This window comes from Triplophysa rosa, linkage group LG24, assembly GCF_024868665.1.
Source record: "Triplophysa rosa linkage group LG24, Trosa_1v2, whole genome shotgun sequence".
In the NCBI taxonomy this organism is placed as follows: Eukaryota; Metazoa; Chordata; class Actinopteri; order Cypriniformes; family Nemacheilidae; genus Triplophysa; species Triplophysa rosa.
Window position 1 is genome coordinate 13351492 of NC_079913.1, and position 72089 is coordinate 13423580.

Genomic DNA, 72089 nt, shown 5'->3' on the forward strand with positions numbered 1-72089 from the left:
GGTTACAAATGCGGTTTTATTTACTACACTAAAAGGGAAATAAAACCAACTAACTAACAAAGACCAAACACTAACAAACAGACATGAAACGTAAAAGCAGTAAAGAATGAAAGAAATAGACAAAGCAAAGAGTGGCATAAACCATCTGCATAAACCATCAAGGACAATCTCCTTATTTAAAAGGGGCAAAGCTTAAGCGCAGCTATTTAGAAATAGATCAGATACTTGCATTGGCTTCCTGGTTGTGCTGGGACAAGTTCTGGTGCGCGTGCAAAAGGTTTCAGAGTCCTGATGAGTTCAAAGCGAGCGGGTGAGCCCGTCGGATTCTTTCTTAGAGCCGGATTGGCTGACGAAGGTAGAACGAACTTAGCCGAAGCAAACTGCCGGAAGAAGCTGTCTCCGAGGAGAGAGACAGGTCTCGAGAGGGTGCACGAACACGAGCGAGCGCGAACACACAGAAGCGAGCACACACGAGCGAGCGCTGTTTCCTTCGTGCACAGATGTTATAACCCCGGGGGCGTCACGGAGATTGGAGCAGGAGTAGTCTTAGAATAAACTAAAATGAGTACATTACTGTGCTATACACCATATTCTGAGAAATGAAGAGGGAAACATTTAGATATGAAACATGAAAGGATTATAATTACATTGACCTGTAGTTTGTACAAGAATGTAAATATACACAGAATACCACTAAGCACACATGCCTTTGAGGTTATAGGTGAAGGAGAATAACATGGGGACAAGCATACACTGCGTTCCAAATTATTATGCAAATGATATCTTTCTCTGGTTTTCCTAATTTGTCGATGCAAATGACAGTCAGTATAATTTTCAAGTAATCAACAGTTAGGGTACATTTGGAATTTTATTGAACAAACCTCCCACTGACAACAGTATTTATTTAAAAAATGAAAAACTCAAAATGCACTGTTCCAAATTATTATGCACAACAGAGTTTGAAAACATTTCATAGGTTGTAAAAAACTGAAAATGGTCATTTGTTGAATTTGCAGCATTAGGAGGTCATATTTACTGAAATCAAAAGCTATTTCAATCAAAAACATCCTAACAGGGCAAGTTACATGTTAACATAGGACCCCTTCTTTGATATNTATTCATAGAAGAAAACATTTTGTGAGCCCTTAAAAGTTTGAAAGAAGTACTGTATTTCTCTCTCATCGTGCGTGTGTGTGCGTGTGCGTGTTTGTTGGCTCAGAGGTTGTGTAAGCGATGTGGTCAGGCCTGGCGTGCTGCATCTCTAGAAGGCTGGAAACGGTACCATGACCCCAACATCACTGAAGGTCAACACACGCTCAAGTAAGACTTATTTATGTCTGCTATGTGACATTTTTGTTTAGTTGGACAGTGGAGAAAGTCTTTGAATAGCAACAGAAGCCAAAGTGAGGCTGGTAAATAAACTTTATCTATAATTATTGTGGTGTGTTGCATTTCTAATCTTTTTTTGCAAATGTTTTATTTTGACAGAGGGTTGTCGAGGCAACCAAGGAGTACTATCATGCAATTCAGAGCGCGGTCATCAGATGACTCTGCAGCAGTGTTTGTGTCTGCCTATGATGTCCTTCCCTCTGTTAACCGTACTGCAGCGTACCGAACGCCACCAGGAGAGTCTGCGTCTCGCTGACATCATACAGTAGCATCTGACCAACACAAACTATACGAGATCTGACTTGAAAATTCTTTATTGGTTTAACATTGTTTCTCTTAATAAGCTGTTGATAGTGTCTTTTCTAAATGGTCAAAGTGAAAAAAGTCTTGCATACTAAAGCATCTGATGTTTTTTGCAGCATGATTTTGCTAAAACCAGCCACTTAGACAGGAAGATTCTGTAAAATTACAGTTTTAGTTTTTACTAATAAAAGCTTTGTGGTTAAAGCGATACTTCAGCCATGAATCAAAATGTCTACCGCTTGGAAGTGAAAGGATGTGGTATTATAAATCCGACTACATTATTCTTCAAGAAGAAAGTCATATTCACTTAGGATGCCTTGAGGGTGAATAAAACGTGGGGAAATTTTGATTTAAGGCTTACGATCACTGATGTCCAGTTCTGCATCCGAACTTCCTTTTTGTCCTTCAGGTTTCCTCTAAAGAGGAGCTGCAGAAGTTTCTCCAGAAGATGAGGGAATCCTCACTGCTCCTGCTGGATAAAGGGCTAGATCCACTTGGATATGAAATACAGCCCTAGACAGTGTGTGGTTTGACAGTGTGTGGTTTTTTTTCTTGTGATTCTGTTGTCCACAATGCCTTTTGGGGAAAAACCTGTATTTTGTAATTTAATAAAAAATGTGTTTAGGAACAATGTGTGGTGTGGTTAATGCCACCAGACGGCTGTTTTAGATCTGTTTCTGTAAGTCGGTCTGTCAGGTTTTAAAGACAACTTGTGTTTTTCTGAATATTCATCTGAAAGATTGCTTGTCATCGTCCTGCTTGTTATCTTGCAGCAGTAAGGTCAGTATTTGAATTGAAGTAATTATATATAAAATGTATTTAATACTGTAGTGTGTATACGTATATAATATCTGTAGGATAAAGTAAATTGTATAAAAATATTATTAGTACTATGTGTTTTACTGCAATTTATTTATTCCAGGCTTTTACTCTTGACGATATACAGTAACTGGTGTTTGTGCTTTTTTGTCTTGTTTTCACATCTTGATTCGGAAAGTAGTAGATGGGAAAGTCTGACATGCTTTATGCACATTATAATTTTTTAATTGAATGGCTGAATGCAGTTGGAGGGAGGGGGATGCAAATTTTGTCAATCTTTTTAGGGAACTTTTCACATGCTGCTTCACTATGGGATTCCTTTTGTGCCAATAAAAATGAACGCAAACTTTTAAAATACGAACAAAAATGTACAATGAGAAAGAAAAAAAAACTGATAATGAGAACAATAAACTCAATTGCAAGAATGTGACATGATTTTCAAATAAAATGCTATGTTTCTTAACTTTCTAAGATTCGTTTTTGCAAATAATACTTTTGAATTCGCTGCTACATTTTTCATTTGCGCTTTCCGAGTTTTCGTTTACGCTTCTCAATTTTTCGTTCGCCTTTCTGGCACAAATCTCACGTGTAGGCAGGATTTATGGCCGCTTTACGTTGATTGGCTAGTGATTTTTTGATTGATAGGTCCCTGACAAGGAAGTCGATACTGAAGACAGTGCAGCGGATTAGAGGCAGTGTTGCCAGATTGGGCGGATTCCCGCCCAATTGGGCGGTTTTGAATTTGATTGTGCGTGTAATAATTGGCTTGGGCGGGTGGACAAAATTTGGGCGGATTTGGGATCAGTTTGGCGGGTTTGAAACATGTACATTGTATAGGCTTATTATTTAACAAAACCCAAGTGTGCGTGTACTCCATCCAATTAGTAATCGTGACGTTTCTAAACACGCCCACTGACGAGGTCGCTGGCTAGCCCGCGGCTTTTAGCCAATCACGAGTGATAGTTTTCCACCGCCAAAGTTTTGCAACCGCCTAAAAATCAAACCACGCGCTCTCAGCAAACAGGAGAGCGCAAATGATTGATTAAATATTAATCATTCATTTGGGGCGGTTTTGTGTGCGTTTGGGCGGGTTTTGGACCGTTTTTGGGCTGGAAACCTTCAACTCTATCTGGCAACACTGATTAGAGGGCTCTCACTAAATCCTTGGTGATTAGAGAGCAATCTGTTTGCGGTTTTCTGTATTGTATTGTTTTAGTGTTTGTACTTAAATTACTTTCTTATTTTGTTAGTATATTAGCAGGGTTGCCAACTTTCACGCACTTAAAAGTAGGACACGCTTCCAGGCTCTATCACGCCATAACAATCTTAAAATCCCTCTGGACGATGAACAGGACGATGCTCCTGTAAATGTAGGTACGTGATTTAGGTGATACGGAGATGATAACATACGTCATACGTCGTTTTGTAATTATACAAAATCTATTTATTTTTTAATACTAATCGTGTTAGTTAAAAATAATATAAATGAGAAATAGCTTTAGTAATAAATTATTAACAAATGAATAATATAGTGTTGCTAATAATATTAGTGTTGCTAATATAGTGTAGTGTTATAGTTATAAGCCCCATAGTGTTGTTGCTTTGTTTGGAGTCTGATAAAAATGAAGATTCTTTTAACATAAATGTTTTCTTATGCGTGACCAAAAAAATCACAATACTAAAATAAAGCATCGTACAGTAAAAACTAAAATGATCAAATTAAAATTATTTTCAAATGATCAAATTATTTTTTGGCCTAAAAACGAGCAGCAGAACTAATACGTAGTGACGTAGGCTTCATTGAACGCTTTCTCCCAAACTGTGCATGGCCCACAACATAACCATATGATTAATTTATTATTTATATTCATTTATTATTCATCTAATTTATTAATTTGTTGATTTTTTATTACTAAAACTAGTTCTTAGACTCTTTGTTTTTAATGCAATTTTTAATGTTTAAAGAATTAGGCCAATTTCCAAATTCTACACAAAATGATGATACGGAGGGATTTACAGATTTATATTTCTTAACTTTTATTAATACATTGTTATTTAATTTTCAGCTTTTTAATTGCATTATTTAGTGTTGTTTCAACTTATTTACCTCTGTGAGTTTAATATTTTCACAGGTTCTTTGATGACATCGTTCATAGGTTGTTTGCACATGACGTCACGTTTTAGTGTGTCATTGAAGGCAGGAGGATGAATCCTCTGTAGAAAACATTTTCTTCGCACTTGAAGTTAGTTTCTTAAGCTAAAGAATTTTTCATAAATAATTGTTAAAATAAATAATGTTTAAAGTGTGCAAAGAAAAGTAAAAAATTGATTAGACAAGATTTTTGAACATGAAAATTTATTTTTATAACCATAACCCTAAGGCATATAGGATGTGTTGTAATGCACAAAGCCTTACATAATAAGGTTCACACCCCTGAGTTAAACAAAGTTCAGTTTGTAAAATCTAAAAACCCAGTAAAAATGCTTTTAAACAACTGATTGTCACATGATTGCCTTCAGGACATTGTTCACAGAGCACTCTTTCATTGCATAGATAATAAAGTCTCTGTAAGGTGTCACTTAAGATTCAACTTTTTTTCTAAAACAGCTTAGGAAAACCTCACCTGACAACAAATGAGAGAGAAAAAATACAAATGAGCAAAAGGTCTCCCTTGCTCTGCATGTAGCCTCTTTATTGTCTAAAAGTCTAAATCTTAATATAAAACAACATATTACCTATTCAAATTATTATGTCCAACCCTATAAAGACTAGAGATCTTCTGTTATTTTTCCTAAGTGGATTTTTACAGTGTTAATCTGTGTATCCCCTAAATTTTGTATGGGTCATTTATTAAGCACTATTGTGGACATGCTGATGCTAAGAAACAACCCCATTAAGTATGTGTACATAGAAAATAAAGTTGTATGACTGGGAAGAGAAATCAACAAAATGAACAGAAAGGTGTAAACACTGAATCTCCGGCAGTTTACAACAGGCAGATGATTTAAAAACTGTATAAATGGTAGGCAAATGTTCATCTGGATTAGTAAACATATGATTGAAAAAGAATATTATTATTCTTTATACACAAATTACACGGAAATAAAAAATGTGTACGTTTGTTTCAAGTCCACATCATATTAATTAATCATATGTTACACATAATAATAATAGCAACTATTATTTGTAATCATAACTGCATAATAATTCAAAGTTTTCAACACAGTTATTCTAAAAAAAAATCATAACCCCGTCCACCCTAAATTCAATAAACTTGATGTTCGGATGCATCATTGTTAAGTGCGCTGGATCTTGCGTTTGGCATTTGTTCTGTTGTTCACTTGATTCATCCCTGATTAAAAAAAAGTCAAAATGTTAAAATACCCAAAGGTCATGTTGTACCCTTGTATTTCTGAAACGTTCTTGTTAGCAGACATACTTGAAAAATTCAGTGTGTAATTGTCATCATTAATAGTGAAGGTCATTGTGTTTTGTTGCTTTTGGTAACACTTCTCGATGTCATCACTTGAGACTGAACATCCTCCCTATTCAAAACCCATAGCAGAAAATGTCAAACAAGATAATCAGCCATTTTAAGTGCCCTACAGACATGAATACAATTTGTCCACACCTATTACTCTATGTCATTTAGTTACTATAAAAAGCATTATGTACTTTCAAAGAATACATTTTACCGTGTTTTTGAAGGTGTGCCATTTACCCTTCCTCCCTTCAAACTGCCACACTGGTGTTTTATTTACAGGAGCCATCAACTTCTTGAAAACGGAGGTTAATCTGTTAAGTGACACATACTGGTGAATGGTATCAAATGACTATACTCCTACTGTTTTAATGTTTATTGATTGTGATTTCAGTGTAAATTGTTTCATGATGTACAGTATAGGTAATGGCTGTTGTAAACCCTAATGTTGTAACTTTTGCCTCCTTTTAGCTATCTCTGTTCACAGGTTAAATATGTGACACTATCACTGAAAGAAAATTCTGTAAAAAACGCACATTTTCTGGCAGTTGGGGCGGCAGAAATATACCGTATACCGTATAACCGTTTTTATCCTGTAAAATGGCATGTTTTTCTTGTAAATTTGCAGTCTTTTCTGTAATTTGATAGTTTTTTATCATATTTCGAACATGTTAAAAATCTGCAAATAAAAAAAAACGTAATTTTACAGAATTTTAACATGTAATTTTACTTTTCAACCTAAAGAATTTACCTCTTTCATTTCACATCACTTTAAAAGTCAGGTTTTGGAATCCAAATGAATACAAACAGTGTTAAGTAAATGAGGTAAAACTCACACTCCAGTTTGAGACGGTTCATATTTAGGACGCCTCCTAACCCGTCTTTTAAGGTCTGTAGATACATTTTTCTGATACATTCCTGGAAACAGATAAACACATGAATGTGACCACTCCTGTTTAAAAAAATGAAACCTGCTAAGCATCTTAATAATTTAATTTTCAGGCATGTGTTAGTTTCAATCAAACCTTTAAAGCTAATCTCATATGTGTGGGAGTCGATGGGGAACTGAACAGAACCCTGCAGGTTTTTTTGATATTCCTTCTCCAGTTTTGAACTCTGAATCAGACTGGCTTTGCCCTTTGAACCCTGAACAGACACACCCAGATGTTCATTCAGTATTCGATAGATAGATCATTACGTTCATTCTAGGGAATACGTGATTCTGATTGGTCAGTTGCAACATTTTAAAGTCTGGTTGTCCTTGATTAAACCAATAAAAATCCAGCTACTGCAAGTAATTGTTACTTGTCTAATGTATCACTTCGCTGTCTCTTTTCTTATCCCAACATAAACAAAATACCTATTAGGTGGTAAAAAAGTATTTTGTGTCTGAATATTTACTCAATGTGGCAAGCACATACCTTCTCTCCATACTGATACCATCCATGGTCACCACGGTAATACCACAGCCACTCTGTCTGTTTCGATCCTTTACGTCTGACTTTAATATTCCTTTTTTTAAGAACTCTCATCTTGGTGAAATCAATCGAGATAGCTCTATAATGTGAGACAGAGAAAGTATATCATGTATTTCTATTAAAGAGGAGTTTAAACACAATGATCACAATTGAGTTTTTTCTGTAGCAATAAATAGTTTGCCATATTTTGGAACAGTTTTGTAGGAATAAACGTACAAAACATTTTACCATTTAATTATGGACAATAAACATACCCAGCGCGGGTGTTATAGATCCTGATTCCTTTGGTGTTGGGTCGTGAAAACTGAGCCTCCAGTATGTGATCATTGGCAATGTCCTCCCAGCCATCTCCTAAATCCAACTGCCATCTGTAGGGTCTGCCATCGTCTTCATCACTGTCTGTAAGTGTTAAAAAATGCTTAATAAAAAACAAACGGTTAGTAAAGCACTATACACTAACATCAATGCAAACATACCTTCAGATGAGGGACTACTCTTTCTTCTATGCCGTCCACCATAGCTTTTCCTCTCTCTACGTTCATTTGGTCCACGTGATGCATGTGATCTAGGATTGTGGTTTAGTCTGCATCCAGCACCATAGCGGCACGAGTCATTCACGTAGTACTTGCATATGTGCTCATTTTGACACTTGTCTCCATACCGGCAGTGACCATCATTGTAATACCTACAAATGTTACGCTTGAACAAATAGCACCATGGTTAGTATTTATTGAGACAACATTCTAGGGCATTTGAAATTTGTTTACTCATCTTCTATTTTTTAGCTTGTTTTTAAAAACACAGAGACATTTACTTTGGCAGTTCTATCGCTAGAGTTGGAGTCCGAGCTGTGACATGAGCCTGAATCTGAGGCAGTCTCAGAGTTGGAGTCACTGAATTCTGATGCATTCTCATATAAGTTTTCTAGAAATTAAAAGTTCATTACATTAGTTCTGAACTAAAATCAGAGGAATTTATAATCAATATGTGATTTATAAAAATGAATTTGAGCAACAAACTAAAAAAAAAATGTATAAGGGTCACTGAAAAACATCCTTACAGGTATAGTTCACCCAATAATAAAAATTCTTTCATCATTTATTCACCCGCATAAATTTCATTCCTCTGCAGAAAACAAAAGGAGATATTTTGAAGAACGCTGGTACCAAACAACACTGGCTCCCATTGACTTCCATTGTATGGAGGCAAAACCACTGAGACATTTCTCAAAATATCTTCTTTTCTTATATACTTTTCTCTTCTTTTCATATATAGTGTTCATATACACTTTTCAACAACATATAGTTTTTAACGACAAGCCGGTCAATAAATGATGAAATGTTTATTTTTGGGAGAACTATCAGTTCAAGATGGCTAGTGAGTTTCATTATTGGTTTCGATTTTGTTCATAAACTACTTTATCTAAAACCCTATAATGCACGTTAACATATATGTTATGGGATATTACTTTGTAATTTAAACTCTAGAAGGTACTTTATGCTTTTACCAAAACGTATTATTCCCAAATCAGTGTCAAAACAGCAGACTGTGACAACATGCCCCGCTTTGACTTACGTGTATGCGCATGTAGATAATTTGACTTAAGTACAATGTTTAGCAATTGATGGTTTTAGAAATATATTTAAAAACGAAGACGATGACAGACAGATAATAAACATGATGAACCTTGCTAAGAGTGACACACCGGTGGTCAATGGAGACATCCTAACCTACCTGTAACTTAGCTACTATTAGCCTACTGAAACCACTGTGTGGTTTTATGCAATTTTGCTTGTTTGATAACTTAAAAATATGAAACTCACCCGAATCCTCTTGATGGTTCGAAGCCATGTTCATAAATGAGACACCCTATTTTACTTTCAGTTTCAATTACTCACATATACTTACAGGATCGTGTATAGGCTACTTACATAAATAGACGCTGCTTAGATCATTTCGGTTTGTCAAAATATTTTTTTCCGGTGCATGATTTATTTATTTCACCAGCCAAAACAATGCCCTTAATACATTACATTAATACAATTAATCGATTTTTATTACAAATACGACATTGTGGAGCTCTGGCGCCATCTGACGGTTATTAAAAAAGGAAACTTAAAGGGATTTCACCCAATGTTGCCAGATAGAGTTGAAGGTTTCCAGCCCAAAAACGGTCCAAAACCCGCCCAAACGCACACAAAACCACCCAAAATAACTGATTAATATTTGGTTAAATTTGATCAATATTTTGGTATTTTAAATGCCACAATTAATGTACCATGCTATGGCCAGCGACATACATCAGCAGCAACGGAACCACAGTGACGTTCACATCTATGGCCCATGGCACCGCCCTCACAACACACAAAATGCACTTTTACAGTGTAGATTTAGTTTAAAGATCATTCACATACACAATTCGTTAATAACGAGTTCAACAATATGTATTGAGATTATATTTTATACTTCAAATATTATTATTTTAACTATTATTATTACTACATTTTACTCATTATAAACAGGTGTAAGTAAGAGCGAGACAGACAGAGGGAGATCTTAAGCCTACCTTTAAATGCAGAACACTAACAGGGTGTCGGTTGTAACTTGACAGGATGCTGAAGAACACAGCTGAACGCAACTTTTCAGAATCACTTCGGCATATTGACTGTTTATATTTCCCGCTGAGTGCTGGCTGCTTCTTTTTAGGCGGTTGCAAAACTTTGGCGGTGGCAAACTATCACTCGTGATTGGCTAAAAGCCGCGGGCTAGCCTGCGACCTCGTCAGTGGGCGTGTTTAGTAACGTCACGATTACTAATTGGATGGAGTACACGCACACTTGGGTTTTGTTAAATAATAAGCCTATACAATGTACATGTTTCAAACCCGCCAAACTGATCCCAAATCCGTCCAAATTTTGTCCACCCGCCCAAGCCAATTATTACCCGCACAATCAAATTTAAAACCGCCCAATCTGGCAACACTGGTTTCACCCAAATATGAAAATTCTGCAGAACACAAAAGTAGATATTTTGAAGAACGTTGGTAACCGAACAACGGCGGTACCCTTTGACTTGCGTTGGTCTCTCCATTGTTCGGTTACCAACATTCTTGAAAATATCTTCTTGTGTGTGTTCTAATAGAGTTTCTTTTTTATACACAGCTATAATATAAAGATGGTAAAATAGTTAGAGTTAACAAATTTCACACCTATTTCACACCTGTATTCATTGTTTTGCAGAAGTTGTTTGTTATCTGACCAGGTACCAAATTAGGCCAAGTGACTTTTTATGTTATACAGCATGACTAAAAAAACCTTGTTGCTCATTCTCTCCTTTGCTTACTCCAGCTTTAATCCTCCTAGTAGCGTGGCCTGGTAAACGGTACTGTTTAGCGTGTTGACAAAATGTTTATATGCTCCCCTACTTGTAAGTCGCTTAAGCGTCTGCCACATGAATAAATGTAAATGAATAAAAATGTGCACACTTTCCGTAGTTCCGTAAGAAAAATATGTTGAAAGGCCTAATAGCATTAGAACAGTATATTGCAAAATAAATCATTGAGCTCTTGAATTCTTGAGTCACACGATTAATTGACCTCGTATGCTAATATGTAATACTGAATTAACAATAGTGCTGCTGATGCAACAGACCACTAGATGGGGACAGTAACAGTCAAATCCCCCCGCAGTCATCCCTTTTGCTAATGAAAGGCACTAAAACCATGGACTTAACTGAAAGATCTATAATCATGCATTTGACAAAAAAGTCATGAACAACAAACAATTGTAGGTAGTTTATTATGGAAGTTTTTGCATTTCTCACATTTTTCTGGTTATGTTGTACAGGAAATAAGACTCACTGCAGTCAGCGCTTTTTTCCCTTCCTTCCTTCCTTCCTTCCTTCCTTCCTTCCTTCCTTCCTTCCTTCCTTCCTTCCTTCCTTCCTTCCTTCCTTCCTTCCGCTAGCCCAGCGGTCGACAACCCGTGGCTCTTCTGCCACCCACATGTGGCTCTTGTGTCAACCCCCCCCCAGCTTCCTGCAGTCTCTCTAAGGCCCTGTTTATGCCTGGCATTTAAGATGCGTTTTGGTCGCTCGGATCACAAGTGGACGAAAGAGGCACATATAGCCTATTTAATGTTTAATATTATGTTATATTAATATATATATTTTCATATTATATACCCGTTACACCTGCTGCTTTAATCCGTCTATTTTGTCCACTTTTGACCTCTTCTGTCCTGATTTCTTCAAGATTTCACGCTTTTAATTCAGTTCATTTTACACCGTTTTTAGTATTTTACATTTATTTTACAATACAATTTATTGAATTGTTACAATTATCTTTTGAAACTTAGGGTCCATGTCCAGAACTCTTTGCAAAAGGGTCTTTGTACCACTGGTAGAAGAAACATCTTTAATAAGAAGCATACAGTGTTTTGTTATGTAATTTAAAGACAGTTCATCTGCAGTGAATGAGGTCATAGTCATTAAGTCTTTCAATACACACTGACTCATCGTACAGTACATTCTTAAACTGATGAACAATTCTTCCGAAATTTCCCAGTCATTCATCCTTTATGCCTTTAGGCCACCATGGCCGCAAACATCAGAATAAAAAAAATCGGTAGCTGTGATTACACAGTATAGGCATTGTCTGTTTTCAGCAGATTGGTCAAAGAACTATATCGTATTACGCATTGTCAGCTGTTTTGAATTACTGAAGATAGTGTTCTTAAGTGTGTTATTTTCTGTCTGGCAGAATACAGTGGCCTAAAACTCCCACCCAAACCACAGCTGCAGCAATCTGAAAAGAAAGTAAACGCTAGGGAGACACTGATGATTCAGTTGGAAAACAAGTGGAAACATGTGTGCATGCATGAGAACAAATGTTTCGTGGTGGCCGTGATGGTACATAAATAAACGTGTTCCGGTGTTGGACATCTCGCTGTGTGAAAATAAATGTAGGCTATGTGAAGGGTTCTCAGAGTCTAACCAAATCAGTCTAATGAGGTCTATGAATATTCTGAAGCCGACCCGTTTCCGTCTCTTGCTTACTCTTTACGATTTTTTCATCAGCACATATGAAGAGACGCTAAGTCTTAACATATTGTTCTTTGGCATAACCTTTAAGTGTTTGTGCATGTACATTAGCACAAACACTTCCGGCTACACACTTTTCATTATTCATTAAATGCACCACATTTCTACAATCAATGGTTGACTACAAAGACAATATTTGCTAAATTACATGTGGCCGACACAAATAAAATTTACTCACCGTTGTCAATTAATGCATCAGTTCATTAAAACACAAACACCTGATGTAATAACATAAAACATGTTGACTTTTATTATTTGGCAAAACATTTTTGTCAAGAACAAAAACTGAAATAACCAAGGATGGGCAAATATCAGAATACTGGGCAATTCTGGAGTGTGAATTTAAAATACATTACTTTATTATTCATTAAGTTTCAATGATCCATGTGGCAACTGGATACAAAACAGTCAAATACTGGGGGGAGTGCATGACATTCACATTAGTATGTTTCCTCAGACATTTAAATAGAGTACAGAATTTCATACAGGGATGTAAACGGTTAATAAAGTTATCATTATCGTTCCATTTGTCCAAACAATGCTACAAAACGATTACTGTTCAGTTTGTTATATTTGACATTCAGTTTGCCATACAATTACATTATTCTTATCAAAACAAAAAAATGTGCCAAGACAATATGCCTTGTCACACAAAATCCTGAGACAGTGTATTGTGGCCCCCTGCAAAGAAATGGCTATATCTCTAGTTGCCTTGAGTCTTTCCACATTTAAGACATATATTCACATTACAGGCAAAAACCGTAAATTCCTTTTCAATGACATGTAGTGTATGAATAACTTGTAAATCATCTTTAAGCACGCACCTGCATAGTTACAAGTTGTTGAGCTGTGTAACTGGATGATCTTGTTTTCGCTCATTCAGGTACTGCCAGTGCCACATAATGATTACATTATCAAAATATTATCTTTTTATTATATTATCAGTTTTTGGACAAATAGCTGTAAATTACATGATAACATTGTACATTTTGTTCCCACTTTATATGACATGTTTTTACATACTGTGTACTTGTATAGAAGACAGAAAGCAGATACTTCAAATATAAGTACAAAAGTATGTACAACTGGTATATTGAATACCTTTTTTATGTGAGCACATATATTTTAAGACAACTAATATAAAGTGGGACCTAATCTTTTCCCTGATAAATTGCACTTCCAAAAGTGAATCTAATTATTTAAAATTTGAAGAAAAAAATCATTATTAGTTTATAAAATTAACTTAAAATACTACTTGCCCTTTGTAACCCTAACCATCAAACCATTAGGCTAAAACAAGCAAAACCACACAACTACGAGGGGAAAATGTTAATGTATGTAGGATCACAAGAAAGTGTTTTTTTCCCCCCCAAAAAATATATATTCCTGAATTGATTGCTGACATGATTATTGTTATTATTATTTCGTAGGCCTGAAAAACAGCTTCTTCGTGAGCATGGATGCAAAGCAGGGCACCTGCTTTTTGCCTATAGCACTGCGATCGCTGCAGTTGCCCACACTGCGGTAGGAAACTTTTCTGTTTACTAGTGTCAGGAGCTCAGTAAACTCTAGTGTGGAACCGTAGCGTCTTAGGATTTCGCACAGATCCTGGATATACCACGAGCCATTGATGACCTCACGGTGAGAGTAGTATCCTAAAGAAAAGAAGAAAACAACATCTTTTCAAGTGAAATTACTGTATGTTGCATCTAAAACACTAAGGGGCGGTTTCCCAGACACGGCTTAGACCTAGTCCCAGACTAACTGAAATGTTAAAGGTGTTTTGTTCAAAAACAGCTTGCACTGACATACCTTTAAATAAATCAGTGCGATTGTTTTGTCTCAAGATGCACAACAGCAATGTTTTTTGTGAAGAATTTTTTTAAACACAACTCAAATATCCTAATTTAACTAAGGATTAGTCCTGGTTTAGGATACTTCCTGTCTGCGAAACCTCCCCTAAATGTTGGTTAAACAAACAAGTTCAATTCCTAAAGCACTGACCTTCAGCCACTGAGTAGCACATAATAAAATCTGCCCCTGCTGGAAGAGTGTATAACACCCCTGCATCCACTACCACCTCATTGGCCATCTGGCTGTCAACCACATCCATCGGTGTCGCAGGATCATCGTGTCTGTCACCACGGCAAGCCTAAAAAATTAATTTACAAGTGTAGACGTTTACAGGACATTTCTTTACAAGATGCATCAGACTGAACTTTTCATATAGGAAGTAAAGGACCAACTACCTGTAAGATGAAGATTTTGGGTTTCCCTACAAGGCTACGGCACTTATCCCCCTTGAACAGAGCAGTCATTTCCTGAACATCAATCTTTGCATCATTAGCAAAGACGTGGCCATTTTCTCCATGACTTAAAAAGACGCAGACAAAACAATCTGCATCCACATGATCTGCGGCAGCAACTGGAATCAAATTTGCAGTGAAGTTTAAAGGAAATTTTCATAATGCTGTTTGTTACCACAAATAACTGACGCATATTTGGTAAAATATTTTCTTGTATGCAAAGGGTATACTGTGAAAGTGATGAAAAAATTGTGAATCCGACAAATGAGATTTCATGATCAAATAAGATTTGCTGTTATCAATGTGCACTCATATTTTGTTTTGGCTGTGTTTACATGAGTTCATGTTTTTGAAGTTAAGATTTCCACCAAAAAATCTGTAGTTTCTCAGCAAATTTTTTAACACTTGAAGCTGACATTACTTTATCATGTTGTATTGTTTTGCAATTACAAAGATTGATGTCAAATATTGATGTCCAAAGGTAGCACATACCTTCGTTGAGTATTGCCAAAACTTGCTCACGTTTGTGATTTTCGTAAGCCCTCACCTCAAAACCCAGCTCATCAAATCTGTAAGTGAATAAGAAAAAGAACCTTTGGTTACTCTTAGGAAGAAAAAAAATACTGTTTTACTATAGTAAAACAGTATATTTTTTACATTAAAGTCCGAGTAAAGTGACATTGAAATATGTGTTCTGAGTTTGTCACACAACAGAAAAGTGTGTTAATAACCACCCAGCCAAATTTGAATGGAGAAAAAAACATCCAAGTAAATAAAATACATTTTTAAGCAGGACTCTCTGCTCTCAAACGCTGGGGGTGTGTCCGCACGCTGAAACCACGCTCACTCGAATCGCTCAACCTGAGTCCCCAGCCCAGTAGGCTATATGTCAATTATGAGAATACGTTTTATGGGAGGATTTTAATTCAAACACGCGCGATATTCATAGTTGTGGTTACAAATAGCAGCCGGCAATGTTCAAAGATAGCATTTGTGCACGGAGGCAGCTTAGAGAGACAAGCTTCATAGGCAGCGTAACGGAAGTCTATTTGAATTAACAGAGAGCGTCTTTGCTATAACCAATCACATATTTAAAAACTACAATACTAATTTCTCGTTAGAAATGCAATCAAAAGTTATTGAAAGTGAAAATTAAACTTACATTTATACAAAACTATGCCACAAAGGGCGTTTCGGCCGCCATTATATTTTTTCGACCTTGAGCCTTCACACCAAACCCGTTCCTCACATGTTGTTATGGAAACGACAGGTCTCCATCATTGGTTAGCTGTGAAAAGGTGCTTGACAGGACATTTTTTCAGAAAAGTTCCGTTCGCGTTTGCGTTACCATTTGCTTGTTATTTGGCATGAGATTTGTTTAGTTGGGCAGAGTGAGGGCCTGAAAGCGTGTGCGAAAAGCTTACAACCCTGAGCTCCTGATTGTGCAGACACCTGATGCCAGGTGCTCTAGTGATAGTGGAGGGGCCATGCATGCTCGGACAATCCATTGCTTCATCGATTCCCCGTTTTAGCCCCGCCCAAAACATCCTGAACAGAGAATCGGTGAAAAACTGTTTAACGGTTTAACTCCACAATTCTTTGTAATGTGGTTCAGCAATACATTTCTAACATCTATAATGTGTTTAGAAACAATTCTCAGAATTCTCTTTACCCAGACTTTAACTTCGAATGAGCTATTTATATTTACATACACCGTGGGTCCCCTTACATGGAATTCACCATGTTGTTTCTACAGTAGCCCTAAACAGACAAACTGCTCTACAGAAAGCGTTTCATAAATATGTTATCTCCTTCAGCAAAAAAGCGAAAATGTGACGAAAATGTGCCAGCCGCCGTAGTGCTTCGAAAGGGAGGAGAGGAGTGAGACGTTGGTTGCAATTCGCAAACTCACCGCTAGATGCCGCTAAATTTCATACACTGGACCTTTAAACAACTTTCCAAATACCTTCTAATGAGATTCTGATTGTCTGCGTTCGTGCCAGAGCGGTTGTTCAGCATGAGTTGCCAGTAGAAACTTTCATGGTTGAAGATCAGAGCGATTCCTCTTCTCTTATGGTTCATCTTATACTCCTCATTAGGATTCTCTGGGGCAAGTAAACTGACAAGCAATACAAGTCACTTGTAAATACACAGTGCAGTCTAAATGTAACAATCTTTTAGAGATTTCCACAATGTGTTACCTTCGATTAAAGGCATCCGTCTCTGATATGTCCTTTCCAGCTGAAACAAAAGACCAAATTGACAGAAGCACTAAATATTTGATTTGCAATTCACAGTAGTACATCTCAAGTATCCAAATTTTCTGTATTAACACCACAAAGATTTCAAATCACTGTCAGTGAGATCCAAGCAACCGAGCTCAGAGATACTCAACAATTCAATAATGAGATCAAGCCTGTATTGTGTGTTGAGTGCCCAGTCGGACTGGATTTCAATGGCTTTACAAACAAGCTGTCAAGTACTGCACAAGCACAACGGAGACACCACGCGCACTTAAACGCACTGCAGTCAAACAATGTGCACTATTTACATCTTAAGCGAGCAAAACATGGTTTTACTACAATAAAAGTCGTTTTTCTCAGATCGCGTTCATTTTGCAGGTCCTGGACTAACGTTAATTTACATGTTCTCTTACCTGACTGCGGTCTTGCTAAAGCGCTGTCATTCTCCACATTTCCTAACGAGAACAAAGACAAACATTTTAAGCATTGTGATATGATGCGGATCTATTTATTTAAGCACCCATAGCTACAATAGTGTGTAAATGATAATTTCGTGTGTATTTGTCATTTAACGTACTTTTGGACTCATTTCACTTACTCCAGGTGCTGGAATAAGGAAATGAAACCACACTTTGGTCCTTGCGTTCAGTAAAGTTAGTCTTTAGATAGAGTAAAGCTAACTAAATAAAAACATGAACATTACCGGACTGGCTCTTGTTACTGGACATCGCTGATTCTGGAGCGTCAATTCTGCAAAACGTGGGAAAATATACAACAAATCCTGACTTTCACAAAAACAGTACCTGAAGGTGAACGCAACAGGTACCCACTCACAAACCAGCGAAATGTTAACCAATCACAGGCCAGGGGAAAAATCTTACCCAATCATAGGCCAGTGAAACGTTCACCAATCACAGGCCACTGAAATGTTAGCCAATCAAAGATCACTCGGTGAAATGCTAACCAATCACAGGCCACTGGAGTGTTGTTCCTCGTTAACTTCCGCGTTTAACATTTTCCTCAGTTCTTTTTACATACTGTACACTACAGTAACGCCTGTCAAAGTGATGTCCGGAGGGCATATTTGCACAATTTCTGCTTTTAGTGACCCCTCATGTTCGAGTAAACCAGCAAAATATAAGGTGTATGGTACTGGAGAAGAGACTAACCTTTTAAGGTATTTATAGAAACAGAATAAAGCATAGAAATACAAACAAACAAAAAACTCACTGAAAAGAAAGCTTTTATAAGGTATTTTTAAATTCTTTGTGAATGTGTGTTATTTTTTGCCAATCCTCCTCAAATTCACACTCTAAACACAACTACACAACATGCATACAAAGCTTTCAATACAGCTTTGATAACGTTTATAAGCATTAACACAATATTTAAGAAATAATTGCAATTTATCTAATTTATGTAGGCTATGAAAAAGTTAAGCTTTAAGTGCTTGAAAACCCTTCTGGGATATACAACATTCCAGAAAAGGGTAAATTCGAGATTATAGCAATAATAATTATTAAAACCTATACTGTAGTAGTGTATTGTATACTGTATTATTTGAAAATATGATAAACATTTTAGGATGCATTTGGGTTTACTTAGGCTGTCAGTGTTAAAGCAAACATAGGTGTGATATATTCTTATCTTGCGTCAACATAACTCTTATATTCCAGTTAAGTATCATTTTGGCTGTTATGTAATATAGGTTGCAAATACAGCTGAATAAACCTGAAAATATAAAGAGTTAAGGGGATAGTTCACCCAAAAATAAAAATTCTGTCATCTTTTACTCACCCTCCCATTATTCCAAACCTGTAGCAGCCTATGACTTTCTTTCCTCTGCAGAACACAAAAGAAGATATTTTGAAGAATGTTGGTAACCGAACAACAGCGGTACCCATTGACCTGGATTGATTTTGTGTCCATATAGAAGTAAATGAGTACCGCCGTTGTTTGGTTACCAACATTATTCAAAATATCTTCTTTTGTGTTCTAGAAAGAGTCATATAAAGGTTTGAAATGACACAAGAGTGAGTAAATGATAAAGAAACTTTCATTTTCGGTTCAACTATCCCTTTGACACATGGTTTTAGACTAATTTAATAAAAAGACATTTTGCCATTTTATTTTTCTTGAGAAAAGTTTGAGACAACGTGGGGCAAATAATAACCTGTGACTCACCTTTAGGAAAGAGGCATGTATTAACAGCCAGCTGAGTAGTTGATAGCAATATACACATACAGCATATAGAAACAGAATCAGAAAGTGCTTTATTGCCAAGTATGTTTGCACATACAAGGAATTTGTTTTGGTGACAGGAGCATCCAGTACACAGAAACAGCAACAACAGTACAATAACACAATAGAATACAGTACACAAATAGAATACAGTACAGTACAGTATACAGTATATAGGTGGATATTACAGTTATTTATTTATTTTAGACCAGGAGGCACACACACATGGGAGAAGACGAGGACCAGGGGACATGGAGAAGTAACCAGGAGATGACTTTGACAACAACGGAGATTATCGAATGGAGAAACAAACGTTTGGTATAAGCAATCCAGGTAAGTGAATTCCTTCTTAAAAAGATACCAGAGACTAAGTGTGTGAGATATGTAGGGGAGTTTATGATATTGTTGATGTGAAAAGGCGCTGGTGTTTAGCATTCTGATGACTTTGTGTTGACAGGGAAAGAGCCTGGTATGTCTGTCATCATCAAGGTGTTTTTCACAATTTTGATGCCTGCATCCAAAATAACACTCAGACCAACAGTATTAAATGAAAAAGCCAACAAATAGGATTATAGCTTATTTATTCATCTATCAATTTTTAGCAGTCCACATTGAAAACATGGAGTAACATTCAACTTGGTTACTAGTACACAGCTTTTTTACTCTAGCTCAGTTTATTACTTTGTCTCTCTCGCTCTCTCTCTCTCTCTCTCTCTCTCTCTCTCTCTCTCTCTCTCTCTCTCTCTCTCTCTCTCTCTATATATATTTATATACATGTATACATATACATTAATATGAGGCTATGGGGGAAGAGTGAAAGGAGAGATTAATAGTTCAGTTTGTTTCGTGTTTGCTGTTCTGGTTCATCTTGTCCTGCAAGTAGCAAGTTTTGAACTTTGTGGTTATCCGGTTTTTGTTCATGTTTTTCTGGTTTTGCCCCCATTGTGGGTATTTTGTTGGATAAATCCTTTGTTGGAACTGCTGTTTTTTTTCTGGGTTGTTACCAAAACACAGCCAATACAACAAGAATTTAGTGTATCTGTTGTTTGACAACAACGTAAACTGGACACCCTACAACATCCCTTTGCATACGCACTATACTAATAAATGACAGAATAGGCACTTTGAAATGACGGACAAAATGTTGATAAACAACTGAAACTTGAACGTAACTGATACCCCAAAGTCATTAAATCAATGTTGACAAAATGACTGACACTTATTGACAAAATAGTTGATAAAGCAATGTGATTATTAAAATCCCTTCAAAAAGAATTACATATAACATTTACAAAACAATTAAATACATATTTGCAATTAAATATATATTTAATAAAAATAATTTTATTAGATAGCTATATACTATTACAGTATATCGTTTACCCAAATAATTTTATTCACAATTATGTTGTTTCAAAACCGGTATATAACCTTTCGTCTGTGAAACACAAAAGATGATATTTAAAAAATAAATGTTTCAGTGTCCCTTTTATGACTTAATGGTGATGCTTTTTGTGTTTTTGAAATGGTAGTTATAGCATCTACCAGCAGGGGTCCTACAAACCACCAAAACCTTGACCCCTTGTTCAAGAGCCCTCATATTTTTTTGTAATCAAGAGTGTATCATATGCATAGCTGTTTAATTGTATACTAAACGCCAGATAGTTTATATATAAATCCATTAATAATAAATGTTGCATTTATAAAGAAATGCTCTACACTGCACTAGGCTGGAAATATTCAGAATAACGTGTGAGGGGAGTTTCTCTCTCTCAATGGCAAGCATTGATTCAGTAGAGGGGAGCACGGAGTGAATTAGTTGATTTACGCCTCTGTGCAGCATATCCTCCTCAAATGGCTTTTGCTGATGCTTTAAAGTGGATTGATTCTTGTGAGTCCTGGCCTCGAAGGTCAGACTCTATCCACTTACTGTATGCACTTGCTGCTCCCTCTTCAGCACAAAGCCAATCCTTTGGCAGGTACATTGGCACATGTCCACATCTCCTCAGTTTTCATTGGATAAAAGCGCTTTGAGCAGGGAATGTGATTGGTTATCTGCCAAAAAAGTTTTTTTTCTGTGGGGGGACTGAAGGAGAGAGGAGAGAACAAACATGTTCAGGGCTTAAGATGACAGTGCAGGTCAGTCACAGAGAGAAAGAGGGGAAATCAATAGGTGAAAACAATAAGATTACCGACTCCATCTGTTCACCATGAACACATGGGGCCACTGGGGCAACTCATGAACCTTATGTGTGTAATTAAACATATTTTTCAGTGTTACTGAGACCTTTTGCGTTATTTGGAACATTGTTATGTTGCATACATAATAAAGGTAACAGTTTATAATGAGGTCTTGTTCGTTAACATTAGTTAATGTATTATGTAACATAAATAAAACGAAAGAGTAAAACATTTTAATACATTGTATCCAGGGTGTGTCCTGTGGTCCGAGATGCTGAGATAGGCTCCAGCCTTCAAGCCCCCCGCAGAAGACAAGCGGGTTTGGAGAATGGATGGATGAATGTTTAGTGTCAGGCGTGTATTTTTATTTGATCTTGTGAAGCCAGACCTTTAGACTGACGGTAGAGGTCTGGACTTCATCTCAGCTTTCATTAGCAAAGGACCGTCCAAGAGGCCGTTTGACTGACATGTAAACCAACCAATCACAGTGCGCTTTGCTCAGCGTTTAGGTGTCCTTACAATAGGCCGGGGTCTAAAGTCGCTTGTTTACAACAACAATGGCGTTTCAGACTAGACCAGGGGCTCTCAACCTTTTGACTCCAAGGCCCCCCACTGTACTCAATAATATTCCGAGGCCCCCTCCTACTCACAAAAAAACCTTGACATTAACTAGAAAAAACATTTATTCATAATAAAAATGGTTAAATAATATATCTTTGTTCCTGTATCCTGTTGAGAACCACTGGACTAGGTCTCTGTCGTGAAGTGATTAGGTGATTTCGATAAATGTTCATTGTCACCTGTGTAAACACAACAGCTTTCTTCTTCCATCTGAAGGCTTTGATTTGTTTCCAGTTGGACCGATAAAGAACGCAACACACATGTCTCCCGGACATCCTGTAGAATTCAGCCAATCAGATGATGACTTTGAAACTCCCGAAGTTTCTCAGTTTTGTGGGTCATGTGCATAAGGCGTTCAGCCATCAGAATGTCGGCATGATGTCTGAGGCTGACACTAATTATTTTGTATATTCAAGCTTTCCTGCGGCTCAGTGGTTAGAGCATGGCGCTAGCAACGCCAAGGTCATGGGTTCGATCCCGTGGATTGCACATACTTAAAAAACAAATGTACAGTATAATGCAATGTGAGTCGCTTTGGATAAAAGTGTCTGCCAAATGCATAAATGTCAATAAATGCATATTAGTTGTGTTGTTTTAATTGTTGTTGGTGTGTTAAGTTGTAAAATGTGTTTTATTATTTGCCGTGACCATTATGGATTCAAAGGAACCGCATGTTCATAACGAGAACGTTTTGTGCTTTCGAGAACTAATTGAATGGTTGCAGCAAGCTTTTGAAACATGGCCAGCTATTAAAAGTGTCAATCATATGGTCTGTTTTTTACAAGTTCTCATTTAAATATATAATGCTTTTAATATCAAGGTTATATATTTAAAAATGTTTGGTTGGTTATTTCAAGATTTCAAGAAAATATGCACAATTTTGTCCTTGACTGCAGCTAAAGACTCCAGCAAAAGCGACAGTGTAACTGAAGTTGATTGGTGGTGCATAATGGAACATGCACTTACACAAGCACTTCCAGAACAGAGAGAGATGTGCCAAACAGTGAGAAAGAATTTCTTTGTAGTCCCACTCAATCAGGCCATATAATGGGTCATTTCTAAATGACCTCTGTGACCTGGAACACTCCACTGAAAACTTTACTGTCCCAAATGCCAGAAGCTGCACATAATAGCTTGAAACAAGGGAAGATAAAAGGAGCAGAAGGCAAACTGGGCAGAAAGAGAAGGCACAGAAGTGGCTGTCAGAGGAACACATAATGTTTAAAGATTAATGCCTTTTTGTAAATTGTGAACATCTGCTCCATTGATCTCTCGTAACAACCAGTCTTTGTCTGTTTTGCTTAGCATTGAAAAATGTTCATTCTCAGCAGCGATCAGTTTCTCTATGATGATGTTAGCTATCATATATCTGTTGGATATATGCTGACTCAACAACAATCCTGCAGGATTTGTGTTTAGGATAAAAATAAAATGTTCATAGGAAACCACTCAAAAAGGGAAACTATGTTTCTCAAACACTCAAAATATTGTATTGAAATATATTGTATATAGGCTACAGTACTTGCCCTTTCAGTAAACAACATGGCGATTCGTATTTGATGGAATGATCACAGTTCTTCCCCTGCGACTGCCTTGCTAGTTTAGAGAAAGGTCATTTTTGCCGGAAGAAGGGCGTAATCATGCCATCTACCAGCATGGGTTGGCTAACTGGACAGTGTTAACCAACCAAACCTTGACCCCTTTCCATTGATGTGCGAGCTGTCTTGACACTATGTTGAATCAGGTTACACTACGTCACACATATATTTCACACTACAAAGGTTGGTTACACTATACATTCTTAAGGATATAGAGGGTATGCATTGACGTCACTTTCCCGGTGACGTCAATGCACAACAAATAATCAACTTTTGATCATGTTATATTGTTCATCATTCTGATGACTTCCTCTGGTTTTCTATCAGTGATCAGCTACTAAGTATTGCATTTTTGAGAATACTTTATGGTAACATTTCTAAACATTGACAGTCATCCATGCCTTCAAATTTCTGTTGGAACCATCCACAGCTCTCAGACTGAACTATGATGTAAGAAAGACTTTATTCCTGGCTGGCCGAGAAAGACAGAGGACATATTTTTATAGTTCAAGGATGGATATTAATCTGGCCTCACCTAGATGTTCTGAAAGTTCATTTACACTTGAACTGGATTTTTATTTTAGCATCATTTTCACTTCTGGCTGCCTGACTGTTGACTGGATTGAAATGGGCCACCCAGCAACCTCTGGGTGGGGTACATTAAGGTTATTAATAGATAAACTTTTAAGAAATCTCTAAAGAATATATTTAGAGTCACTGCATTCACTGCATAGCTGTTACTTTCCAGCTCTTTAACTTGCAATTAAAATGCTTGAAATTGGCTGATTTCATTCTTCGTTTCATGCAAGTTTTAAGAACTAGAGATGCACTGATATATCGGCCAATAATCGGTATCGGCCGATAAAAGCACATTTTCACACTATGGGCCGATAGTTTAAAAACAGTCGAGGATCAGGGCCGATATATCAAAAGAGGACAGGGAAATGCAATGAATTTGTGCTCGGCAGTTAGAAAATGTTAAGAAACATCACCAGTTTAATGTTCTATATTAATGGTCATGATATGAATTTATAATATTGATAATATTCAGAAAGTTCAGAAATATTCATTTAACCTTCAGAATCTGTTTTGGCAAGATAATCGGCTATCGGTATCAGTGGAGATATTTAGTTTCGTTGCATCTCTATTAAGGACCCAAGAAACTCAACTTCCTGTTAAGATAATGGCCTTGTCGACCATTTAATCAGAGACAGTTAACCAGACTTTCATGGCCTTGGGACAGACCATTGACCTTCTAACAAAAAAGCTGTGATCTAAACTTTTTTCCTCAGCAAACACAGAACCACAAATCATATAATGATTGCTATCCACTGTCATTGTAACCAGCATTTTTTTCCATTAAATTGCTAATAAAATCAGATAGATGGCAGAACAGTTTGTGCTAACAGAGTAGATTTTTTTCATTGACATGATGCAGGGACAGACCTCTGACAGAAATAAGTCACAAGGAAACAAGTCACAAGGAAATCGTCAAGAGGAATGACAGCATGACCAAAATTGAGTTGTTTTGAGTCAGCTGGTTTGAGACGTCTGTGTAGTCTTTGAAGGCCCTTGCCAGTCTGGGGCTCCAAAATCAGTTAGTACTTTTGAATGTGTGCCAATGTTCTGGGTGAATTCAGGTCAGAAATCCCAGGGATCTGAGAGGGTGCATGGACCATTAAGGTCTTTGCACATACAGTCCGAAATTTTCGCATGCATTTTTTTTGTATTTGGCGCTCAATTGTACGGTGTCTCTGAATTGTCAAAACGTCTCTCAAAATGCTTGCTACGGATGCGAAAAATGCAGAAAATGTGTGTGTAAATGTGATTGACACAACGTGAGGTCGTATTTATTTTTTAACGTGCAGAAATTTCGGACGCAAATTTCGGACTCAATGTGCAATGGCCTTTATGCTTGGGCATGTTTTGAACATGTTTAAGATGATGGTACAGAAGGTGGCCGATTGGTGGTTCTCAAACGTTTCAGTCCAGCTAGCAAATTAGAACAAAACATATATATATTTTTGATAATTTTGATTAAATGTTACTGAGTTCTGATGCTTAAGGAATTTGATGTTTAGAGAGCATCTATATGACTACAGTATTTTAACCCACCCATTCAGTCTAACAAAATAATACTAATAATGAAAAATAGGTTGTTTTGACAATGGGAGGAGTCGGGGTGGTGGAGGTATATATATCGCAAAAGAGGTGGCTGCTTAAATATGTTTGCAAATGTTAGACAAAACTGTATGATCAGGCTCCTCCCAAACCTATGTTTGGAACTTGAGTTTAAATTTGTTTTGAAATATATGTATCAGTATGTTTATCAGTAAGCATTTTTTCGTGTGTGTTCAAAGAGTGAAAGAATGAGAGTCATTTGCAAAGTTTCCATTACAGATTTGCGCGAAACTTAAGAGATATTTTCTAAATGTCGATTAAAAAATATTTGCAGAATGATGGCGTTTCCATTAAACAATGTTATATTATGTAATTTTTTCTTCTCACGATTTTATTCACAGCCTTTGTTCACTTTTATTTTTATTTTCACTTGTATTTTTATTGAATAGTGACTGACATTTCCTGACTTTACATTTTGTGTTCCACAGAATTTTTATTTTTTGGTGAACTATACTTTACTATAACTATACTATAAGCAACACCCTGCATGCAAACATCTGTCTCCGCAGCTGTCTTCAGTATCTCTGTGATCGCAATGATGTCAGCTGCCATTTTAAAAATAATAAGAAAACAAGGTTTTTATAAATCGCCTGCTATTGAATGGAATTTTGAAAGGACAAAAAACCCTTTGTCTGTTAATGAGTCAATTTCAGTGTTTTTGTCTGAGCAGATTCTGCAGATTAACTCTTCTAAACTGCTTAACCTCAGGTCATTGTCATGAAACAGAGGACAATTGTTGTAGAAATATATGGGTAGCCTGGGGATGTTATAGTGTTACGCTCTTCTTTTTCATAGCGGCTCTATACTGACTGGTGTGATCTGATGAAATTGTGATTTTCAGACGGTCAAATAGGGGCTGGAGAGATTTAGCTTGGAACTCAATGCGAGTCTTGTTTACCAATATTTTACCATTATTTCCAATAAGACTGAAAAGAAAGGTAAAATTATTTTCTTCATAACATTGTTAGGAAGAAAGATGGATGGGTCCCACTGAAGTCTTTTCAAGAAACTTTGGTTACACTTTACAATAAAGGTGCTATTTGTTAACAATTAGTTAATGCATTAGCTAACATGAACTAACAATGAACAATACTTCTACAGCATTTATTCATATTAATTCATGTTAATTTCAGCATTTATTAATACATTATTAAAATCAAACGTTCTCACTGTTAGCGTTAGTTAATGCACCATGAACTAACATGGATAACTGTATTGACATGAAATAACATTGAAAAGGATTAAGAAATGCAGAAAAACGAAATTGTTCATTGTTAGCTAATGTTCGCTTATGCTTTTACTAATGTTAACTAATAGCACCTTATTGTAAAGTGTTAATTAAACTTTTAGTCTTTGCAATATAAGCGCAACCCAACCCCCCCCAAAAGACATTAGCGTTGCATTCTCAGTTTCTAAATCAATTACGTGTTAGCTAATTTTAGATTGCTGACACAGTTCATGTCCACTTTTAGAAAACTGTAATTTTACAGAATTTTCACATATACAGTATTTGAAATACGGTAAAAAAAGTCAAATTACAGATATAGACTGCAAAAGTCAGGTGTAAAATAACATGAAAAACACATAGGTTTGCTTTTCAACAATTTTTTATTTTACTGTATTTTTTGGTGCCCCAGCTGCCAGAATATTACCGTTTTGTACGGAATTTTTGTACAGTGATAGTATTACCAGCCCCTGGTTTAAACGATGCGTGGCCCACTAGGACTTTTTCTCACTCTTGAGATTAGTTACTATGGAAACCAAAACTGATTTAGCTTACAAACTACAATACAAACAAAGTTTGCATTATTTCTTGTTTTTTTTCCTGTTTGTTAAAGAATCTAATATGGATAATGACACAGCTTTCATTTTTCCTTTTTTATGCTTTATAGCTTATTTAACTTTGTTTCATATTTAAAAGATTTTGTAAATGTTGAATTGGTAAATGTTTAAAATATATACAATATTTTTAAGGTGAAAGATGATGTGTAGAGCAAATACATTAGTGATTGTTTAAAGATCAAATATACATGTCTATATTATAGGCATCCATCGGTCCCGATGGATCATGGAGTAGAGCGCTCTCAGTCTTAGAAATTTAGAGCAGAACAGCGTCTGCTGTGACTGTACAGTCCAACGCGTGAGTGACAGTCTCTGCGGCACTTGGTACAGATGAAGGCGGATAAGGACCGGTCTGTGTGCAGCCTAGCCTTCCGAGTAGCACGTTTAGACTCAGCATGCTGTAGTTGCTGCTCTTCGAAGTGGGCGAGTCCTTTGCGCACCAGCTGTTTCCAAGTGTCTCTTTCATCTGCAGCATTTTGTCACGGTCCCACCGTCTTGTTTATGAAATTCTAGTCGTGTGGTGGGATCGGGGCAGAGTCCTTGGGTTTTATGTGGGAAGACCATGAGATGTTTATACCTCTCATGTGTTTTTCCAGTGTCTCGTCTCTGTTCCCGCCATCTCGTTTCCTCGTTATCCTTCCCTAAGTGTTTAATTACCCACACCTGCCCTGTGTCGTTATCCCTCGTTTGTCTTCCCTTTAAATACCCTCTTGTTTCTTTGTCTTGTGCTCTTGGATTGTACTGTGTATTATGTATGTGCGTGTATTGCGGTGTCCTGGATTTTGTTAGTGTTCATGTTCCTGTGCTTACCCGTGTTCCTGTTCGTGTTCGTGTTTGTGAGTTTTGTGCCTTTTATGATTTTAGACGTTTGGTCGTGTCTTTGAGTTTGGTTTATTTGTCTTGTTTTCATTTTGCCCCCTCGTGGGAAGTCTCTTGTTTTAGTTATAATTCTTAGTTTCGTTTTTCCCCCATCGAGGGTGTTTTGTGTTGTGTTTTTTTGGAATAAAGTCTTGTTGTTAACCCCTTCACTGCCTGCCAGCGCTTGGGTTCTCTCTTCCACCACGCTCTGGTCGTGACACATTTTCCCATGTGTCGGGGTCTATGCCAGTTGCTTTCAGGTCACGTTTACAGACATCTTTGAAGCGAAGCTGAGGGCGACCAACTGGTCTTTTCCCTGATGACAGCTCGCCGTACAGGAGGTCTTTGGGGATTCTGCCTTCTTCCATCCGACGTACGTGGCCGAGCCAACGTAGTTGTCTCTGAGTTAACAGGGTGGCCATAGAAGGCATGTTGACGCGGCCCAGGACCTCGCTGTTTGTGACCTTGTCTTTCCACGTTATGTTTAGGATGCGCCTGAGGCTGCGCATGTGGAAGGCATGGAGCCTCTTCATTTGGTGTGCACGTAATGTCCATGATTCACTTGCATAGAGGAGGGTGCTCAAGACACATGCCTGGTAGACCCGAGACTTGGTCTGTTCAGTCAGTTTGGGGTTTGTCCATACTCTCTTTTGAAGGCGCGCAAAGGTTGTGGCTGCCTTTCCAATTCTCTTGTTTAGCTCCACATCCAGGGACAAGTTGTCGGAGATGGTAGAGCCTAAATAGGTAAAGTCGTGGACTACTTCCAACTCGTAGTTGTTGATGCTGATGTGTGGTGCGCTTTCCACATCCTGGCCCAACACATTAGTCTTCTTCAGGCTTATGGTCAGGCCGAAGGCCTTACAGGCTTCAGAGAAGCGGTCTAGAAGACGCTGAAGGCTGACTTCATCATGAGTTGTTACTGCTGCATCATCAGCAAAAAGGAAGTCTCTCAATGTGACTTCCCTTGTCTTTGTCTTGGCCCTCAGTCTAGCGAGGTTGAACAGCTTTCCATCTGATCTTGTCCGGAGGTATATCCCTTCCGTACTCTGTCCAAATGCATGATTCAGGAGGACAGCAAAGAAGTGTCCGAAGAGGGTAGGAGCCAGTACGCATCCTTGTTTAACACCGCTTCGGATGTCAAAAGGATAGGATGAGGAGCCGTCAAAGGAGATGGTGCCTTTCGTATTGTCATGGAAGGACTTGACGATGCTCAGGAGGGAAGGTGAACAGCCTATATTCTCCAGGACTTGGAATAGGCCTTCTCTGCTCACCAGGTCGAATGCCTTGGTGAGGTCGATAAAAGCAATGTAGAGGGGCTTTCCTTGCTCCCTGCATTTCTCCTGTAGCTGTCGTAGCGAGAACACCATGTCAATTGTGGATATGCCAGCGCGAAAACCACACTGGGACTCAGGGTACACTGTCTCTGCGAGTTGAAGACGCTTCAGTACAACACGAGCAAAAAGCTTACCAACTGTGCTGAGTAGGGAGATACCACGATAGTTGTTACAATCGCTTCTGTCGCCTTTATTCTTATACAGAGTCACGATGTTGGCATCTCTCATGTCCTGAGGTACAGATCCTTCCTTCCAGCACAAGCAGAGCAGACTGTATAGGTGGGGGAGAAGTAGACTTTTGGCACATTTGAGGATCTCAGCAGGGATTCCATCAGAGCCTGGGGCTTTTGCAGTAGAAAGCTCGTCGAGAGCTTTGCTCAGCTCCTCTAGTGTAGGTTCTGCATCAAGTTCATCCAGAGTCTGAAGGGTCTTTGCAGTATCCAGGGCCTCTTGGGTCACTGTATTTTCACGGCTATAGAGCTCTGAGTAATGTTCTACCCAGCGTTCCATTTGTTTCTCCTTGTTCTTGATGATCTCGCCTGAGGAGGATTTGAGAGGTGCAGTCTTTTTCTGTTGCGCCAACTGCTTCCTTTATCCCATCGTAGACACCCCTGATGTTGCCTGTGTCAAAGGCGAGTTGTATGCGGGAGCAGAGACTGAGCCAGCGGTTGTTAACGCAATGGCGGGCAGCTCTCTGTACGATGCTTCTTGCGGTCTGGAGAGCATTCAAGTTCTCCTTACTTGGGGAGCACTTATAAGCTGCAAAAGCATCACATTTCTGTTAGATTACTGGCCTCATAGTATCAGCATTTGCTTCAAACCAGTCTTGTGTCTTGCTCTGCCTCTTTCCAAACACAGATAAGGCTGTCTATAGTGTGTGGCTGAACTATGCAATTCACTCTAGTCAGGATTTTGCTGATATTGCTGAGTGTAAAGCTCTTCAATGTATCCAGCTGGCTGATGCTTTCTTGAAAATTAATTAAAGGGCTTTCATAAAAATGACTAATGGACCAAATGTGGCTCATTGGCTACCAGAATAAAAGCCCTGGCTTGGAAAAGGACGGTTTTATGTAGATAATGAATAGATAGTGTATTGCCTCATGTCGGTCATCCCCTACAATCGCTTACGGTGGATCTTCAGCTTCCTTGGTGAAGATAAACCATTCAGTCTGATAACATTTTTGATGAGTGAATTCAGAGAATGCATGGATGAATGGATTTCTGAAGGTGGAGAATCATGTGGCTGTAGACGCTTTAAAGAAGATGAATCCCTTTTATAAGGTGAATATAATTAAAGCTTTACTTTTGCCTCTCTATATTTATGTTTGATACCCAAAATTGCATGTTATTGTACGTACTTATTTGCAAAGTGAAATTTAGATTTCATAAAATCATACCCGACAGGCAGCTCAAATTATAAATCATCATTATAAATTTATCATTCCAAATCTGGGGATGGTAAGGAGACAGTTTTGAAAACTGAACAATAAAACAAAAATGTTAATTCACTATAATCACTATAGTGATTTCCATGGTCTTTCCCTTACATTTTCTTCTTTGTAGTGTGCTTTTCAGACCTGGTGAACCTACCTCAAGAATGCACTATAATACACAAACAAAACAGTTTCATTAGTTATTGCAATGCTGTTTGTTTATCTCTGATGTCACACATTATTTTGTGTTGCTAAGATAGGTCACTGTAGTGTGTGGGCGTGAGAGAGGGTGAGTGTAAACACTAACTGCGGTTGGTTTGCCAATGCCTTTTGGGCCTGAAAATGCAACTATTATGTGGCCAATTTAAATTGCCTAGACTAATCTGCATTAATATCTTTTCACATCCCACACTTGGTTTAAAGTTGTAATGTAAACATCCTCTGGAGTCACAGCGTAGCAGCAAAACCTCCCATTCACACCAGTATAAAATATTTATGTATTATGTAGGTATGAAAAATGAGCAAAAGGTGAACAAAATGGAAAATGGAATGTTAAGTGTAAATGCTTATTTATACCAAAAACAAACCACAGTGTTGGGCCATACAGATGCTTTTGCACTAATGATAGAATATGATTCAGATTCTTAAGAACTTAAAGGGATGGTTTACCCAGAATTAAAAAATTGTCATCATGTATTTTATCATATTTTATAATATACCTTTGTCTAATTTTTTTGTGCGACACAAAAACATATATTTTGAGAAATGTCTCTGTGGTTTTGTGTCCATACAATGGAAGTCAATTGGGTCCAATGTTATTTGGTTACCTGCGTTCTTCAAAGTAACTTTTGTTCCTTTAAAGGGACAGTTCACCCAAAAATTCTGTCATCATTTACTCACCCTCGAGTTGTTCCAAATCTTTATAAATTTCTTTGTTCTGATGAACACAGAGGAAGATATTTGGAAGAATGCTTGTAACCAAACAGTTCTTGCCCACCATTGACTACCAGAATTTTCATTTTGGGGTGAACTGTTCCTTTAAGACCCGTTCACACCAGTTTCAAACACACATGAGTAACATTATAACAAATTTACAGGTATTTTACTTGTGAATGCATTCTGTTTTCTGTCATTTGTTTTCATGTAACATGTACTGTATGTATCACCCTTATACTGTTTCTTTCTTTCTACAGCCCATTTAACAACAACAACAACAAAAAAAACGTTTGATCAATAAAATGAGTCCCCTGGTGTTTGACAGTCTCCAAGGTGATATCTGGCCTGTGACATTAAAAATGTATTGGACAGGAAATGGAAGCATTTTTTCTGAGCAATTTAAATGGAGTGCCACCGTAGCACTGAGGTCATTTAGACACATTATTATTCATAGACTAGTGAGGAATATGCATGAAAGGAAATATGATTTCAGATCAAAACACACCGAGATACAGACTTCAAACAAATTTAATGTCATTCAGAATTACAATTCACACTACACATACTGCAGCAGACTAGTTGACACTGGTCTTCCTTATTATTTAACAGCAATGCTTTGTTCACTTTTAACACAAAATTACAAATTTTCTCATTACTGGCATAACCCAGTCGGAATTGAGAAACGGCCAATGTTCAGCCCTGTTCCTGTTTACTGTTAGTATAATATAATAAAACTGACCTAATCGGACACCAGCATTTTAGGGGAAAACATACTTAACCTAAGATTCAAGCTCTTGTGAGCTTCACTGCTAGAGTTAACAGTGTATAGTACATTTGAGGTAAGCTGAGTTTCAGAAGGGAACATACCCTCATATGGCTAAGAAACTCAAACGGCAAAACTTAAATATACATAGCGGTTTGTGAGTTTATAACTCAAGATCAGTTTCAAAAACCAATTACATTTCACAGTCATGCATGCCTACATACAAATTATAACCTCACTCATTCACAATACTGAACAGCACAAAGGTGCAACAAAATAAAGGTAAAATTCCTGCTTTCCAAATTTGCGTACACCAAAAAATCTGGCAATTCAAATGTTACAGTAACAACTGTACGTTGGTCCTTCTCTAACCGCATGCTAAGACATTTCAACACCCCCATCCAAAATTTGCATTCATCATTTCATATCATAACAAATCACTAGTCACTCTACATTAGCAACGCATCAGTCTTGGTCCCTCATCATCACTCATCAAAACCATGTGGAGTTAAGAGTTTGTGAGCAAAATAAAATGATCCTTAGACGCAGATAAAAACTGAACTGAGAAGTGTGAAAATGTGTGCAGGGACATTTTTGGAGATACTCGGCACAGGCAAGTGCACACATTTCCCTAAACTCTATAAATGAATCTCATAAAACCTGCCAAAAACATCCCTGGTTTATTTTTTGGACCATCACTAAATTCTCATTACCATAACGCAAAACGTAAATGATGCAGTATTATTTAAATAGTAAAGAACACATCATGGTACAGTTTGTAGAACCGCCTTTAATTTGTGCTGACCTAAGCTAAAGATATAATTGTGAAAAACATTCCGGTAATGAGAAATTCCGGAAATGAGAAATTATGCCAAAATGGTATTTTCACAAATTTTGATTAGGGTTAAATATGGCATGCACAATTTTTTTGTGAGATTCACCCATGGGTCTTGGCGACTTCAATACATTACTGCCTGAAACATACTTTACACAAGTACATAAACACAACTGTTGTAGCAATATGAGCTCACTGCATGTCTCCTGAATGCAATTCAGAACACCCACATTGTAACAGTTTCCCTTTACAGTCAACTACCATCATGGCAGAGCAACAGCTATTTAGACTGTCGACATGTTGTTTATAGCTAGCTACTTAAATAATACTACATCTGGTTTAATGGCAGATATTTGAAATCTGAAATGACCTCATATGACACGGCTAAAACTAATATTATCGTTTGTTTTAGATGTAATGCAATGTGTATACACGATTTAAGGTAAAAAAAACGCTGTATTTTCCACATACCGTGCATGTATGTATCTCCTCTTTGCCCCGCCTCTCTGAAACGCGCAGATTTTTTACAAAGCTCATCGCTTTGAAAAGCAAGGTGTACTATGATTGGCCAGTTAACCAGTGTGTAGTGATTGGTCGAATACTGCAAGCGTGTGACGGAAATGCAACGCCTCTTACCATATTTGGAACATCAGGTTCCAAAGCAATTGTACTGACAGGTATGCCCACCTTACTTGCGTATACATTTTTGCAATTTTACGTGTCTAATACATGCATGGGTAAAAAAACACGTATGCACTCCATATGACCCCTTTAAATACGACAGAGCTATATACTTTTAATGTATTGGCGAAGAGGTTAGGTCAGCACACTTGCACGGCACATGTTTCTGGCACTTCCTTCCTTCCTATCACTCGTGTACCTAAAGCATCATCCTGTTTGGGATGTTGAGACTAAGCTTGAGTGAACATGTTACAACTGGCACCTGCAGAACAAGATTAATACCTAAATCCCTGTGTGCAATTCAACAAAAATATTACAATGCTTAAAAAGTAAGTTACTGGGCAGACTACTAAAAAGACTGCCATTACATTCAGAGAACACAATGCTTATGGAAACAGTAACGAAATTGATGATTATTTACATGGACAAGGTGTCCAGCACCTTAGCAGGCAACAAAAATCTCGCATGAATTTTGCTCCTTCAACCTTGTCACAAGGGCTCACTCCAACCCCCGTTTCTTCATATGATTGTTTCTCAGATCACATCCACATAAAAAGAATAGTAATTGAGAAAACCACAAGCTATGTCAGTCCACCGACGATCAGGATTCTTCCACTGGCACTGAAAAGTTTTTTTTTCTGTAAATGTCCCTGTAGCCCCTGTAGTTCAAACTAAACCTGTTTTAACACAGATCTGTGCAAATGTGAAGGTTTCAGGGATGTTCACATTTTTCCTTATGTCTTTCACAAAAAAAATTAATAAAATCAGTGCTTAACATGAACCGACTAAAAATACAACATGAAAAAGGTCAAAACTTTACGCTCATTTTCTGATTTCCCATTAAGACATGTTTAGTCTTTGGGTCCCTCCCCCAAATCAAATCTATACATTAAGTAAACAAACAGCCCCTGGGAACAAGGGTCTAACTGCTGGTGGATGCAGCTAAAATAGGTCACACCAGACCTCCGCCACCTCCACATGAAAGATACGACAAGCTTCCAGTGAGCGCATACACGAGAATGGGTATACATGCAGGTCAGTGCCTTGGCAATTACAGGCAGGTTGTGTTTGAGGCTGTTTCGGATACATACACGGGGGTCAAGCATTTAGACACTGAAGAAAGAGACCCAGCTTTGGGGGTGGGGGCATCAGCTCACAGTATTCTCATGCTAATCACAGGAAAAGATGGACACTCGGTTCCTGTGGGAATAAAGGGAGTTGCCCCTGGCAACACTTCCACTCCTATTTTTCCCTCTTCTGCTCCTCCCCCAACTTTGCACAATGGCCAACGCGCATACGCAGCGTGCCGCTCTTGTGCAACTGCCAGAGCTGCAGGAATTCCTCAGGCATAGCGTGAAATCCAGAGGACGGCAGAATGTTGTCGTAATAATGGTGGCTGACCGGTTGCTCGTCCAGCCCTATGGAAAACGGCCAGAAACCATAAGTGGTCACCTCCTCGCACAAGCCGAGCGCGAGGCTCACCAGGAACAGCCCCGTGGACAGGCGTTTGCCGTGGACGCTGTGGCGCTTCCAGAATTGGCCGACGTTTTTGAGGAAATCAGGGTTGGCGAAGACAACTGTCTGGTCGGAGGCGGTGTCTGCGAGGGCGTGGTACGCACGGAGGGAGGGCTCAGTACCGGGCTTCATGGAGAACGCTGGCATGTAGATGTAGCTGGAACCGTACGCCTTCATGCTCTCTACGAAGGATTTGCGGGACCAAAGCAGGCTCTGAAAGCTGAAAGATAAACAACGTTTCCATATTAATGACAGCTTTAGTTATGTTTCTCATCATTTAATGTCATATGAATGCCATTGTGTAAACATTCACGCTATATGCCTGACCTTACAGATGTTATATTCGACAACTACAAAAGCAGAAGACACTGCATGTAATAGGAAACGACCCTGTTACTAAAACCAACACGTACTTTGGAGATCTTCTACAAGCTAATGTGTGAATTAAAAGAGATAATCCACTAAGAAGGATTTAATATCAGGCTATCCAGCGTTTCACGTCCTCTTTTATCTATTTCTGGCCCTTCTGTTTTTGCTTCCCTAAATTTGATTACACCCCAAATGTTGCAACAACTACACCACAAACCGGCAAATAAAACCTATACAATTTCATATACAAGCACTTTACGAACAACATTTGTATTGTTTGTAATGCTTCTTTACCAAAGTGGTGTACAGTGAATGGCTTGTTTTTTTTTTAAGTAGGGCACTATGTCCAGTGAATAAACTGGATTATTCCTAAATATAATTTAGAGAAAGCAGATGTACCTCTTTTCAATGATGCTTGGATTAGCGGTCACCAGGTGTGTTCTGGTACCTACATCAGCAGTGTACTCTTTGGACAAAGGAGGAAGGTTACACCTAGAGGTTGGGTGAGAGGAGACAAACAGAAACAGTACAGCAAAATGTGAGGTGTTGTAGGTGGTTGCCAGGGTGTTGATAATGCCCTGTTTAGATTACACGATGACATCACGCACGTTGTTAAGACGGAAAGCTATGTTGTCAGGAAGTAACATAGTCTGACATTAAAATTCTTGTCGTGATATGGACAAGAAACAGAATCTTAAAGGAACAGTTCTCCCAAAAATCTGTCTTCAATTACTCTCCCTCAAGTTGTTTCAAATCTGTATAAATGTCTTTGTTCTGATGAACACAGAGAAAGATATTTGGAAGAATGCTTGTAACCAAACAGTTCTTAGCCACCATTGACTACCATAAATTTCTTTGTTCTGTTGAACACAAAAGAAGATATTCTGAAGAATGTAGGACAGCAAACCGTTCGGCACTTTTGTTATTTTTCCTACTACGGTAGTGGCCAAGAACTGTTTGTGTTTTCTTGATTTTTTTTGTTTTCATCAGAAAAATAAATGTTTTGATGCATTTAAACCTGTTGTTGGGGACTCAATGTTTTGACAGATTTGGAACAACTCGAGGGTGAGTAAATGAAGAGAGAATTTTTATTTTTGAGGCACTAAAACGATTAACTAAAAATAAACCCTAAACTAAAATAAAAATTAAACATATATAGCAACATGATAAATAACCAAATAAATAATGAAAAGACAAAAGCACATAACAAACACCTAAACATTAAACAAAATTTCACATGAAAATATATATGAAAACTCATTCAAAATATTAATAAAACTACAAAAACAAAACTATAACAACTCTGGTTACCAGGGCATTGCTGTGCAGTTTCTAAAATGACCAGGGTGGTCTTGAAAAAGAAATTGCATGGTGTTTGCTTATTGGCCAAAGAGATATCATTAAAGCCCTTTGTATTTACAAGTCTTTGTATTTTGATCTCTAGATATGAGTCTAGGCCCTCCTTCCATGTAGGTTTATGGGATTTTTTATGTTTTCAAATATGTCAATCAACACATGGAAAATGATGGCGATATAGTAATTCAAACATTCTAAAGCACATTTAAATATTGTGAATGGATAATATTCAGTCCATCTCACCTCATGACAAAGTCAGCCTGGTCAATTTCTCTTCCACACTCGCTGTGTTTTAGGACCCCGCCGTTGCCCACCACCGAACACTTCTTTAGAGGAAACTGCAATGGTGTATCCTAGCAACAAAAAACAGGGAAAGTTACACAAGTGGGTCAAGCAATAAAGACTCAAACACACACACACAGTGCATTTCCATTTGTTTTGTGGATGAATACAGATTGAAATCAAGATTCTCTCAATACTGAGCTGCTTCAAAGGAGGGTAAATCAATAAAGAGCAACTTTCACAGTGTCAAAGGAGCTCACAGCTTACATTTGCATGATCACTGTTTTTTGTATCAGATGGGTTATTTTTAGTACACGTTATAAAACTTGTGGATTGTTGGAAGTAGTTTTACAACATCAGCAAGATAATGTAAGTGTTAACAACATCAACACAACAATTTGATACAATTACAATTATTATTTCCTTTTAATAATTATTATAGAAATATAACTGAAAGTTATAATGAAGGGGGGCTAATAATTGTGGCCAGTGTTTATTAGAGAAAAACATTTATTTCATAATGTGATTTCCCCCTACTTTAAATTGTTTTACTTCAATGAAACATTGGATTTTTGTGATTTTTAAAAATAAAAGATCAAAAGGAGAAACAATGCAGATTTATTTTCACAGCATTCTTTGCTCATATTTACCAAGGGGGCTAATATTTTTGTCCCCAACTGTATATGTATATACAGTATATACATATATATATAAAAATCGGTCTGTGCTTAGAATACATTTAATAGTGTAGCAGGTGTGCGATACAGTTTTGAACGTGCACTAGACAGAGCCACTTGTTTGTGTGAAGTGCGATTGTCGTTGTGCTTGTTCGTGTGTCAGGTTAACTAATGCCTCACCACTATTTATTTTTGTTTCTATTTAGTTTTTGAGATTTAAACTTGTTTTCCGGCTGCAGTGAGTCCATTTATCTAGATCCCTGATCTGCGCGATGCGGAAAAATGTGGAAGGAATCACATAAGCTGCACAGTTTAACATGTTACAAGCGTGACACTTGTGGATTTGTCTGTATCTCACTATACGAAGACATGAACTTCATCCATCAAGCTGTTCTGAGTTTATTTTACAAGCGGTTTGAGTGAAGCTACCGTCAAACACACTGAACCTCAGCGTCTTTGTGAAGACCCGCCAAAATAAAAGTCTGCTTAATTTGAACCAAATAAAAAAAAAGATTTAGCGAGCGGTGTAAGGTACCTACCAGCGAAAGGTCCCCGCGAGGAATTCGCCGCTTTTGTGGAGTGGGTGCTGGGGAGAAATGGACTCATTACTCTGTTTGCCCGGCTGAGGACATCTCCAGCCCCACTCCCAATCCAGAGACCAGCCAAACATTATCCTGCTGCATGGAGCGTCTGCCAGAGACACCGCAGACGGAGAGCCTGTACCCGCTGCGACACAAGTGCCAGCACATGAGTCCGCTACTGAGCCTGCCATCGCCCTGGAGCCTGAGCCTTAAGACACGTCCAACCAGGTGCATGAGCCGGCAACGCTGTGGGAGTCTTGGTGGAGATTGATGGCTTTGAGGGAAGCCCCGCCCCTACTCCTGCCGCAGAGGGTGAGCTCTTACTGGACTCTGCCATTGAGGACTGGGCTAATGAAGAGGATTATCGGCTGCTGCCTTCCCCGCTGGTCCCGTCCAGCTCTTCGTCAGCCAGCACCTCCTCTTCAACCTCCAAGAAGGTCCCACCCAGCCTCCCTCTCCCGCCTCCTCTGTCCTCCTCCAGTCCGTCTGCCCTAGGTCTGCTGGCATCTGGAGACCCCTCAGCTCACCTTCTGCATGTCAGCGCCGTTGGGTCGGATGAACTTCGGGATCTCCGGCTGCCAGCTACCTCAGGGGTTTAGTATTCCATGTCTCCGCCTCCAGTCTCCGAGACCCGGACTCCACCTCGGCCCTCCGACCCAGCCGCTAAACCTTGGCCCCTGCCTCCCTCATCTCCACCGTAGCCCGTCATCCCACCAGGATTTGCATTCATGCAGGCATTTTAAGTGCGCCAATTTCACTGTAAAAAAATTCTACTAAATGGCCTTGTGTGCGTGGGTGTACACATCTTTAAATCGCTTTTCTTGAAGAAAAAACACATTTAATAATAACGCTGCTAAAAATCCTTTACCTCCAAGTTAATTGCCATCTCTGTTTGAAACATGAAATTGCATGTTGCTTTACATACCAGCAAGAGACCCTTTCATGCACGCCTGGTCTGTGTTTGTTTATTGGTCTGGCTAGTGTCTAATAATATAACTATTTATATTTTATTTCATTTATGTTAATAATAATTTAAATTATTATTTTATTATATAATAATTGTATTAAATAAACGATTTGTTGAATTTTGTTGTATGTTAATTTTATTAAATAAACAATTTGTTGAATAGGTCCTGTAGTTTTGTCGCTTTTAAAGAAACCCTATGGGACATTGACATCTAGCAGTTGAGCTTGGTATTGCAGTCTAAATTCAAAATATTGGAGAGGCAAGTTTAGCCAAGTAACGATTCTTCTTGGTTTCTCTTGCTTGTTATCAGAAATAATCTACAAGCACTCCGAATGTTTACCAGAAGTTAAAGTCCCCGTGAACCAGAAGTTGGGGTGGAGTTAACGGATGCTCTGCCCAAGCCGCCTAACATACGTCATTTAAGACGGATAGTCATTACAGGAAGGAAGTGCATTTTCAGATTAAAGATAAAGATTATGAGGGCACACTAATTTTTAAAAAGAGAATGACCCACATTGATAAACTATTTACAATAAACGCTGCAATATTTCATGAAAAAAATAGGCATTGTAATTTTTTATTTCACTGGGACTTTAAGGGCAGTCCAGGAATGGGCGCAGTAACGTTTGTTTATGTTGTTGCTTTGAAACCGTCTATATCCGACCTGACAGCTCAAATTATGAATCATTATAATATTCATACCGATGTGAATCTGGCTAGGCTAAGGAGACAAATTCAATACTGATTTGTGTTTATTTCAAACAAAAAGATTACAGATTGCAGCTTGCAGCTTTAAAAAGAGACTGGCTATAGTAAGACAACGGTTTCCCAGAGCTCTCGGTAAACATTCTCAGTAAATCACAGAGTAAGTATACTTTAGTGTAGCGTGGGCATGTGTGAACAGCAAATAGACGTTGCAAGTGTGTGTCCATTAATAATTAGCATGGGCTTTGAGACAGAATAGGAGGACGAACACTGCGACTGTGAGACGGCAGGGTGCCCAGTCCATGAAAATCAGGAGCCATACGGGTGTCTCTACCATGCCTGTTTATTTTTATAAGGCAGAGTGCTGGGCTTTGCATCATGGAGAGTGGGGCTGGAAAGAAAAAAAAACAGTACCAACTGCTTCTCTTCAAATTCACATTTAGCACAAATCATTGTAGCATATAGCTAAATCTGAGACTTGTATAAGTTAGTTTTAGGAACAGTAAGAAGGAACATGGTATTTCTTGTGATTTTATGACCTAGAACAGTGGATCCAGTCCATTCACTGCACATTATGTACGTCTCCCTTATTAAACACACCTCAAATCATCAGCTTGGTAGCAAAGAGCTCTATTATCTGAAACGGAAGTGTTCAGATAATTGTTATTCACTAGTTGCTGACAAGCAATCATAGATCACAGACCTATCAATCGTGCAGTGTGGGTCAAGGGAACCGGAAGCTTGAGAGAAGTGAATAAAAACAAAAACAACTGCATGCAGATACGCGCAGATTAACCACCTAATCTATACACAGAAATGGTTTACATTTTAGCTACAAAATGTTGATTTGAAAGAATTATAAAAATAGCCACAAACTGAGAACCATCCAAAACACAAAACTCTCAAATTCATGTTGCACACAAGAGGAAATCCTGTTGACTTCCTTCATTCCTATAGACCAGTGGTCACCAACCCTGTTCCTGGAGATTGACTGTCCTGCAGACTGCAGCTCCAACCCTGCTTCAGCACTCTGTCTGTAATTATCAAGCAAACCTGAACACCTTGATTAGATAGTTCAGGTGTGTTTGATTGGGGTTAGAGCTGAAATCTTAAGGACGGTTGATCTCCAGGAGCAGGGTTGGTGACCACTGCTATAGACTGTTTCATTGTCAACCTTTTTTGAAGTAGCTCAGGTATAAACCATAACCATGACCAAATTTGATTAGAAACTTAAGAAACTTAGGGCGTTTTCACACCTGTGTATCAAATGCTTTGTTTTCCGAAACCGGGGGTTAAATCGCTACAATATTTAAATTTATTTTAGTTCGGTTCGCATTCACAAGGCAATATTTCCAAACGGACCAAACTTTGTTAATAAAAGTCACGTTAGAGTAAACTCTCATTCGATTGGTCAGAGTGCATCTGTTTATTTTCCGGCCGGTAACGCGAGTGATAATGAGCGTCAGCTGCGCGTTGTCACGCGTATCTCACGGCAGAGCTCGGGAAGCATAAAAGGAGGAGAAGGACGAGAGAGAACCAGGCCTGAATTTTATGTTATGTTTTATTGTGTTTGTGTGGCCGGCAGTCGACTGTGAGGGAGCTGTCAGCACTTTACTTTCGTTTTGTTGTTTGTTTATTTTATTAAAAGTTTGGTCTAACGTTCGCCGGTTCCCGCCTCCTTCCTTTGAACATTGTTACAAGGGAGCCATTAGCAAAACAATCCCTTTTGCGTCATGCAACTTTACATAATTACCCATCATACATTGTGATACAGTCTGGTCCGTTGGGTCGGATGGCTTTCACACGTCTACCGAACCGCTCCAGAGTTCGTTTGCAATCGGGTCGAGATCACCTTGTTCAGGTGGTCTCGGAGCGATTGTTTTGGGGCGGATCCTAGCGCGATTGCCGTGTTCACATATGCCTAAACGAATCGAACCAAGAGAGAAAACGCACCAGGTTCCGAAACAAACCCTTATGTGTGAAAACGCCCTTAGGTACATATCAGGTGGCAGATGAAAAATCTAGACACAGGCAATAGATAATTTTATTGAATATGTATAATAATTGTTTAGCTCACCAACAAAACACTTATTAGGGGTCAAGCCACGAAGTGGCGAAGACTCCAATTGCTTCCGTAATTTTTCTTATTATTCTGCTTCTTCTTCTGCCATTGAAGTCTATAGCAGCCAGTAACGGATTAACGTAAAGGCTGGCCTAGGCTGCAGCCTAGGGGCCACACCTGTTTAGGGGCCTCTGATTGGCCAGATTTTTTTTTAAAATTTACTTCAGCGAACAAAAAATAGACTCTCATTGGCCCATAAGAAATATAACAAAAAATAGGCCGGTGATTGGATAGATTTGGGTCACATCTGTCCAATCAGCTGCCGGTGAAATCATGTCAATCATTTTCATTTACGTCACTGCTATTGCTAGTCGGCATAGCGGCAAAATGTCCGAAAGAAAGTAAACTAGTGGAGCACAAAAACGGAAAATACAAAGGTTAAAAGAACAACGGGACTAAGATAGCTGCAGGAGAACTGGCAGCTCGCATTGGCTAAGAATGGTGCTGCGGTTGAAACAACTGCAGCGGGATCCTTTGGTTTTGCAGCAGTTAGCTCATCTTGTCATCGGTAATATGACGGGAGTTCACAATGGCATATTATACAGGTTGGTTTTTAATTATGGCTTTGTTTTATACAGAGTTTAGGTAATGCACAGTGGTTTGTGTCTCAGTAAAGATCCACCGAGGCGGTTTTAGGGGCCGTTCATTTTTCACGTACAGGAACTTGAGCTCTCGTGATTTGCCACTGCAAAGTAATCAGGAATGCAGAGAAAACACTCTAGTATTTGCTGTCTCAATGCGTGTGTATCCGAGTGCGATTGTTCCCGACATCCCTCTCAGCATTGGTTTGTGTCTCAGCTTGATTCTATCGAACCCTGGTGCGTTTGCATTCATCTTACGTCTTCACGAATGCGAAGACACATGATAGTAAACAGAACACGGGTCAATATATTGTGTTTTTTATTCACTTGATGCTATTATGCGCAGCTCAGAGAAAACAACATTTGGTCTAACTGTATGTTCACTTGCAGAGCTTTCTGCTGCTTATAACAGACTATTTATCAGGACTATTCTCAATTCTGGAAACGTCGTATTACCATTCATTTGACGCTCTGATTCTACTCGCAATGCGCAAAACAATGCAGGCTCACTCTTGTTTAAATCCAAGGTAAATTACCAATGCTATCATCTCTTACATGTGTTTTATTGAAGTAATAGGCTAAAGAGCATGAGGAGGGTTCGGTACCCTGGTGCACACCAGAGTTTGCGTGACAGCTTTTACATTAGCGATTTTTCATGTAAACCATGCCCTGTTCCAAACTATACTGCAAGCGTGAAAGGCACCTGAAAGCCACCTAAGGGGGGCCTCACCCAAAGAGCAGCCTAGGGGCCCCTGACCACCTTAATCCGCCCCTGATAGCGGGCCATAGAATCATACATGGGAAAGTTGTGAAATTTGGCACACACATAGAAGACAGTCTGAACTGTAACCATGGCAAATATAGAGTCTCTAACCCAAACTCCATAGCGCCACCAACAGTCCAAACTTTCACATACATTTTTGCCTATAACTTTTGAACCGTACATCCTAGAAACGTTTTCTTTCCTTTTTCCTCTGAACCCTTGGCTCATAGCGATTTGAATGCAAAATATGACATAATTTTCCGTCATGAAAATTTTCCTGCCATTTTGAATTTTTCGAAAACCCTACGTTTTCGAACTCCCCCTATACGGTTTGCCCCTGAAATTTGGTATCCAGCATCTAGAGACACTGCAGACAAAAAGTTATTAGAATATTTTTGATTTTTAGATATTTTTTTCTCGTATAGGAAGTCTACGAATGTGACGACAAGCACGCCAAAATAGATTTGATGCTGTATCTTTGCCAAACTTTTATGTATCGACGCGAAACTTGGTACATGTCATCGCAGTCATGACCTGAGGTAACATAAACACAGTTTGCCACAGCGCTACCTACTGGTCCAGAGATATAAAAAATGGTTATTTTTACTTATAACTTTTGAAAACTTTAGTGTAAAAAAACAAGTGGTCTTGTTTTGATTCCTTAAAGGAGACATCAGATGAAAACCCCACTTTTTCTGTGTTTAAGTGCTATAATCGGGCCCCCGGTGCATCTAGCAACCCAGAAAACATGAAAAATAAGAACCCAGTAAGTTTGTTTTCGTTTAACTTTCCCTGCAAGCATGTGAGAAATCGAGCCGTTCAGATTTTGCTCCGATTGTGACGTCCAAAGCGGATTTTATTATAATGTTACCGCCACTTAATCTACACAGTTCCACCCACCGCGCTCTGCCATTGTTGTTTTCACAAGCGACAGCGTTGTACGTGACGCCATGGCTAAAGTTTGTCGACAACATGCAATGTAGTCGCTGCACAGAGTCCAAACCTAGGAAGAGACAGGAATAGATTCATTTTATTTTTAGTGGAAATCCATCAGAAACCATAAGTAAAAAACTGCTTGTTTGCGCGAATCACTTCAAACTGGAGTGCTTTTTCAACCTGGGACAGTACAAGCAAGATTAGCTTCAAAGTTGTTCCTCAAGAGGGATCGAGACCGACTGAAAGAGACAAAACTGCCGATGTACGTAATATTTATCAACAGTCTGAATTGACGTAAATGTACCGTATATATAGGAGCATATGATAGCGAAGGGAGCTAAGTCAGTCACGGGCTAAATAGAACATTCAAAGCCAGTGTTAAACTTACTGTATATAAGTGCAGATGGACACTTGGAGTTTAGCTGTATGAATGTTAATACATTATGTGCGTTAATATGTTTAGCCGAGGCAAGCTGTTTGTTTTGCTAATGAACAGGGGCGAACACAGGGGTTAGTTTCATTTTAAACATCTCAAATCATTTGTGCTTAGGCTGAAAAATCTGTCACAGCAAACTAGCTCTCACGTTGTGTGTGTAATGTTATAACTTGTCAATGACAAGCGCTAAAATCCATGTAATTCCGCTGAGATCCGCAGTGGATTCCATGGATTTTAGGTAAGCATACGCACAAAGTAAGCGCATTAGGATGCGCTGTTTGCTGTGACTGATTTTTTTGTCTCCGGACGAATGATTTGAGACGTTTAAGACGAAACTAACTGCAGAGGAATTCAGGAAATATCATTTAGCTAAACCATTGCCATGGCAGTACTACACGTGTGTTGAAACGCCGGACAGAAGGGGGGTGGGGTTAGCTGTAACTCATTATCAGTTAAAGAGACATGCACCAAAGCGGGTTGATGTGAGCGTAGCTGTTTTTGACGAGGCAAGATATGAGCAAAATATGTTCCAGACATTTCATGAAGACCCTAATAAATCATACCAACTTGTTGAAAGTGCTCGTCTGAGGAGACCTTTAAGGTATGGAGAGTCGAACCATACCAAATGTTCCTCATTCGTCCATTGTGGGCATCGCCCATTTTAAATTTTGTCATAAAATGCGGTATTTTACGAACACAATAACGTATCGCTACGAAACTTGGCATGGTTCATCAAGGTCAAGCTATGAGAGGACTTGAGAAGTTATAGAACTGAGTAAATAGAACTGTAAATATTTTATTATATCTTGTTATTTATCATGTGACAACACTGAAGAAATGAAACTTTGCTACAATGTAAAGTAGTGAGTGTACAGCTTGTATAACAATGTAAATTTGCTGTCCCCTCAAAATAACTCAGCACACAGCCATTAATGTCTAAACCGCTGGCAACAAAAGTGAGTACACCCCTAAGTGAAAATGTCCAAATTGGGCCCAATTAGCCATTTTCCCTCCCCAGTGTCATGTGATTCTTTAGTGTTACAAGGTCTCAGGTGTAAATGGGGAGCAGGTGTGTTAAATTTGGTGTTATCGCTCTCACTCTCTCATACTGGTCACTGGAAGTTCAACATGGCACCTCATGGCAAAGAACTCTCTGAGGATCTGAAAAAAAGAATTGTTGCTCTACATAAAGATGGCCTAGGCTATAAGAAGATTGCCAAGACCCTGAAACTGAGCTGCAGCACGGTGGATAAGACTATGCAGCGGTTTAACGGGACAGTTTCCACTCAGAACAGGTCTCGCCATGGTCGACCAAAGGAGTGCAGCGTCATATCCAAACTCAGCGTCATATCCAGAGGTTGTCTTTGGAAAATAGACGTGTGAGTGCTGCCAGCATTGCTGCAGAGGTTGCTCATACCATACTGCAGAGTGCTCAGACCATACGCCACACACTGCATCAAATTGGTCTGCATGGGTGTCGTCCCAGAAAGAAAGCTTCTTCTAAAGATGATGCACAAGAAAGCACGGAAACAGTTTGCTGAAGACAAGCAAACTAAGGACATGGATTACTGGAACCATGTCCTGTGGTCTCATGAGACCAAGATAAACTTATTTGGCTCAGATGGTGTCAAACGTGTGTGGCGGCAACCAGGTGAAGAGTACAAAGACAAGTGTGTCTTGCCTACAGTCAAGCATGGTGGTGGGAGTGTCATGGTCTGGGGCTGCATGAGTGATGCCGGCACTGGGGAGCTAAAGTTCATTGAGGGAACCATGAATGCCAACATGTACTGTGACATACTGAAGCAGAGCATGATCCTCTCCGTTCGGAGACTGGGCCGCAGGGCAGTATTCCAACATGATAACGACCCCAAAAGAAGCTGAGGGTAAAGGTGATGGACTGGCCAAGCATGTCTCCAGACCTAAACCCTATTGAGCATCTGTGGGGAATCCTCACACGGAAGGTGGAGGAGCACAAGGTCTCTAACATCCACCAGCTCAGTGATGTCGTCATGGAGGAGTGGAAGAGCATTCCAGTGGCAACCTGTGAAGCTCTGGTGAAATCCATGTCCAAGAGGGTTAAGGCAGTGCTGGAAAATAATGGTGGCCAAACAAAATATTGACACTTTGGGCCCAATTTGGACATTTTCACTGTGGGGTGTACTCACTTTTGTTGCCAGAGGTTTATAAACTAACTACAGCGCCTGTAAGGAGAAATTGCAATTATTTTCTACCGTAGATCACAATGAACTGTCTAAAATAATTAGATCATCTAAATCAACAACATGCATGCTAGACCCTATACCTACAAATCAACTGAAAGAGATGCTCCCAGAAATTATAGATCCTCTTCTTAGTATTATTAACTCATCTCTGACATTAGGACATGTGCCTAAATCATATAAGGTGGCTGTTATAAGGCCCCTTGTCAAAAAACCTCAACTCGACCCTAGAGAACAAGGGAACTACAGGCCTATATCGAATCTACTAGGGATGTTAATGATTAATCAACAATCGATTAATTGTCAATAACAGTTTACTCAAAATAACTTAAGGATGATTGAGTTCAAGGTAATGCACGTGTGTGCGGCTCATGCACAAAACAACTACAGGAGAATCATGGAAAACCACAATGGCCATCCACTTATTACATTACTTGGCTACCGACACACCTTTGTTTTAATTTTTTTACGAATTTGCTCATAATTGCCAGAGTACACATCTGAGGCGGCGACACGTTGTATATTGGTCTATATGTTAATTATTAAATACATAATTCTATATTTGATTATATTATCAATCACACCGATTCATTATAACAAGGCTTTTATTTAAACTTAGAAACCTTTATATTCCGGTGAGGAAGCTGGCGTCTCACATAGCATTTGCGCAACCCTCATGCCTATGCCACTGCGTGCTTGTCTGTGTGTGTGTCTGTGCGCGTCCGTGTGTCTGCAAGTCTGTGTGTGTGTCTATGTTTCTGTGTGTTAGTACGTGTGCATATTGTGTGTGTGGAGTGTTTTGTATGTGGGTATGTCTTTCTTCTGTGTTTTCACCTTTTTCTTGGTTTTACAGGTATAACTATAATTGTTTAGTCAATATGTCTCATGTACAGCTGCTTTGTAACAATGAAAATTGTAAAAAGCGCTATATAAATAAAGTTGAGTTGAGAATTACATAGAGAGGCAATGAGTACTGTATCATACGCCATAGAAAGCTGTAACTTTCAACAAAAGCATGACGCTCGCTCTTCTAAACTCATAGCGCTCTGGGTAGCTTGAATCTGGGCTGCAGGCGCGAGAGGTTACTCATAGAAACGTTGTTTGCTGTTGATTAGTGTCGTGGCGCTTGCGCATAGCACTGCATGCGCGTATTGGCCAGGACAACCTAAAATATTCATATATTTTATGATGTATTTTAACGATCAAATGTTGGTGAAGGGTAAGACACCTGGCGAGCCACATGATTTTTGAAACGTGCCTCTTGTGGCTCGTGAGCCATAGGTTCCCGACCACTGGTTTAGGAGATTATTTTTATTCCTACCCGTCCAAGATTAAAGGTGCAGTAAGAAACACTGTTGAGAATTTTAACAAACAATTTTGTGAATATTTGCTAGATGTCTGTTTTTGGTGTATGTTGAAAAAAACATTGTTTCGCTTGTTTGTTTGCATTATTTTGCTAGGCCCTTAGCTACTATACGTCTATCTCATGGCTGTGTTGCATAGTCCATTTAATAGTTTACATTTAAATAGTTATTTTGAGGGCGGAGCAATAACAATGTGTTTGTTAGGTTGTCAATTTCAAATATCAACAACGTTTGAAATGTCTTACTTCTTCTTTAATGCAGCGAGAAGGATGATAAGGTAGGATAACAGATAAGCCTAGTGGCAGGGGTGTCATGCTGGCCTCCCTGCTAATAATAGCCAGCAGGTCTCTGTCTATGACTTACTTGACAGTCGTGTAGCTGCACTGTTAATATTTCTAGAAAAACAAATAGGTGGGTACCCTTTTCACAACTAATATTGCTAAGTTTAATTGGTAGAACACAGTGGCATCACTGTGGGGGCCTGTGACATATGTGACAACCACAAGCAGTGATATTGCGCAAGTTTGTAGCAGGGGTTGCAAAAACACTGCTTTCCGTTCTTTTTGCCTTTTATACTTAGTTTGAAGGATAGTATGAAGAATTTGTGTCATCTGTGATGGATTATGGATGCCATAAGGGATGATAGACTGGGATGAAATGTTTCTCTTGATTAGCGTTTGTGTAAAACTGTAAAACATGTCATCCAGTAAATGACTAGATGGTTATTAATATAAAAAACATTTTCTTCAATTTTCCAAGATATAAAATTACTCATGTCATAATATAAGGTTATATTATTACATTAACTCTATGAGAACACACATTTTCACATGGTGAAAAGCATAGACGGCATTGTCTACAGTGCCAAGGGCGTTGGGTGCCAAACCCATACAAGTCAAGTGGCAAGCTGCTTTTTTTCTGGAAAAAGCACAATACCGTTTAGCATTTCTCAACTTATTTGAAAGGTTTATGATCTTTATTTACTGTCAGAAAATTATTTTTGTCATGAATTATGAAAAATCCCCAGTATGGCGGAGCTATTGATCCATCACAGCAATGGTCTATGTACAGTATGTCTACTACTGTGAAACACAGTAGGTATAAATCACTGCATAAGGTGCAACCTAAAGATAACTTTATACAGATTTTAAAACAGACAATACCTGAATAAAGAATGAGTACGTCTCATTGTTGACTTTGTGGTAATGGTAAAGTTCCCCGTCGTACCATAAGACCTTCCCAATTGGAGAATTCTCTTTACTCAAAACAAACATCCTCTTTGGGTCACAGCATTCTGTGAGCAGCTTCCTGCAAAAATGACAAGCATTAAATAAAAAATACTGACAAGAAAAAAAACACAAATGGGCTTTGTGGAGAAACATTGTCCAAGGTAGTTAACTGGGCCAAACTGTATGACTGTGTAAAAGAAACAGTTACATTTACATTATTATTTGATTACAAAATATGAAACCATTCTTTGTTTCATTTAAAGTAAAACCATAACCATAGATTTACTATCGACAAAAACCATGATATTTATTTGGGTAGTTGACAAATAAACAAAGGTGTAAATAATGCGGTGTAAACGCAAAAATGTATTTAAAAGCTGTAGAGATTAATCTGCATTGTTAATTTTTGTTCTAAACGTTGTGCTCTCACACCATAGGACACATGTATGGTTTATTTGTTAAAGGAACACTCCACTTTTTTGGAAATAGGCTCATTCTCCAACTACCCCAGAGTTAATAAATTGAGTTTTACCGTTTTGGAATCTATTCAACTGATCTCTGGGTCTGGCCATAGCACTTTTAGCATAATTAAGCATAGATCATTGAATCCAATTAGACCAGTAGCATGGCGTTCAAAAATGACCAAAGAGTTTCGATATTTTTCCTATTTAAAACTTGACTCTTCTGTACTTAACATGTGCTAAGACCGGCGGAAAACGAAAAGTTGCGATTTTCTAGGCCGATATGATTAGGAACTATACTCCCATTTAGGGTTGTCTTCAAAATATCGATTAGGGCTGCTCGATTATGACAAAAAACATAATCACGATTATTTTGGCCAATATTGAGATCCCGATTATTTAACACGATTACTCATTAACTTTTAAAACAACATAGAAAATAAATAACTTGACTTTTAAACTGTGAATTCAACTGAAAAATTAATGTAAAGAAATAGCACAGATGAACCACTGTAAGGAAAGTGGTGCGCTGTGGATTTATACCACAAGAAAAGAGAGGATCCTTGCAAAATGGAATGTGGCACAATAATCGTTTTAACTCAATTATTTTGTTTTTATAATTGTTGAAGCCAAAATTGACGATTACAATTAATTTTCGATTAATAGCACAGCCCTAATATCGATACGGCGATACATCGATATGAGCTCCTGACGATGCGCGCATCGATACATCTGCCTCCGTATCGATTCTGCAGCACTTTTGAAATTAGCCAATTATAATGCAAAAATATTGTGTAACAATTATTAATGGTGTAAAGGATCTGATCGGAGTTTTTCCGTGTTCCATACGGATCGCCCCTCACGATTATGCAATGTGTGATTAACTGCAACGTTTCACCATCATAAAGTGAAAGGTTAAGAGCGCGCTCTCTTACCTTCTCTGCATCCGTGAGCGCAGTATACATGAAAGTGCATTTTCGTATCAATCACGTAAACGGTTGCGTTTAAGGCAATGTTTAAAGTAAGTGTCGTGTAGGCGCTAATTCAACACACATAACGCAGCAATGATTTTGCCTGATCCATTATAAAACTATTGCACGTGATTAAAATCAATGAAACTCCCTCCGCTGGAGGGATGTAGTGACGTGCTGCTTGCTCATAATACAGTAACGCGTTTGAAAAAGATGTGAAAGAGCCACAGTACATGCGCGTGTAATAGAAATTGAAGAGCAAAGACCTGCTTAAATCTTACAGCATCTGTCATGTTTATAATATATCTAGAAATCCGTCATCTATTTCAATTCAACACATTTCTTTTTTAATTAAATCTATTTACACTGACTGCACGTTTATGCATATATTCATATTTATTTGTTATACATATTGTCTATTTGTAAAACACATGCATACATATGATGTAGCCTAGAACCCCTGTTTTAGAAACAAGGGTCTATAAAGACTTGATCTTTAACAACTTTATACTCATTCTCCAAACTAATTTATGCATTGATTTGTCAGATTAACTGATAAGTAGTTATGAATGGCAATTTTCTGCAAGTATATTTTGCTCTAAATCTTTCATATGAGAAATGTAATAAAAAAGTAACCCGTATCGGGATACATATCGTGTCGGGGCCTTGTATCGGGATGCGTATCGTATCGTGAAGTTGTTGGCGATACACAGCCCTACTCCCATTACGGCGTAATAATCAAGGAAGTTTGCTGCCGTAACATGGCTGCAGTAAGCGCAGTGATATAGTGCTACAGTGTCAAAAGTAGAAATACATTTCTAAGAGCGTGAGCTCTCTTCTCCTGCACCAACCCTACCCCTCAAAATGTCTGTGCATGGCCCTGCGTCCAGTGCTCCCCTAAAGTCGTTGCAACAATCTGCGCATGCTCACTCGCTTCATCGGTTCTTAAAAAGTGCGACGTCTACAGTCAATGCTCTGCTTGTGTATATCCACACGAGAACCAGATGAGACGGCAGATACACTGATCGCATCTGCAAAATTAACTTAATTAACAGCAGACAGACTACTTAGACAGTCTAGAATGACATTAACAACTGCATCAATCTACCTTAGACATTCTTTAAGAAAATTAACCATGTTTATTTTATACTAGGATTAGTAACCACAGTGTTTTTGGCATAGGCTATTTATTATCATTGGCAAATTCATGATCTTACCACAGTGACCATGGTTTAGTAGCAAAATCGCGGTTATTTTCGGGTAAGCATCATTTATCCGTATTCATGCTTATGTAACTGTAGTTAAATCAAGGTTAATTTTCGCAGGGGATGTGGCCTTTACATACTCTTACAACGAATATACGGTAAGCCCAAATGCTTTTGAATAACGTTAAGTTACCTGTACAGATCTATTCCCGTTTGGTTTCGGGTCCATGTTTGTCCCTGCCGCAGAATCTCATCCACCATCTCCTTGTCGCTGGGTATCCTGTCCACTGGAAAGATGTAGAGCCAGCACAACGCCAGCACAGCCAGAGTAGCCCATACAGACTTGCTCCTGTGACATCTTAAAGACATCATTCCTCCGATCTGATCACACAAATCCCGAACAACTAGTCCAAAAACACGTGCTCACCACTGACCCGTTATTATATCTGTGTCACTTCCATTATGAGCAATAGCAAACCTTTTGAATACCGTTATCCTCCTCTTTCCATCATGCGATCAGATCGGAAGAGAGGCTAACAGAGATGCATCAGTCTCAGAATTACATTCATGTGCATCCAAATGCTCCTTTCCGCTTCTGGTTAGCTATTCTGTACGACCGCAATGTCGAGCGCGTTACAATGGGATGTGGTCTCCATGCATCATTTTAGTATGGTCCAGGTAGAGGAATCTCGCGGGTTTTAACACGGAATCCAGAGATCTGTCTTAAACACCGCCGATGTTATCCGCGTTGAGCTCTCTAACAAATCTGATCCGTGCGCCCATTTCCATTATCGCCACATCATCATGGCTTATTTCTATGTCCCGCTATTCAAATAAGTAAGTAGAGCATTCCCTCTTTATCTAGCCACTTCCGATGCAATCTTCTGACTAGTGAGAGACAAAGCTCAGTTGCCCCCAGTGTTCGTTATAGTGCTGCCCTCTTCTGGTCAATGTATCCACAATCGTTTGCAGTTATGAATACCAGCGTATGTGAATATCACCACGTCATCTGAGGGTTGCAGGACATTTACCATACAGCAGGGCTAGTCAACAAATGCAGCTGCATTCGAGCTATCAAGACAATGAAACCCTTGTGCATCAATTTAAAAACCTCACACTTAGGTAAAAAAGGACAAATATGTCCATGTCCTAAAACAAATATATTAAAAATAAATTAATATTTTTCTACTTTCACTTTTGTTTTAGACAGAATCAGTTCTAATTACCAAACATTCATTTATTTTCTGAATTTTAACCACTTTAAATGTCAGTTTGTATGATGCCACTGTTGTAACTGTTTTCCATATAGTAAATCATGGAGATTTTTATTTTATTATTACAGTTTTAGATATGTCAATAATCATCAATAACATTAATTAAGATGCAATGTTATTTTTGAGTAGAGTCAGATGTCAGACTTAGTTCCAGAGGTAAACAATGTTCATGTAAAAAACATAAAATATCATGTTCATATCTCTGATACCAACATTCGAGATCATAACTACCCAACATTCATTCATTGTCAGAGTTTTAACCTTTTAAGTGCTTACATAAAGCCATGCACATGTACAATCTATTATTATTTCTTAATGTTAAAAACTGAACTGAAGGGCTTCTGAAATCAACTTTTGAATAAGAAAATAATAAGATATTAAGAATAAGAAAAAATGACCAAATGCAAGAATTGTCACGGTTTGGGACAGAACCTAAGCGCAGGCAGACAGAGAGTAAACACAAAACTTTATTAAACAAAAACAAAAACAACGGGTGGAAGACTTGGAAGAGCCTGGCGATTCCATGACATTATCACATTCAAAATATAAAAAACAAATGGAAAAGGACAAACATGTCCATCACAGCGCATGAGGGTCCACCGAGGGACCACTGTGGTCTGTCAGAAAAAATTGTGATTTGTATGGTCAAGTCAAGACTGTTGAATTGTTGGGTATTGTACTGTTAGTATGCTCTTTTAAGCAACTCTTCCCTATGTGCCTGGTCCCATTTCAATGCAAATAACTGCACAACTGTCGCAATGCCCTTCTCTACCTGCAGAGAGAGACATTGGCATATATAACTGCAAGGCATATGAGGATTAACATAAAAATGTTGCCAGTCTGTCTGGAAAAGGGCCTACACTACTACACTACTCTTTCATTATTTATATTGTCTTCAACCTTTTAAAAAGGTACTTTTTATTCATAATTTGTTTCAAGTTAAACCAATATTTTTTTAACAGAATTATTGTTGTCTAATAAAATAAATTGATATGTTGGCACAGTTAGATTTTTGTTTACAAATTTAATTACAGACATTTATGGATATACTTTGAGATCAAAAGATTAAGATGATTAGAAACAATTCAGCCAAATGTTTGATTGTACACTAGCTTGACATTCCACACCCTCAAAACTATGTGTTTAATAACAAATAGTGTACTTAAACACCGGATGATTTATCTTAAAACAATCAGTACTGTTGGTGTAAAACAGAATCACCAGTTTCCTCATTGTTCTTACTTCCCTGGAATAGAGTCGATGTGTAACATAAATAAAAACTGGTTCCACAACCACTCTTTCATTTCTCTCCATGCTTTAGTATAAATAAATATATGTAGGCCTATATAGGTTTGACAGTTCTGGGTGAAATTTAGCATTGTGTTACTACGAAGAAGAGGAAATGGAGAGAGAAAATATATTTCATTTTAGTGAACTATCATGGCATAATACATATAACACTGGCGCTATATGTAAAAACAAAACAAACTGTGATTGATCGGTCAGTTTTTGGCAAGTTCATCTGCGAGCACCAGCCGACAGTTAATGATCAGGCTACACAAAACAAATCTTACCTGCTCCCTGGGGTACACATACTGCAATACAGACCACCGTAAAAAGGTTGACATTTTTCAGTACTTTTAAAGGGACAGTTCACCCCAAAATAATGATTCTGTCATCATTTACTGACCCTCAGATTGTTCCAAATCTATATAAATGCCTTTGTTCTGGTGAACACAGAGAAAGATATTTGGAAGAATGCTTGTAACCAAACAGTTCTTGGCCACCATTGACTACCATAGTAGGAAAAACTGCTTTTTAAATGTCTTTGTTATGTTGAACACAAAAGAAGATATTTTGAATAATGTAGGAAATCAACCATTGTAATTTTTCCTGCTATAGTCCATCAACATCAACAGCATAAATAATGTCAGCAAACACTAAAACTCTTCTCCTTTTTTAATAATAACAACTGTCATGGTTCTGCCACCAGACCAAGAAAGACATGACATGAGGAGGCAGAATCATGACAGAACTTCATGTTTAATGTGGAGAGAGGCTATGGTAAATGTTATCTTTAGTCCTGTCTAGTTTAGTTAGTCTGTGTTCCTGTTTATCATGTCATGTTTATAACTTTGTTATTTTACCCCCTCGTGGGTTTTTGTTTTGTTATTATTATTAAATGTCTTGTTACATGGGTCCTGGGTCCTCTGTCCTTGCTCACCCCCGTTCGTGACAACTAACCATATGCTCCAATGCATGCTGGCAACTTTTAAATGCATACATGTTTGGATAAACATAATAATCTTTACTAGCAAAACAAAATAATAAATCTACCCTTCCTAACTTTGTTGAAGTTACTTTATTACTTTTGTTGGGAGAATGGTAATATTTTTATATGTTCGTTTTTTTCTCATTTTGAGTTGTACTTGTTCTAACTCCTTTCCAGATTAATCATTGATTTATCTACAGATTTATACAGATTATTGTGAGAAAAGTGTTTGTGTAAATGTTTAACCAATTTGTGGAAGGCGTTCCCTGAAGTTGGTTTCAGAGAACCAATCTTACAGGAAAAGTAATTTATATAATTGCAAGAATAAAGCCCCACCCCTATGTCACAGAGGCAAAATCAGATCGTACCAAGTATACAAATAAGGTGGTGCTAATTAGGGCTGTGCAAAAATATCGATACATGTAACTATCGCAATATTTTTTTTTTCAATAGCGTATCGATAGTGATACCTCTACTATCGATAATTTAAAAAAAATCTTGTCATATACATACGGCCAAAAGTAAGTGGAAGCGAGCATGGTGAAAAATATAAGAACGCATGGAGCTCTCAGAGCTGATGTGTGGGTGTGCTTTGCTTTCCAAAATAAGTAATGGAGTAATGAGTTATATAAAATAATGCTGTTTGTAGGCTTCGCAAGTCATGACACAAGTCACTTGGCTACTGCAGTGCATTAGACAAAAAGATTATTAAGAAAAGTAACAATGACATTTATTGAGCTTTCACGGATGTGACACCAGCACATTTACAGCACGGATGAAGCAGGGGTTTTATACTGCCCATGTTCAGTATTTTAACTGTAATCAGGGCTCAACATTAACGCTTGTCCGGGACAAGTAAATATTTTGTATGGGCAAGTGAGAGAGAATTTTACTTGCCCGACTGGACAAGTAACTTGAAAAAAAGAACAGTGCGACATATATGTAGAATAATAAGAATATATGCATTAGACAGAGCTGCGTGTTTGTCATGGTTGTGCTTGTTTGTGTGTGACAATAATCAATGGCGCACCGCAGGGCCGTAGCTAGAGAATTCTGGGCCCCCTGAAAAAATATTGATGTGGGCCCCCACCGCCTTCCAACTAATAGAGGGACATTTTATGTCAAGTTTTATATCATATCACTTTGACGTAGTCTATTTACATCTAACATAATATAGTATTGTTGTTGTAAACCCTATTTTAAAAGTTGAATGTTTAAAAATGTTATAGGAACTTATGAAACATTGTCTTAAATAAATGCATGAAGACTTTTAACAAACTAATAAAAGAATAATACAACACAATACGTTATTAAATCATAATAAATAAAACAGATGTAAAAATGACCAGCAGTACTGTATAAAAGTCTTATCAATCAGTCTGTTATCAAATAACGTCTTGGTTACGGATGTAACCTCGGTTCCCTGATGGAGGGAACGAGACGTTGTGTCGAACCGACAGAATGGGGTTTGTCTTGAGAACCTATCATCTTCTGAGTATTTAGAAAAGGCCAATGAAAATTGGCGAATGAAATTTGCATGCCGGGCTCCTCCCCGGATGTCCGGGTATAAGAGGGAAGCCGGCGTGCTCATTCATTCACCTTTGGTCTGAGGAGCCTAAAGCATCCTCCCCCGACCGCTGGGGTGGGCGGCCAGTGTTGTGGCATGAGGGACACAACGTCTCGTTCCCTCCATCAGGGAACCGAGGTTACATCCGTAACCAAGACGTTCCCTTTCTGTCGGTCTCTCGACGTTGTGTCGAACCGACAGAATGGGGTTCCTATGGAAAACGCCACAGCACTGAGCCGCGTCACAATCTCTGCGGAGCGACGTTGACTGGCCTGGGCGAGTCAGACGAACACGCTAACGCGAAATTATGACCTTCCAGTGGAGAGGAAGGGGGACCCAGAGCTTTCCACAAAGTTGGAGCTAAGGGGTCAGGCAGCGACGGAGAAGGGGTACGGGCCTGGTAAGCTTATTCGCGCCCCTAGGAGGAACAACGACCAGAGACAGGGGGTGGAGAGGCTACCCAGCACTTGGGTCATGATGAGCGGCCGTAGCGGCTACATACATTCCCAGTGTGGAGGGGGAGAGGTTACTCCCCCGTCTCTCTTGAGGACGGGACAGCTCGTACCCGATCGAGCAACTCCGCGGGTCTTCTCGCCGAGAAGAGCCCCAGGACGAGAAGAGGCGCCACCTATGGGCGTATAGCCGCCCAGTGGCCGAAGCCCTAGCCTGAGTGACGTCCCAACCGGACCGGGGGTGGGTCACTCAGGATCTCCTCGTCCCGTCCAGACATGGAGACCAGGTTTTGCCTGGGATGCCGTAACGTGCCCCTTCCCCTGGGGAAGCTGTCTCGCCAGGGGGAGCGGCCAGGGGGGAGTTGTTGTCAGAGCCTCAGCTCCGAGAACCAAGTCCTGGTTAGGCCGAAGGGGCGTAACTAGTACCACTTGATGCTCCTCTTCCCTGGCCTTGCACAGGCCCTGTGCAATGAGGCTCACTGGGGGGAAGCGTACTTCCGCTTGTCCCGCGGCCAGCTGTGCGCAAGGGCATCCGTGCCGAGGGTCCTCGGACAGGGAGTACCCAAGCGGACAATGGGAGGAGTTCGGGGAGGCAACAGGACCACCTGTGCCTGGCCAAACTGCCCCCAAATGAGCCGGCTGCGCGGGGAGGGAGTCGCCACTCTCCGCAGAGGCATCACTGACGAGAGAGCACATCGGCTGTCTGGTTCAGGACGCCTGGGATGTGTGTGGCTCGCAGGGAGCTGATCACCTGCTGACTCCAGAGGAGGAGGCGTCGGGCGAGTCATGTTAGCTGCTGTGAGTGAAGAATACGCCACAGCAGCTGTGCTGTCCGACCGGACCAGCACGTGCTTCCCTGCACGAGAGAGTCCCTCAATGCAAGTAGCACAACCCACAACTCTAGGCAGTTGAATGCCAACGCAGGCGGGGGCCCGTCCACCGCCCCGACACTGCTTGCCCGTTGCACACGGCACCCCTTAGGGTGTGTTGCGGCAGAAAAGCGTGTGACCAACGCCTGCTGCCGGTGTGCCACGCTCTCCAAGGAACTTGACTCTGCCGCCATGGAGCGGTCGTATATGCATCGACCCGAGGGGGGGCCACCCCCGCCGAGGATGCCATGAATCCCAGGAGCCTCCTGTTACAGGGGGACCGCTGACTGTCTGACTCAGGCAGTTCAACACTGACCGGGCGCTAGTCCTCGCGCCCCCCCCTGGAAGCGGGGCCGCCCGTGAGGACAGAGTCGAGTTCCATACCGAGAAAGAGGATGCTCTGCACCGGGGAGAGCTTGCTCTTATCTCAGTTGACCTGTGGCCCCACCGATCTAGGTGTCGGAGCACCAGGTCCCTGTGTACACCACAGATCTCGAGAGTGTGCCCAAACTTGAGCCAGTCGTCGAGATAGTTAGTACCCGTACACCTCTTCCCAACGGGGAAGGAGGGCGGCTTCCACGACCTTCGTAAAGACTCGTGGAGACAGGGACAGACCGAAGGGGAGGACCCTGTACTGATATGCCCGTCCCTCGAAGCGCGAACCGTCGGAACGGCCGATGTCGAGGGAGGATCGAGACATGAAGTACGCGTCCTAGGTCGATTGCCACGAACCAGTCCTGACGCCTGACGGACGCCAGGATGCGCTTCTGCGTGACCATCCTGAAAGGCAGCTAGTGTAGGTGCCTGTTCAGAACACGCAGATCTAAGCTAGGGCGCAACCCTCCGCCTTCCTTAGGGACAATGAAGTACGGGCTGTAAAACCCGCTGAACACCTCGGCCAGTGGGACGGGCTCGATCGCTCCCTTCACCAGAAGGGAGGCGACCTCCGCCCGAAGTACGTTGGCATCCCTGCCTCTGCCTGAGGTAAAAGGACGTCCCGGAACTTGGGCGGACGTGTAGCGAACTGAATCGCGTAGCCGAGACGGATCGTCTTCCTCAGCCAGCCTGACAGTCTGGGGGCTCCCAGAACTGTGACAGGGGACTAGAGGTTGATCTGCTTCATCGCCCCCGCGGAGGGTGGTTCGATGGCTAGCAGTACGGATTCCTTGCCGGGGGAGGCCCCCCGGGGAGGAGATTGGCTCTGCCATATTTCCTGCCTGGCGACTGCGCAGCTCAACGCACTGTCTGACTGAGAGTGCTGAGGGCTGGTGTTTATACTCGACATTGCGCTTTGCCATGACGCAACGTCGAGTTTGCCGTTCACCGTCGTGCAGAGGGTGAGAGCGGCTGAGGTAACCCAGAGAGAGAGGAAACTCTCCTTTTTGAGAGTAAGTGGGCGCCAGCCCCCCGGAGGGGGCCAGCAGATGGAGGGACGGGGCAGGATCCGTCCCTATCCGACTTCCCAGCGATGTGGCTGGGGTCGGGCCCAATGGTAGCCTCGATCCCCCTGAGGTGTTCCCATGACAGCCGCTGCCCGCGGCTGCTGATGGGGCGATGGTCTCCTCTTCGCTGTCTCCTCCAGGGGGGCACCTGCCCAGAGCTGGAGGGCATTGAAGAGGACCAGGGCTGGGAAGCAGACAGTGCACGGGACTCGACGGCCGAGGCGGCCGAGTTGCGGCACGGAGGACTGCTTCTTACTGTCGAGAACCCTCCGGGGAGGCCGCGTGCGGGTCTCGCGCCTCCCCCGACGGGCGGGGGGTGAGCGGGGCCGCTGCGGCTCGACAGTAACACCAACCAGCCCCCCCTTGCGAGACGGGTACGTCGATAAAGCGGACCTTCTCAGCGTTACTCATCTGCGCAAGTATAGGCCAGAGGAGTTTCTCATGGACCACAAGTGTAGGACATCGTCCGACCCAGTGCCCGCGTGGTCACCTTGGTCGCCCGTAGAGCGAGGTCGGTGGCGGCAGCGGAATTCCTGCATAAGCGCTGGGTCGGTCTTACCCTCGTGGAGCTCTCTCAACGCCCTGGCCTGGCAGGAGCCATAGCGTGGAGAGAGGAGGCAGCTTGGTCCGCCGCAATGTAAGCTCTCGACACCAGAGATGCCGAGACACCACATGCTTTGGACGGGAGTCTAGATCGAGCCCTCCCAAGTGGCGCCACCTACGGGCACGAGTGCACCGCGGCGGCATACTCCACCTTGGGGACACCGACGCATCCTCCAGCTGTCTCAACCTCGAGGGAAGAGAGGGTGACAGAACTTTGTTTGACGTGAAACGTGCCGGGAAGGGGCGTTTCAGGTCTTACAAAGTTCCTCATGCACTTCCGTAAACACGGCACTGGGGGCGGCGCTCGCTTGCCGCGCTCAACCCCGAGGCGCCATGTAGCCAGCCGCGAGCGCCGGGAGAGGCAGTGCGGGCACTGCAACCCAACACTCACGGCGGCCCGGGAAAGCATGGCTGACATCTCGACATCCGCTTTTTCCTGGGCTCGACCCCCCGAGGGAGGGAGCCCGAGGAATCGTCGAGTCGGATGCAGTACGTCACCCCCCGATGCTGCAAGAGAATCTCATCATCACGCATCGTGTCCGAATACGTGATTGAGGAATAAGACGGCGGACCGTCTTTTTTGGGGAACGGTCAGACAAGCGAAACAAGGTGTGAACGGTCCGTGAGCCGTGGCTGGCGGATTATCGCTCACAGTAATCCTCATATCACCCTCGCTGCTTGCCATAGCGGACGGCAGGGCCGTAGTCCTGCCGCCACGGAACGGGGAGCAAACGAGGTGGTGGCTGAGTCCCGTGGGAACACAGCCACCTGTGACTGCAACGTCTGAATCGTCACCTGCCCGCAGTGCGGGCAGGACGTATCCACAACGTCTGCCCCAGCGTACTGGAAGCGGCATTGTGTCCGTCCCTCCTCCTCGACTGAGTGTGTTGCACCCATGAGAACAGCGGGACAAGCCACGCTGGAGAAATTTGCTCTTTTAGAAAAGGAAATTTGCTCTGAACACCTCCGGAACTGTCGAGACGCCCAGGGGAGAGTCACTGAGGAAGGGACCGTCCGCTGTCCACGTCGTAGATTCCAGCAGAATACCAGCGATAGAACTGGAAGACCAGTGAAGATCTGGAGCTGCTCATCAGATGCGTAGGCTCTGAAGAACAAAAGGTGAATGAATGAGCACGCCGGCTTCCCTCTTATACCCGGACATCCGGGGAGGAGCCCGGCATGCAAATTTCATTCGCCAATTTTCATTGGCCTTTTCTAAATACTCAGAAGATGATAGGTTCTCAAGACAAACCCCATTCTGTCGGTTCGACACAACGTCGAGAGACCGACAGAAAAGGGAACTGAAGTTAACATTAAAGAATTGAGAAGAATACAGTCATGTAAATAAATATAGACCACTTAAATGTTTCATAAAGTCTTAATGTTCTGATGAAAATAATATGGTATTGCATAATATGTAATTAAATAAAGCCAATAAATGTATCTACATATACAAAAGCCCCACAAAATGAATCGTGCAGAGCCCGGTTTAAATTCAAATTTTTTCTCTACAAGTCTATTTTTTATATTTTATTCTTCTAGATGTTTTCTAGAATACTGTTGTATACAGTATAATGTTGTTCTTATACTATACTATACCCTCACCTATGACAATAAACTAATAGTAACTTATACAGATTATGCTACAAGTGTACTACTGTGCTTTTTTATGTGTGGGTCATAATTTGTTCAAATTTACCGGACTTTTATTTTGGCGGGCCGCTGCAAAGACCTTTGAGTTTCAGTGCGAGTAGCTTTTCTCAAAGGAAACAGTGAAATGCGTGTGAAGTAAACTCTGAGAGCAGCTCGGAGATGTCATGTGTTTACGTCTTTATATAGNAACATTTCTCATCTGTTAAAATAGACACAAGGCACAGTTACATTATGCATTTGAGGTCCACTCTTACACTGTAAACCCAAACAGTATAACTAACTTATAATGGAAAGTACCTGGTACTCAAAATGTGCCAAAAAGTTGAACTAACTAATATTTTTGAGTTCATTAAACCTCTATCAGAGATTTAAGTTAACAGTAAATATTTTTTTGAGTTTTTACAACTACGCTAATGTTTAGAGTTTAGGGGACTTGAAAAAATAGATGCAACCCTACTCTAATATTTCAATTTCAAACATATGCCCTTTAGTGCCGGTTTTTACCTAAATGTGACATAATCGCTGAACGTGCACAACTCAGACGCTTTCATTCAGAAACCCAGAGTCCCAGACGTCCTCACTCGCAGGGCACGGCAGTTGGATTTGACATCAGTCCAACATATGCAAGTTGTGGCCTAATGGTTAGAGACTTGGACTTGTAACCCAAATGTCGCCGGTTCGAGCCTCAGTACCAGCAGGGATTGTAGGTGAGGGGAGGTCAAGGATTAGCGCTCTCCTCCACCTTCAATACCACGGCTGAGGTGAGACCCTTGAGCAAGGCACCGATCCCCGAACTGCTCCCCGGGCGCAGAGGTGGACGAAGTACACAACTTCCTTACTTGAGTGAAAGTACAGATACTACTGGTCAAATATTACTCCACTACAAGTAAAAGTTGTAAAGACAGATTCTTACTTGAGTAAAAGTACAGAAGTACGTGCTTTTAAAAGTACTCAAGTATTAAAAGTACATTTCCTTTATGTCAGTTGTGCATTGTTTTATTGTCGTATACCTTATGCCTCTGAAGCACCCTACTGAATACACCGAGTAGCTCACAGAATCAGTGGTATTAAAGGAGTACTTCACTTCAAAATTTGCCCCCATTGACTTTCCATAGTAGTTTTTATTCCTACTATGGAAAGTCAATGGGGGCAAATTTTGCAGTGAGCAACTCCTTTAAGAGCTTTATATGTTTAGCACATATATGTTTAGTTTAGATATAATCCTGTATGATCATTTAGCCTAATTATCCTCATTAGCCCCCTAGGCCTATATGTATTTATGAGCAGTGTTCTTTTATTTTGTATATTTCCTTTACCAGTTTTAGCAGCAATTTACCAGTAAGTAGTAAGGTTCTTGTAAATAATAAAGTGTAGAAGCCATGTGTTTGTTGGATTTATTACCATTTGTATGACCATCATTTAACTACAAACATAAACTATAGCTAGTATAATGAACTATGTTCATTATATGTTTAGTTGCTGTGGTTTTACTAAAGATTATTAATTGGAGTATGGTTCCTATTTATAGAAATGGTAAATTTGTGGATACTGTGGTTTTACTGCAAATACCATCCCTGCTGAAAAAAACAATGTATTTTTGAATTAGAATGAGATTTTTAAATTAAATTCCTCTTTGTAGTGTGTTTTGGGTTTTATTCCTATAGGGTTTACCATCCCATCAATAGAATCCATCACATACAACTAGACAACAAGTATCCATAGTACAATTCCCATTATAACCATTAAATCCATTACATTTTATGTTGTATTTTGGGCAGGGTTCTATTGTTTTTATTTCAACAGGAATACTTCAACTATAGTTACTTCAGTAAAAACATCATTCATTTTCCAAATCGCTTTAAATGATATAGCAGCAGATCATAAGTTAACACTCACGTGTAGCTCAAGGTGTATGTGATGCTTATTTACCGTTTAGCCGTTATGCCGATCATTTTCATGACAATGTTTCTACGATCTTTGACTGATCGTAACCCACAGATGATTACACCACACTTTAACATGTGCCTTTTTCATCTTTTAATGTTCTATTTGTCTTTTTAGAGCTCTATCAACGTTGTAGCAGCGCCTACGTTTACATTAGTTTAACGGGAAGATCCCAGAGTTGCCAGATTTGCGTTAAAAAAATCTGCCAAATGGCCATTCAAAGCTTGCCGGAAAACCGCGAGCTTAGAAAAACTGAAATACTTGGCAACAGTAAAAGGTCCTGGCAGATCGCAAGCCAGATAAATTGTGCACACAGGAAACCCCGCTGCATAGAAACCATTTTCTACTTTTGGACCTTTTTATAAATGTAGTGGAGTAAAAAGTATGATATTTGTCTTTCAAATGTAGTCAAGTTAAAGTACAAGTACTCAGAAAAAATAATACTCAAGTAAAGTACAGATACTCAAAAAGTGTACTTAAGTACAGTACTCAGGCAAATTAACTTCGTTACTGTCCACCTCTGGTCCCGTCCAAAGAGCAAACACACACAGAAAACACAATTATTAGGTGCAACAATCTGTACATCAAAATGCACTTGATGACAGTTAGTTATTGAAATATTGAGTATATTTACTGTATTACTGTAATTTATTCTGTATTTTGCCAGATTATGGTGATCCTGGGGTCGTGATGATGGGGCCCTTGAATATTGTTGCCCCGGGTACAGTGAAGTGTTAATCTGGCCCTGGATCCATCACAGCAATGGTCTATGTACAGTATGTCTACTACTGTGAAACACAGTAGGTATAAATCACTGCATAAGGTGCAACCTAAAGATAACTTTATACAGATTTTAAAACAGACAATACCTGAATAAAGAATGAGTACGTCTCATTGTTGACTTTGTGGTAATGGTAAAGTTCCCCGTCGTACCATAAGACCTTCCCAATTGGAGAATTCTCTTTACTCAAAACAAACATCCTCTTTGGGTCACAGCATTCTGTGAGCAGCTTCCTGCAAAAATGACAAGCATTAAATAAAAAATACTGACAAGAAAAAAAACACAAATGGGCTTTGTGGAGAAACATTGTCCAAGGTAGTTAACTGGGCCAAACTGTATGACTGTGTAAAAGAAACAGTTACATTTACATTATTATTTGATTACAAAATATGAAACCATTCTTTGTTTCATTTAAAGTAAAACCATAACCATAGATTTACTATCGACAAAAACCATGATATTTATTTGGGTAGTTGACAAATAAACAAAGGTGTAAATAATGCGGTGTAAACGCAAAAATGTATTTAAAAGCTGTAGAGATTAATCTGCATTGTTAATTTTTGTTCTAAACGTTGTGCTCTCACACCATAGGACACATGTATGGTTTATTTGTTAAAGGGACACTCCACTTTTTTGGAAATAGGCTCATTCTCCAACTTCCCCAGAGTTAATAAATTGAGTTTTACCGTTTTGGAATCTATTCAACTGATCTCTGGGTCTGGCCATAGCACTTTTAGCATAATTAAGCATAGATCATTGAATCCAATTAGACCAGTAGCATGGCGTTCAAAAATGACCAAAGAGTTTCGATATTTTTCCTATTTAAAACTTGACTCTTCTGTACTTAACATGTGCTAAGACCGGCGGAAAACGAAAAGTTGCGATTTTCTAGGCCGATATGATTAGGAACTATACTCCCATTTAGGGTTGTCTTCAAAATATCGATTAGGGCTGCTCGATTATGACAAAAAACATAATCACGATTATTTTGGCCAATATTGAGATCCCGATTATTTAACACGATTACTCATTAACTTTTAAAACAACATAGAAAATAAATAACTTGACTTTTAAACTGTGAATTCAACTGAAAAATTAATGTAAAGAAATAGCACAGATGAACCACTGTAAGGAAAGTGGTGCGCTGTGGATTTATACCACAAGAAAAGAGAGGATCCTTGCAAAATGGAATGTGGCACAATAATCGTTTTAACTCAATTATTTTGTTTTTATAATTGTTGAAGCCAAAATTGACGATTACAATTAATTTTCGATTAATAGCACAGCCCTAATATCGATACGGCGATACATCGATATGAGCTCCTGACGATGCGCGCATCGATACATCTGCCTCCGTATCGATTCTGCAGCACTTTTGAAATTAGCCAATTATAATGCAAAAATATTGTGTAACAATTATTAATGGTGTAAAGGATCTGATCGGAGTTTTTCCGTGTTCCATACGGATCGCCCCTCACGATTATGCAATGTGTGATTAACTGCAACGTTTCACCATCATAAAGTGAAAGGTTAAGAGCGCGCTCTCTTACCTTCTCTGCATCCGTGAGCGCAGTATACATGAAAGTGCATTTTCGTATCAATCACGTAAACGGTTGCGTTTAAGGCAATGTTTAAAGTAAGTGTCGTGTAGGCGCTAATTCAACACACATAACGCAGCAATGATTTTGCCTGATCCATTATAAAACTATTGCACGTGATTAAAATCAATGAAACTCCCTCCGCTGGAGGGATGTAGTGACGTGCTGCTTGCTCATAATACAGTAACGCGTTTGAAAAAGATGTGAAAGAGCCACAGTACATGCGCGTGTAATAGAAATTGAAGAGCAAAGACCTGCTTAAATCTTACAGCATCTGTCATGTTTATAATATATCTAGAAATCCGTCATCTATTTCAATTCAACACATTTCTTTTTTAATTAAATCTATTTACACTGACTGCACGTTTATGCATATATTCATATTTATTTGTTATACATATTGTCTATTTGTAAAACACATGCATACATATGATGTAGCCTAGAACCCCTGTTTTAGAAACAAGGGTCTATAAAGACTTGATCTTTAACAACTTTATACTCATTCTCCAAACTAATTTATGCATTGATTTGTCAGATTAACTGATAAGTAGTTATGAATGGCAATTTTCTGCAAGTATATTTTGCTCTAAATCTTTCATATGAGAAATGTAATAAAAAAGTAACCCGTATCGGGATACATATCGTGTCGGGGCCTTGTATCGGGATGCGTATCGTATCGTGAAGTTGTTGGCGATACACAGCCCTACTCCCATTACGGCGTAATAATCAAGGAAGTTTGCTGCCGTAACATGGCTGCAGTAAGCGCAGTGATATAGTGCTACAGTGTCAAAAGTAGAAATACATTTCTAAGAGCGTGAGCTCTCTTCTCCTGCACCAACCCTACCCCTCAAAATGTCTGTGCATGGCCCTGCGTCCAGTGCTCCCCTAAAGTCGTTGCAACAATCTGCGCATGCTCACTCGCTTCATCGGTTCTTAAAAAGTGCGACGTCTACAGTCAATGCTCTGCTTGTGTATATCCACACGAGAACCAGATGAGACGGCAGATACACTGATCGCATCTGCAAAATTAACTTAATTAACAGCAGACAGACTACTTAGACAGTCTAGAATGACATTAACAACTGCATCAATCTACCTTAGACATTCTTTAAGAAAATTAACCATGTTTATTTTATACTAGGATTAGTAACCACAGTGTTTTTGGCATAGGCTATTTATTATCATTGGCAAATTCATGATCTTACCACAGTGACCATGGTTTAGTAGCAAAATCGCGGTTATTTTCGGGTAAGCATCATTTATCCGTATTCATGCTTATGTAACTGTAGTTAAATCAAGGTTAATTTTCGCAGGGGATGTGGCCTTTACATACTCTTACAACGAATATACGGTAAGCCCAAATGCTTTTGAATAACGTTAAGTTACCTGTACAGATCTATTCCCGTTTGGTTTCGGGTCCATGTTTGTCCCTGCCGCAGAATCTCATCCACCATCTCCTTGTCGCTGGGTATCCTGTCCACTGGAAAGATGTAGAGCCAGCACAACGCCAGCACAGCCAGAGTAGCCCATACAGACTTGCTCCTGTGACATCTTAAAGACATCATTCCTCCGATCTGATCACACAAATCCCGAACAACTAGTCCAAAAACACGTGCTCACCACTGACCCGTTATTATATCTGTGTCACTTCCATTATGAGCAATAGCAAACCTTTTGAATACCGTTATCCTCCTCTTTCCATCATGCGATCAGATCGGAAGAGAGGCTAACAGAGATGCATCAGTCTCAGAATTACATTCATGTGCATCCAAATGCTCCTTTCCGCTTCTGGTTAGCTATTCTGTACGACCGCAATGTCGAGCGCGTTACAATGGGATGTGGTCTCCATGCATCATTTTAGTATGGTCCAGGTAGAGGAATCTCGCGGGTTTTAACACGGAATCCAGAGATCTGTCTTAAACACCGCCGATGTTATCCGCGTTGAGCTCTCTAACAAATCTGATCCGTGCGCCCATTTCCATTATCGCCACATCATCATGGCTTATTTCTATGTCCCGCTATTCAAATAAGTAAGTAGAGCATTCCCTCTTTATCTAGCCACTTCCGATGCAATCTTCTGACTAGTGAGAGACAAAGCTCAGTTGCCCCCAGTGTTCGTTATAGTGCTGCCCTCTTCTGGTCAATGTATCCACAATCGTTTGCAGTTATGAATACCAGCGTATGTGAATATCACCACGTCATCTGAGGGTTGCAGGACATTTACCATACAGCAGGGCTAGTCAACAAATGCAGCTGCATTCGAGCTATCAAGACAATGAAACCCTTGTGCATCAATTTAAAAACCTCACACTTAGGTAAAAAAGGACAAATATGTCCATGTCCTAAAACAAATATATTAAAAATAAATTAATATTTTTCTACTTTCACTTTTGTTTTAGACAGAATCAGTTCTAATTACCAAACATTCATTTATTTTCTGAATTTTAACCACTTTAAATGTCAGTTTGTATGATGCCACTGTTGTAACTGTTTTCCATATAGTAAATCATGGAGATTTTTATTTTATTATTACAGTTTTAGATATGTCAATAATCATCAATAACATTAATTAAGATGCAATGTTATTTTTGAGTAGAGTCAGATGTCAGACTTAGTTCCAGAGGTAAACAATGTTCATGTAAAAAACATAAAATATCATGTTCATATCTCTGATACCAACATTCGAGATCATAACTACCCAACATTCATTCATTGTCAGAGTTTTAACCTTTTAAGTGCTTACATAAAGCCATGCACATGTACAATCTATTATTATTTCTTAATGTTAAAAACTGAACTGAAGGGCTTCTGAAATCAACTTTTGAATAAGAAAATAATAAGATATTAAGAATAAGAAAAAATGACCAAATGCAAGAATTGTCACGGTTTGGGACAGAACCTAAGCGCAGGCAGACAGAGAGTAAACACAAAACTTTATTAAACAAAAACAAAAACAAAAATAAACAAGGTCCAAGAGAAATATAAATGATAAATCCGCAAATTTGACTGGTCACACCGACCAGGAACAAGGGTAATCTAACACGAAGGAGGGTAAGGCAGGATAGAAAATGAACCGACACGGGACAATGAATACAAGGGACTTATAAAGGGAACACTGACGAGGGATAATGACATAAGGACGATGACGGGCAGGTGACAAGAATGAAACACTAATGGGGAGATTATCGGGAAAATTACATGGGGCAGGTGAGGGGAATGAAACATTAATGGAAAGCTAACGGAGAAACAAGGGGGCGGGGCCAAGAGACGAGACACCGGAGAGAATGCATGACACTTCAAAACAAAACAACGCCATGCTCCTCTCCACATTAAACACGTGGTCTGTCATGATCCAGCCACAAGCCTCGAAAATCATGACAAGAAGAGGCAGGACCATGACAAGAATCTGCTGCATGGACTAAAATGGAGAAAATAGCATCATCAAAAGTTAAACAGAACAGAAAACTTGAAAACCTTTGGATTTTAATGAAATGTAGAAATTATTCAACATTTTGAACCCTTGCCAACATAACGAAAGTGAATGTAAATGTATGCTTTGTTTAATGGCATACAGATTAAAATGTGCAGTTTTATGAGGACATTTTTTTCCATCTCGACCTGAGTGTTGACAATGTTGCGTAACTAAAACATTTTAAAACTAAATAAAAAAATTTTATTTTAAAACTCAAATAAAAATAGACACCTTTTGCAAATTTTATGCTGTTTGCATTATCTGTCACAGAACCACTCGCAGGTGTGAGATAAAATGAACAATGAGTTTATTAACAGACAGGTAAGTAAATAAATGGAATAGCGACTGTACTAATATTGTCCTTTTGGTTTCGAGAGATCGTGGATGATGGGCTGTACTTCCGGGTGTGGAAGACTTGGAAGAGCCTGGCGATTCCATGACATTATCACATTCAAAATATAAAAAACAAATGGAAAAGGACAAACATGTCCATCACAGCGCATGAGGGTCCACCGAGGGACCACTGTGGTCTGTCAGAAAAAATTGTGATTTGTATGGTCAAGTCAAGACTGTTGAATTGTTGGGTATTGTACTGTTAGTATGCTCTTTTAAGCAACTCTTCCCTATGTGCCTGGTCCCATTTCAATGCAAATAACTGCACAACTGTCGCAATGCCCTTCTCTACCTGCAGAGAGAGACATTGGCATATATAACTGCAAGGCATATGAGGATTAACATAAAAATGTTGCCAGTCTGTCTGGAAAAGGGCCTACACTACTACACTACTCTTTCATTATTT

General features: G+C 39.6%; 4 protein-coding genes and 1 long non-coding RNA gene across 8 annotated transcripts in view; 1 reads left to right on the forward strand and 4 right to left on the reverse strand.

The window, feature by feature from the left end:
- LOC130547999 (uncharacterized) overlaps positions 1-2273 on the forward strand; it is a 7839-nt gene extending 5566 nt beyond the window's left edge. For all 4 annotated transcript variants that reach the window (XR_008961962.1, XR_008961959.1, XR_008961961.1 and 1 more), the window contains one exon: positions 2102-2273. This is a non-coding gene — a long non-coding RNA (uncharacterized LOC130547999). The remainder of the gene's footprint in view (positions 1-2101) is intronic.
- A 2585-nt stretch (positions 2274-4858) lies between these two features.
- On the reverse strand, positions 4859-9384 carry si:ch211-244b2.4 (uncharacterized protein LOC541512 homolog). Its single transcript, XM_057324438.1, has 10 exons — positions 9295-9384; positions 8286-8395; positions 7948-8170; positions 7726-7870; positions 7415-7550; positions 7019-7139; positions 6830-6911; positions 6208-6307; positions 5952-6057; positions 4859-5864 (listed from the first exon to the last, which is right to left on the reverse strand). The coding sequence occupies exons 1-10, from the start codon at positions 9326-9328 to the stop codon at positions 5809-5811; spliced, it is 1113 nt and encodes a 370-aa protein (XP_057180421.1). The 5' UTR covers positions 9329-9384; the 3' UTR covers positions 4859-5808.
- Positions 9385-12798: 3414 nt separating this feature from the next.
- Positions 12799-17952, reverse strand: LOC130547567 (caspase-6-like). The gene is made up of 8 exons (XM_057323600.1): positions 17824-17952; positions 17534-17575; positions 17079-17118; positions 16844-16996; positions 15370-15446; positions 14821-14996; positions 14576-14723; positions 12799-14226 (listed from the first exon to the last, which is right to left on the reverse strand). The coding sequence occupies exons 1-8, from the start codon at positions 17846-17848 to the stop codon at positions 13991-13993; spliced, it is 897 nt and encodes a 298-aa protein (XP_057179583.1). The 5' UTR covers positions 17849-17952; the 3' UTR covers positions 12799-13990.
- A 14905-nt stretch (positions 17953-32857) lies between these two features.
- On the reverse strand, positions 32858-54409 carry st8sia1 (ST8 alpha-N-acetyl-neuraminide alpha-2,8-sialyltransferase 1). The gene is made up of 5 exons (XM_057323599.1): positions 53557-54409; positions 50661-50805; positions 38108-38217; positions 36908-37000; positions 32858-36359 (listed from the first exon to the last, which is right to left on the reverse strand). The coding sequence occupies exons 1-5, from the start codon at positions 53733-53735 to the stop codon at positions 35867-35869; spliced, it is 1020 nt and encodes a 339-aa protein (XP_057179582.1). The 5' UTR covers positions 53736-54409; the 3' UTR covers positions 32858-35866.
- Positions 54410-66066: 11657 nt separating this feature from the next.
- LOC130547568 (alpha-N-acetylneuraminide alpha-2,8-sialyltransferase-like) lies at positions 66067-70069 on the reverse strand. Its single transcript, XM_057323601.1, has 2 exons — positions 69205-70069; positions 66067-66453 (listed from the first exon to the last, which is right to left on the reverse strand). Exons 1-2 carry the CDS (start codon positions 69381-69383, stop codon positions 66282-66284), a joined length of 351 nt encoding a protein of 116 aa, XP_057179584.1. The 5' UTR covers positions 69384-70069; the 3' UTR covers positions 66067-66281.
- Positions 70070-72089: the final 2020 nt, after the last annotated feature.

Excerpts from the sequence above, each read along its gene's own strand:
- si:ch211-244b2.4 (XM_057324438.1), bottom strand. The coding sequence starts at position 9,328 with ATGAACATGGCTTCGAACCATCAAGAGGATTCGG. Across the intron at positions 7,140-7,414 it reads GGTATCAGTATGGAGAGAAG|GGTTCAAAGGGCAAAGCCAG; the intron begins GTATGTGCTTGC and ends GTGTCTGTTCAG. Across the intron at positions 6,058-6,207 it reads GGCACACCTTCAAAAACACG|GGAGGATGTTCAGTCTCAAG; the intron begins GTAAAATGTATT and ends GGTTTTGAATAG.
- LOC130547567 (XM_057323600.1), bottom strand. The coding sequence starts at position 17,848 with ATGTCCAGTAACAAGAGCCAGTCCG. Across the intron at positions 17,576-17,823 it reads CAGTAACAAGAGCCAGTCCG|GAAATGTGGAGAATGACAGC; the intron begins GTAATGTTCATG and ends TGTTCTCGTTAG. Across the intron at positions 16,997-17,078 it reads ACGGATGCCTTTAATCGAAG|TTTACTTGCCCCAGAGAATC; the intron begins GTAACACATTGT and ends ATTGCTTGTCAG.
- st8sia1 (XM_057323599.1), bottom strand. The coding sequence starts at position 53,735 with ATGATGTCTTTAAGATGTCACAGGAGCAAGTCTGTATGGGCTACTCTG. Across the intron at positions 37,001-38,107 it reads CAGGCTGACTTTGTCATGAG|GTGTAACCTTCCTCCTTTGT; the intron begins GTGAGATGGACT and ends CCCAACCTCTAG. Across the intron at positions 36,360-36,907 it reads CCAAGCATCATTGAAAAGAG|CTTTCAGAGCCTGCTTTGGT; the intron begins GTACATCTGCTT and ends TTTATCTTTCAG.
- LOC130547568 (XM_057323601.1), bottom strand. The coding sequence starts at position 69,383 with ATGATGTCTTTAAGATGTCACAGGAGCAAGTCTGTATGGGCTACTCTG. Across the intron at positions 66,454-69,204 it reads ACGGGAATAGATCTGTACAG|GAAGCTGCTCACAGAATGCT; the intron begins GTAACTTAACGT and ends TCATTTTTGCAG.